Below are 72,089 nucleotides of genomic sequence, written 5' to 3'. Positions count from 1 at the left end.
CAACTCCCATCATCCCAAATGCTGTTTGATTGAGTCAGTTCACACATAAATCATTTATCCATTCATTCGGAAGAATCATATCCCACCTTTTGGCCTAAAGAACCACTGGGAAGCTTACAACAGTTTGAAATAATGTATGTGTGTGCAACACATACATAATCCATACAACTTAGCACCAGCTAGCCTTTTGACTGATTGATGGGGCAGAACATCATTACAAACAGTGTTTTCCCCCCCTTTAAACACACACACACACACACACACACACACACACACACAATGTTTAGAGGTACTCTCATTTTCCTACTCAAATTGAAATACTGCCCCTCAATGAGGCCAAACTTAGATTCACAAAATGCTTAGGGGTATGCATACCCCTGTGTTCCCCCAGAAAAAAAGCACTGATTACAAGTGTAGAGAAATCAGGGGCTGTGGATGTGCTTCACCAACAGCTAAAGGCAGGACTGGGAAATATCCTTGTCTGAAATCCTGGAGAGCTGCTGGTAGTCAGTGTAAATGATACTGATGGTCTGACTTAGTATATGGCAGCTTCCTATGTTCCATCTGGGAATACCATAGCTCAGGAGCACAACATCTGCTTTGCATGAAGAAGAATCCAGATTCAGCAAGTGTACATAGGGCCGAAAGAGAATTGTGCCTCAAATCCTTGAGAACTGCTGCCAGTTAGTGAGGGCAGCACTGAGCTAGATAGACCAATGGTCTGGCTCAGCACACAGCATTGAAATATTTTGCTATGTATGTGCAGCCCCAAATCTTCTAGATGTGGACTGTGTCACTGACCTTTTGTAGTACTTGATGCATCATTAACAGTTTGAGTGTTTACTTAGCATCACTCTGTGCCCTGGATGTTTTTCATGGCCAATGCACACATCATGGTATGCCGTACATTATGATAAACACCAAAAATATTTAGTGTACACTAAATAAGGCAAACAGAAAACATTTCTCTTACGCAGAGAAATGCCCCTCTCTGCCAAGTGCACATTTGGTGGCACACCTAGGTTGAGTGAATTGAAGCAGTCCTTAGATACCCAAAATGAAGCCAAATCCACCACAAACAGAAATGCTGCCTGAAAACCTAGATTAATTCTACTGGTGATTTCCATTAATTGAATCCAATGCTCTTTTCCTTTTTCTTTAAGAAAAAAAGGGTGCCAGTACTCTGGTACATTGTGAAGCTGTTAAAGTAAGTGCCACACTTTTAACATTTATTTTCTTTTGTAGGGGAGTACTGCATACCCCTCAGTACCCCTAGAAAAAAAGCACTGACTGCATCTAAGGGATATAAATATGATCTCGGTGCAACACTACAATGCATAAAACACTGGAAATCTTCAAGCACCATCTGAAACCATTCTCATCTCACCAAACATTAGGTGGTTCCTTACACACTGCTTCCGGGAAGGTGTGTGTGTGTGTGATTTTGAATTGCTGCCTTTCTATATATTAGTATGCTTCTAAAGGCTGTTGTAAGTCACCCAAATCCCTGCTAAATCAGTCCAGAAACTGATTTTCAACAGTGATTATTCAGATGTTATTTGGGCTGCTCTGGCTAATGTAACCTGTGTATCTTACACCAGTGTGGCTTTGGTAAAGCTCTGTGCATTTTAAAGTTCCATTAGAACTGGAGTTATAATTCCTCTGATGCACTATTAAAGCATATCAGTACACAGACAATAGAAAATTCTTCATATGACATGGTCCTAAGTCCAAGGTGTGACGATGGTCACTTGCTTAGCTGGCATTAACAAAGAGCACTAGACAAATTCTAGATGGGTTGGCTATGTGGAACGTTAACATACAGGGGCAATATACCAGGGAATAATACCAGATGATGAAAGCATACCCTGCTTGCAAGTTCACCAAAACACCAAGCTGACCGCTGTGAGCAGTGGCAGATTAAGGGCAGCACAACCAGTTCCACCACACTGGGCTCCAAGCCTAGTGGGGTGCTGCAGGGTATCACAACTATGACATAGTGAATTGAGCAGAACAGAAGGCAAGAGGTTGGGGGGGGTACCAAAGTTTGGCCTTTCACCAGGGCATTTCTGAAGGCAAGTGAAGCTTGAGGAACACAGTCTCGGTCTGCAATGCTATGGCGTCCTAGGAGGCCATTCCCACTGAGCTCAGCTATGACTTCTGCTCTCACTGCAGCAAATATCTGTGAAGTCAAAAGACAAGAGGTGGAAGAGGACCATACTTGTACCTGCTGCCTGCTGCCAGCATGTGAGAGATGCTCACAGTTAGGAAAGTTCACATAACTTCACATTTGTTCATCTAGCCCAGAGTGGGGAATCTATTCAGTTGGAGAGCTGCATTCCTTTCTGGACAATCTTCCAATGGCCACATGTCCATGGTGGATAAGGCCAGAGGCAAAAGTGAGCAGAGGAACAAATGAAAATTTCACCTTTCTGCTTTAGACTAGTTTCCACAGACACTCATGCACCCCACTCTGTTATCCGTTCAGACAAGCAAGAGTCAGTATCAGAGTTCAAGGGCACATTCCATTCAGGCAAAAATACAGAGTGTAAAGCATGGACCAGGGAGGGTCTGGGGGGGTATTAAAAGGGTCAGATGAAGAGGTATGGTGGGCCATATTCCTACCTCAGGTCTAAGGTTCAAGCTAAATATTGTCAACTCTGGCACATACTGGCTCTACAGGCATAGGACTTTCTCATTACCCTTATTCTTTTTACCTGGAGATGTCAGTGACTGAACCTGGGATCTTTTGCATGCAGAAACAAAAACACCATGTACTCTACCACTGATCTATGATTCATCCCTCTTCAGTTAGGCAAGAGGACATGTCTGTTAAAACTGTTTAATAAGGAGTTTAATATTTTCATCTTTCATGTATGTTAGTTCACTATTCTGTCCAACAGCAGCCCTATATGATGATCCTTTCCCACCACAACTAAGATGCAGAGTTGACAGGCTGGCCTATGCAAAGAATTCCCTACACAGGTTAGACTTGAGATGGGGCAATCAAATGCAAAGGAGCACCTGAACAGGCAGCTGCCCTGTACTTAGGGCACTGAGCCTCGGAACAATGCAATATTTGTTTGTATGGAGAAACTCCATGTCCCTGAGGGCCCCGTGAGGACTTCTGCACTCCTTGTACAGCGATGGTATTGAAGAGAGAATCACTTAGTTTTTCTCCTCAATCTCACATTCCTTCCATGCAGCTGTTGAGGGTAGCAGATCCATGTTCTCTTTTGCTTCAGTTCGTGTAAAATACAATGGAATGGGATCTCATCTAAGATAAGTAGTCTAAATTAATCATTTTTCTTTACCCTTTCACAGTAAACTTTGACTGCTGGGACATTGCATTTAAAGTGTTCATAGCCAAGGGCACCCAGAGATGTTTTGGGCTTTAAGGAACTTGAATGCTTAAAACAGCATTGGACAGAGTTTCTGGGCCATATGTGTGCTTTAGTCATGTGGCAGGGAGGGTGCAGATTGATCCCTATATTGCCCTGTGGAATATTTTAACAGCCTTCTCCACTGGATCAACTGATGGAAAAAAACCAGTTTACTTATTGAAAATGCACAAGGATGAACTGTAACCTGCTTCATTGGACCATAGAGAACTTCTGAGCCTTGGCATTCTCTCACTGCAGCTTAAGCAGCTGACAGACCCAGCAGGTTCTCTTAGGGCTCTGAAACCTGCTGTCTAGCCAGTGATCTTTCACAACATAAAAAAGCACAGAAAGCAAAGAAATGCTGGTGGTGGGTTGGTGGGAGAGCTTGGTGCTGCGTCTTTGCATTGGATACAACAATTGGCCCAGAATCCTATTTTGGCTCCATTTTGAATGTTGCAATGAGAACTGGGTGGGGGAGCAAATGTGTGCACAGATGGAAAACATAACGCAATTTGAAAGTGCCAACTTCCGGCCAATATTCATTTTGGATTCCCCATCCCAACCCTATTCAAATGCTTGCTTGAACTTTTTAAAATATGCTTGTATTGGAGTTTCCACATGCAAATCATAGACTCAGTGAATATAAGGGTGAAACACTGCTTTTGCTTCTTACGTTGTTCTGCTGTTTAATTGATAACTATCTAGCAAAGGGCCTTAGACTGGAAGAATACTATAGGAAACTGCCTTATCCAGAATCAAGCCATAGGTCCATCTATCTCAATCTGGTCTACAGAGGAAGTTGGTGACTCTCTTGGGAACATATATAAGAAACCAGCTAGAGCAGATATTAATAATAATAATAATAATAATAATAATAATAATAATAATAATAATTTATTTATACCCTGTCCATCTGGCTGAATTTCCCCAGCCACTCTGGATGGCTAGATAGACTGCTGATGGGGGGCATTTGGCTAACAACCATTTAAACATCTGCATTGGCTGCTTATCGACTATTGAGCCTGGTTCAAGGTCCTTGTATTAATTTACAAAGCCCTGAACTGCTTAGGGACTGCCTGAACTCTTACATCCCAGCTTCATCACTGAGAATACTTGAAGGAGCATCACTGGTCATTCAACAAGTTCACAAGACTGATTTGACAGCAACAAGAAATTAAGCCTTTAGTTTCATTGGTCTTGTCTTGTGCAATACTTTGCCAATAGAGATTCAGGATAATTGTATTAAAATGTCAACCTACAAATTCATTTTTCATTTTAATGCATAGCTCACATGATCTATATCATTTTAAAGATAATTTTCCAAAGTTTCAAGATCTGGAAACATGTAAGTAAAACAACCAGAAATGTGACATGCGAGATGACTCAGAATTTCTTTGGTTCCACCCCCCCCCCAAGTTTAGTTGAAAACTTTCCAAGAAAATAGAGAACATGTTGATGACCCTGTATTACAGTGATAGTTTTGCTATCTCATTTGGCGAACTAACAAGATCAGAGGAACTTAAGACAATGAAGCTTACATTGGCTGAGCATACTATGTTCGTCACAAAAATACATACCACTCTTCAATAAATGAAAAAAGAAAACACGCTGACCATATGTTTTAACTTTCTTCTTTAAGATTCTTAGCATTAAGAAAATGTATTATGATGTTAACTGAAATGTGTTTGGCATGCTACATTTCTCGTGATCAATATAACACAACAATGGTGAAACTTGCACAGCAGAAATGTGTTGCCACATGTGACATTTAAACTTCTTTTAGGACTGTTGTAATTTCTTCCCTAAAACCTTAATAATTATTAGGGGAGCAATCCTATGCACTAATGCAGGGGTATGACTTCATCATCCCCGGAGGCGCACCCCATTGTCTCTCAAGATAGATGGTTGCCAACGACAAAAATCTTATGCAAAAGAAACTGGTGTAAAGCAAGCTGGTGTGAGTTAAGCCAGAGTACAACATGTCCAAACTCCATTCAGCAGTGAGGCTGCTGCACTGCCTAAGCTTGGAAAAGGGGAAACACATGTTTAAAATTGTGATCTACTGTATGCTGGGTTGCCAGATCATTTGACTGAGCTGAACACACTTGAGATCCAGCCTAAGCCCCTCTGTGGTCTTGTCCCCACTGCATGCCTGGAAGACGCCCCCTTTTCAGATTTACACTAGTCTCAGCTCAGCTGGCTTGAGCTTAAACATCTAAGCACCAGTTGAAGTGGCATGATCAACTTACACCAGCATGTCTCTAGCTGAGCCTGGATTGGGGACTTAATGCTTATGAAGATCCACTGCATCCTAATTTAAAATAAACACTACAAACACCAGAAATATTGCCTCTGTGATAAATGTGATAAACCTGGAAGAAAGCGCAGAAGCAGAAACAGCTACGTAAGTACTGTTGTCAGCTAGCAACATTGTTATTGTTGAGTGTGAGACTAGGAAATTGAGAAGAAAGGGTTGTTTCTTTTAGCCAGACAATGCAATATGATATTTATGAGTATGAAATTCTCATTGTTGTTGTTTTTTTTGAAAAAGGGGGGGGGGGGGACTTCTGTGACATTTGTCTTCACTGCAAATGATAAATGTGGGGTTGGAAAAAAAAATCACCAAGGGGTTGCCATAACTAAATGTAAATTCCCATGGGCAGTAATGCTTCCCACATAGGTTTGGTGCTGACTTGCAACTTGTGAATGCATATGAAAGTGTTACATGCATAGGTTCTTTCTTAGGAGGCATTAGTTTGTGGGTCTCTATAAATGAATTGTTACATGTTACATTGGTTACGTTACACTGATCACAGGTCTTTTGTTTTGAAAACAATTTTTTCCCAGGGTTTCCAGTAAACATTACCGTAAGTTTGACTATTGCCCTTGAAATATTAGTTCTTTTAATATATTTTCACTGATGGGCCCAAACCAATGGATTCAAGTTACAAGAAACATCAATATGAACTTTATGACAGTAAAGATAAAAGGTAAAGGACCCCTGGATGGTTAAGTCCAGTCAAAGGTGACTATGGGGTTGTGACGCTCATCTCGCTTTCAGGCCAAGGGAGCCAGTGTTTGTCCGCAGACAGCTTTCTGGGTCATGTGGCCAGCAGGACTAAACCGCCTTTGGTGCAATGGGACACCATGATAACTGCCAGAGCACATGGAAACGCCATTTACCTTCCTGCCACAGCAGCACCTACTTGCACTGGTGTGCTTTCGAACTGCTAGGTTGGGAGGAGCTGGGACAGAGCAACAGGAGTACCACAGTGGGGGACTTTCTTTCCTTGAAGGTTTTTATGCAGAGGTTGGATGACCACCTGCCATGCATGATTTAGCTGATATTCCTGCATCACAGGGAGTTGGACTACATGGTCCTTGGGGTGCCTTCCAACAGTAGAATTCTATGAGGGGAAAATGATTCATACTTTTAGAGAAAACACTTACCCAAGTTAGAGGTAAATTCTTGAGGCTGTAAAACTGTTACATTGGTCACATCTTTTAAAACAGAATAGAAAGGAAGCTTTTAAACAACCTGTGGCATTCTTCTTGATTGTTTTTGTAGAGAAGATCAAGTTGGTTAATGAGAAATAGTTTGATGTTAGTTGCAGTTAAATAATACTTGCTAAAACACAAAATATCATGTAAGGAAGCTTACTAGTGTTACATTGGTCACCACAGAATTACCTTTCAGCAAGTGTTTCGAATTTTAAATACCTGCTGAAAACTTGTATATTCCATCAAATTTATCCAAGCAATTAAGAATACCTATTTCCATAATGGCTGGTTCCTGGTGTGTTTATGTGTGCACACACAAGTGTGTGTGTGTGAATGGTTTAATGTAATCCGCTTTGACCTGTTTATGAATAGTTGTATATATAAGTAATTTTAAACAAGTGAGCAAATAAAATAAACATAGGAAGCTGCTTATATTAATAACTCAGATCACTGGTACATCTAGCTCGCCCATTAGCAATAACTCTCAAGCATTTCAGAAATAACTTCTACTACTAGACAGAGCACTATAGACAGTAATGGTGTAACTTGGCACCTGATTGTGTAAACAAGCTCCCTCTGTATAGCTACAGAAAGAGCATATTGCTATTCTGGTCCTTCTAATGCCTTGTGCATGTCACCATTAGTGTGTCACTGAGGCTTGTGCATCCCTGCAGTTCTCTCTGTGAGTGCTCAGCAAGGACTTCCTCCCATATTGCAAAGGTGTGAAACGTGCTATCACCCATCTCCAGGAGCCTGTGTGCCCATCTCCCTTTTGTAGTTGGCGTTGCTATTGTTGCACGGTGAGATATTTTTATTCCTCACCCACGACGATTATTAAGAAAATCAACAGTTACTGCATTTAGCAGTAAACAGCCTGCAGTGTAATTGTACAGAACAGAACAAGCACCATGCCAGACAGAAGCAAAGGCACACAGTCTGAATGTTGCAGTGTGTGTATGGAAGAGAGCGAGAGGTGGACCCTGTTGTCACTAGCATCCTTTGGGAGAACGGGAGGGGTGTGTGAAGCTGACATGAAGGGCAAAGAGAGCAGGGAGCTGGCAAGATGCCCACCTTGCCTGCTGATGCCTCTGAATCTTTGCTTTTGTCACAACATCTGGCGCTCAGCAGTTGCTTTGCAGGATCTGTGTGCTTCTCCTGGATGAGACTTAGGGGGCGGAGGGGCAAACTGGGAAATGGCTAGTCCCAGCTATCAACCCACTAGGTGGGCTCTGTTCCAGAGTCCTGGGGGTGAGTTCTGTGCGCCTCTTCTGTAGCTTGACAAAGGATTCCCCCCCCCCTTTATCTGCTTCCATTTTGGAAATGTATTATGAGGAACCAATTGTTCTGAGACTCTCGCCACATTCACACCATACATTTAAAGAAGCAACGATGCAACTTTAAGCAGTCATGGCTCCCCCCTAAGAATTGTGGGGTGTGTGTGTAGCTTGTTAATAAGGTTGAGAGTTGTTAGGGAGCCACTCCCCACCCAGAGCTACAGTTCCCAGAGTTCCTTGTGAAGAGGGATTAATTGTTAAACCACTCTGAGAATTATAGCTCTGGGTGGGGGAATACCTTTAAACAAACTACAACTCCCAGAATTTTTGAAGGGAAGCCATGCATGCATGGCCCAAAGGGGGACTGAATATGCACATGTAGGAGATACCTGCAGGCCTTAGGAATACCCCAAGGTTTGCATTTTTTTTTTAAAAAAAAAGCTTTAGAAAGAAACCTTCAGGGGGTCAAAACCACCATCATCAAAAATCTTGATGAGGACTGAACATGGTCAGTGGCCACAGAATACTGAGTGTCCAGGAGGGGGAGAAACTGGGGTGAGGGAGAACAAAATGGTATTCCTGGAAAAGGGAATTATTGCCTGGTTGGAACCCTGAACATGAGCACTCCATGCTGCAACGTTTTGCTGTAGCCCCCGCTTGTTATTTTAATAGTGCAGAACATTATCTTTCAGTGGCATCACTATCCCTCTCTATTATGGTGTTGGTGTTCTGAAAATGCATCTCTATTTCAGTTTGGGTAGTCTGGCTACTGCTTTACATTTAATCAAGAAAGAGTGCCATTCCATATACACTCACTTGGGGAGTAAATCCCACTGAGCTCAGTGGGCTTTAGTTCTGAGCATACACATAACGGATTGCATGGCTAGCCATTGATTAATCAGTTCAAAGTAATCCTACACCACCTAACCTGAGAGGAGTAACCCTACTTTATCTTAATGGGACCTGCTTCTAAGTGGACAAGTATGGGATCGAACTTAAAAATTACTGAATCTGTTGACAACTTGCAATCTCCAGTTGGGAAGTCTAAGCAAACTGGCAGCCTAATCCAATAAAGCACATCCAGTTGCAAAAGCAGTATTGTCCTGGGAACCACACATTATCTGAGTGAGCAACTCAGGTGCCTGATACATTACCAGTGCAAATGCTACACATTTGGCTTTTCAAGCACTGAGGATCATCTGGTGGCTGCTGAGACTACATTGCCTTTGCCAGCACAGTTTTATTTCAAATTGTGTGGGCAAAAACAGGCCACCTGACATTAGTTGGTTGACAGGTGGGTCAAACTTGGCCCATGGGGCTTGCAGGGAAATAAGGATCATGCCCACCAGCTAGATCCAAATTCCTATATATGCTACATAGCATGCACATGCACACGGACAGACATTTCCACTTTGGCTTCAGGGGGCAAGTGCATCAGAAAAATACAGTCTTTCCTGACCAAGAGGTCTTGATGCAGCTCTGAAGAATTAATTTGTTTGTGCATTTCCAAAACCTTCACAAGGCCAGCCCAGCCCTACTATCTGGATTCTGCTCCCAGCACAGAAGGCAGGTTATGATTTATTGTGCTTGGCACTGTAAGGGCACACTGTGTCAACTTTTCAAGACAACCTCTGGCAGGGAACTCTCTGGCAGACAAAAAATAGTAACAGGTAGGCGTTTAAGAGACAAAAAACCCCCAAACATCCCAGGTAACCTGACCTGAATTTAATGAACCACCATCAACACTCCTGCCCTGCTCCCACCAGTGAGAGCAAAAATTCTGTGCATAACAGAATTTCAGAAGATATAGCCCTAAAGGGGTGGGGGAGGGGAGGAGAAGAGTACATTCCCATCTGATTTTATGTAAGGCTTTGTTGTTACACCAAGAGACAATCTAGGCTGAAGCACAATGAATTTGCACCAGGAGGATATTTTGGAACCTGAATGTCTGAGCTTAGTGTGGGTGAGAGCTAGCTTCAGCCTTTGCCAAAGGAGACGTGAATGACTGTAAGTTCCCCAGACTTCCGTCAAGGTGGCAGTATATTTCGTTTCTCATTTCTCACAGGCTCCCAAAGTCCTTTTGATGTGCAGAGACAATAGGCAAGCAGACTTAGGGGGTTGCTGTCGCTTTTTAAAGCAACTTGGAATGCATCAAAGACTGTTCAAAAGAGGGGCAATACTATCACTGAGCACAGGCAATCCATTGAAAATATCTCATTGCCTTGATGTAGTTAGTTTCACTTCTGTTCTGGAATTGTTAAGGGTGTGATGCTATCATCATAACTGAGGAGGGTGGAGATGGGGTGGTAGTGCTAAGGGGGGAATTCTGTATATTTTAGAGGCATTCCCCCATGGAAGTCAATGGTAGATAGTCAGTTATATAGAGCTAGCTTCCCAAATGTTGTTGGACTGCATCTCCCATAATTTGTGACCCTTAGAGAAGGGCAAATCTATCAAGTTTGCTTTCTCTCAATTTCTCATTTCATTGCATGAAAATTCACCTGCCTTGGGATGCAAAAATTTCCTCTCTATACAATTTTTTGCAAACTAGCTAATATGTGTGCTATGCACTATACACTTTGAACTAGTATATGCATTTCTGTGTACATGTCTTGTATTAAAAAATTAAGTGATGTGTGAATTGAAAAAGATGGCTGTATTTTGGTTCATGTATCATTTTGGAAAGTGAGAATTAGGTAAGTTCACCTTTAAATGTGAACCATATCAAATTTTTCCCCCATCCCTGCTGACCATTGGCCATGCTAGACAAGATTGCTTTTTATGGATGGCAGATCAGAATGTCAGTTTTTTGAAGGCATTAGAGGATGAACATGATGACAAAATCATTAAGAGATGGTGACTTCCATACAATTGCAAATGGTGGACATGTCTTGAACAAATTTATGTGTGCTATAAGGGAATTAATAAGGGAATTTATATCAGTTGCTTTAGTAATGGGTAAAATAAATGGAAAGAAAGCTATTGTTCAGTAATATAGCACACTCATTGCATGTGGACAATTCAGGAGTTTCCAGGCAGAGGTCAGAAAGACTCCCATCTGCCCCTAGCTACCATTCTCCAGCTGTAGCTTTATCCCCAGTTTTCTGTGCAGCTTCTAGACCTGATGCTATACCCCTGCCTTAGAAACTCCTTAGAAGCTTGTACTACACTCAGGAGTTCTGCAACTGACAGCATTATGCTAAAAGTTTATTCCAGTTCCCTGCTCCCATTTAAAGGTAAAGGTACCCCTGCCCGTTTGGGCCAGTCTTGCCAGACCCTAGGGTTGTGTGCTCATCTCACTCTATAGGCCGGGAGCCAGCGCTGTCCGCAGACACTTCCGGGTCACGTGGCCAGCGTGACAAGCTGCATCTGGCGAGCCAGCGCAGCACACGGAACACCGTTTACCTTCCTGCTGGTAAGCGGTCCCTATTTATCTACTTGCACCCGGAGGTGCTTTTGAACTGCTAGGTTGGCAGGCTCTGGGACCGAACGACGGGAGCGCACCCCGCCGCGGGGATTCGAACCACTGAACATGCGATCGGCAAGTCCTAGGCGCTGAGGTTTTACCCACAGCGCCACCCGCGTCCCATTTATTCTCTATCAATTAATGGGAAAAGAAAACACATTTGGAAATTATCAAAGTAGAGAGGAAATCTCACATTAGTGAGGGGCAGTGATTTTGACACTTTTGCACTAGCTGGAGAATGTGAATGCCCATTCTTTCATTATACAAATCAAGGTCTGCACACTGAAGCCTTCTTAGCTGCTCACACATTAATGAAAAACCAGGGGGAGACATCATGAAGTAATTCCCCCCCCCCCAGGACATTTTCAGTTTAGGAAGTGTAGGCAGCCAAGAAGGCTAACAGATGCTGGAGAAATGTTTTTTGGTGAGAAAAATGTGTGTGTGTGCGCGCACACACACACACATACACCCCCACATTCACATTCACACACCGTGACTACCTTGTACTGGTGAGAAAAGCTGAAAAGTTGGTGCCTACAGAAATTCTGAAGAAATTTTAAAGCGCGCTAAAAATGAGGCAGAGAAATGGAAACCTATTTTATAGCAGTTAAAGAAAACTTGAGAAATCAGAGGATAGATTTTGGCACAGCACTAAAGTAGACTAGGATTTCCAGAAGGCAGAATGTTCAGAAATTATTGCCATATCGTATTACTGATGCACTGAGTAAGATAAGAAGATGAAAGGAGCAGTTCCACATGCACCAGATTGTTTGTCTAGCACAGGAAACTTTTTAGAATGAAATTCATTGCCAATTTCCCCAAGAATCTGATTTGTGAGTTGAGCATAGAGCTTGTACCAAAAAGAAAAGCACTGGTTAGCTTTGTAAGTTTTATTTTCAATCAAAATCACCTTGAATCACAAGCCTATCCTTTCGTAGCAAAGGACAGCCTCTGTAGCATTTCAATGACCTGGAGAAGCTAATTAGATTTTGCTAAGAAAGTAAATTGAATTGTTCTTGGACTATAAAACAAACAGAACTGTGCCTTGCATTCACCTTTCCTTTTGTCTCTTTCTCCCTCCCCCATTTTAGTACCATATCTCAATCTTTGTAAATTGTTAGTTTACAGCAGACTGATTTGTTCGCAAAAATATGTAAACAATCTTCAAATTAATGGAGGACAATACACCATACCTATGGCTATCTAAATGGAAACTGAAGTTCAGGAGCAGTATGCTTTTTGAGTCCTAGTTGATGGGACAAACAATGAGGGAAGGGTTTTCCTTTCATGTGCTTCTAAATGTCCCCAAAGCATTAGTTGTTGGAAACAGAATACCAGACTGGATGGACTTTCTGGGCTAATCTATCTTGGTAGTTCTAATGCTCTTATAGATTAAATGCAAATGTTAACAGATTCAACAGTGTCTTCTTATGCATTATGCACCAGTTTCAATAAGTGCTGGTGCACAATGCACTGTGATTTTTTTTAAAAAAAATACTTACATCACAACTCAGTAGTTGCAACATTATGCATGACTCTTGGGCTAAATGAGAATTTGATTTTCTAAGATGCTTACATCTTGTTTGGGAACGGAAGGAAATAATAGCCTGAGGCGCTGCAGTTAAGGGGCTTTCAGATCTAGCCAACTGCAAGTTCCAAGCTCTCGTCATTCACCTACACTCGATTCATGGGTATAAATAGCTGGCTGGCTTTCCCACTGCGCTTGGATTCCTGCCTCTTTGGATACATGAAAACATGCTTTGCCTGTGCCCATATATGGAAAGTAGCAGTCAGGGGCCCTTGAATCTCTGCCAACTTCACAGTCACTTCCACACATCATAGGAGGTTTGCAGAACTCGCCTGTCTTGCCAGTCCTTGTAAAAGGAGGAAGGCACACAGGGCTCATGATAATAGATTCAGAGGATGACCAGCTGGCTTCCATGGAGTCCTTAGGCTTTACAACCCTTGTCTCTCTTCCATTCACAAAATTTGATCACATAGCAAGGGTGAATAAATTTACACCCAGTGTTGTCATTTGTCATGCCACACTTTATCTAGATATATATTGTTTCAAATTACTTGTTTTAGTGGGATGTATATATGCCCCAATGAACAAAGGTATAAAAAGTTTTAAAAACAAAAGGGGGGAGTGTGCTGAGTGGGTATGGAAAATTACTTCTATGTCATCAGCCAAAACTGACTCATTAATCCCTTACTTTAGTATTTTAACAGTAATTACTTGCATATACTATTAGTAATTCATTTGGGGTTTTATGTAAAGGTAAAGGTACCCCTGCCTGTATGGGCCAGTCGTGACCGACTCTGGGGTTTTATGTACACTAGTCCAAATGACACAAAGACTTGTATCTGCAGGCTTGGGTGAACTCCAGGTGTGTGTGTGTGTGTGTGTGTGTGTGTGTGTGTGTGTGTGTGTGTGTTTTCTGAAGACTTTCATCATGCTGCAGCTTGCTTGGTCACAGATTGTTGATGCTGTGAAATACAGCATGAGGGAAAGAGGTGAATGGGTGGCTGAGGTGAGCCACAGAGGAACAGGCTGCAGCAGCCCTAAGCTCTGCTGGCCCCTCAGCCTACCAACCCTGGACTTCTCTGCCTCCAGGATCTAGGCTGTCCTGTGTTGCTACTGGCCACATTCCCTTTCGTCAGCCAGTTTGGGCATCTGTTCATTCCTCATAGAATGAAGAGTTGGCCCACAGGAAGATCAGGGCACGAAAGAGGGAGGTGGCCAGAAGCAGTGTCCAACCTGCCTCTTAATCTCCACCATCCTGATTTGAGTAGATGGCTCTTCCATGCTCCTCAGACTTCAAGATGACTCCCATACTCTGCAACATCCTGGTGATAAAAATTGGGATACAAGCTCAAATGTTCCCTTTAAAGAGGCAGATTCATGTTTTCCCCCCCCTCAACACAAACACATGTGCCCTGCCATGCCACAACCCCCCTCTGCACCCACATTTGCAGGACTGCTTGCCCCACCCCCTCACAGAGCCCCCATTGCAGTGCAGCCTGCTCCCTCCCCTTTCCCAGCTGCCATGGATCCCACTCATCACCAGCCCCATCTACCTTCAGCGTTCCTCCATTCCATTGCACACCACCCCTCCCCACCCCTCTCTAGTAAATGCTCCAGATCACCCACCTGTCTCCCTCCCTTACCAAGCTTCCAATGCCCTGCTTGAACTGCCCACCTCCCTCAACTCTCACAGCCGTTCCAGCTGCCCTTACCGCTGGAAGATGGTCACCCTTCTTGGCAAGAGCAGTATGCATGTCTGCTGTCTCCACTTTGGTAGGGAAATGCCTCCCCCATGCACAAAGGTTCTACTTCAGGAGGGTTCCTCAAATAAGTGCCAGCACCAGCTGCAAGCACCGGCTCATCCTCCCACCATACTCAGCAGCAGCAACACTGGACACTGGGAAAAACAGGATATTCTCCGATGAAATCAGAAGCCGGGGATTCTTCTGAAAATCCATGAATGTCCTGGGGAAATTGGAACACTTGACAGGCATGAACTCCCCTGTCACTTCTCCTGTTCCAAAACCACAGAGAAGCATGACTACAAAATCAATTATAGGTCCTTTAAGGATTGCAGGCCACACTCCCATAGGGGTTACTGGAAGGGAAATCTCTGCTAGCCCTTTTAAGACTTCAGTTGACTTCAGGCAACATTTTCTGTAGCTCAGCCACTACGTTCTACAGAGACATAGCCATACCTGCAGGTACTCTGCCACTGAGTTATGACCTTTCCTCAGCCAATTCTATCCAAGCTAGTTGGGATGGGACTAGAGAAGAGGTGAATTTTCACCGGAGAGCAAAACTAAAACTGAGTCTTAATGCCCTCAATGGAATGCACATTTTGATAGGCACCTAAATGTCTCTACCAATTCTTAAATAGTAAACAGATTTGCCTTAGTCTACAGCTACAACCTATATGTCATGGGTGATGGACTTTTTGTTTACGCTCAAGAGCCACCTGAGCCACCTTCCTGGGGTCACATGGCACTGGTGACTGGGGCCAGTGACAAAAGTGGGCAGAGCAATGTAGGGTGCAAAGCAGGGCTGATCAGGGTGCAGCTTGGGCTAGTGGTTGTATGTATCATGGGCAGAACCTCAAGGGTCACAGAGAGGGCTGGAGGGCTGCATTGGGCCCCAATGCCAGAGATTCCTCATCCCTGCTATATGCTGTTTTCAAATGCAATTTTTTTATTCACCTTAATAACTTTGCATGCCCATATATCTTTTGCAGACTTTCCACAGGTGTCTATGAGTGTGGAATGGTAAAGCAAGAAATCCTGGGAATAAAAGTTCCACTGGGCATATCCTAATTTGGGTATTTAGCTGCTTTAAAAATGTTGAACTTCTCTCAGTTGTATATAGCTTGGAACAGGAAGGTTCTGATTGGTTTCTGTTTTAAGTGCTATCCTTGCTAAGATGTTGGTTTTCTTTTGCTGTTCAATTAGCTCTTCAGAGTCACTGGTCTTCTGTCGATAGACTGGATGATTAAATTATTATTCCAATAATGAGATTTGACATGATTAGTGTCAATTACCTGGGTGACCTTTAAGTAGGTTAATTGGCAGTTCTGAATAATGATCACCTTGTAGAGTGAGACTCCCTGAGATTAAATGAGCCACAATGCTACTAAATTTAAAGAAACCAGGTCTCAGCCATGTTCAGAGGACCACTCCATGGGAGAAAACCAGCATGGTCTCCATTTACAGTTACTGCAAGCCTGTGTACAATTTGTGACTTCCAAGACGAATGCAGCATATAAACCACATATTGAGGGCTGCACAGCATTTCATATGCCTGTGTACATTAGGAATGGGGAAGAAATTACATGTTGTTCAAATTAAAGGTGAATCTACCACATATACACAAAGCCAACTTTTGAAATTCACTCTTCTCTGAATTTTGCAGTACAAGTGATGTATACAAAATTGCATATACCAGGGTGAAGTGTGCATATAAATTCATATATTGGTGAAAATCACACACAAAAATGGATTATGATAGGGAAAATAGCTTTGGGGAAAAAAACTATTTATTAGGAAAAAATGCATACAAAATTGCATACAAATGTATATTTTAGGAGACATTGTCATTAAATTCTGTTGAATTTTCATGGTTGTTGTTGTTTTTATATAAAAACTAAATAAATCACAAAATGTGGTGGAAATATGCAGAACTTAAGATTTGAAAGATGAAATTCTGATGCTTATTTATTTCAGACATTGCAAATGGAAGTCTTCGGCTGCTGTGTGGACTCCATCTGTTGGAAGAAAGGAACCTTTGAATCCAACACTATGTATATTCAATCCTATGTTTGTTGCATTGTTTTTTTTGTTCTTAAAAAAGAAAAAAAATATTAGTGTATATATACCTAAAAAAATGTAGGGCATATATGCCTGTCCCTAGTGTCCTGGCATTCATGCACCCAAACAAACACTTGTATGGTTGCCACATCTCAGCTTTGTCCTTGGGACTCACATTTGTGAACAGCAAACTTTACTCTCAGCTAGCCTAAAATTACCTAAAACTACAGAGGACGAGATGATTGGACAGTGTTCTCAAAGCTACCAACTGCGGGAGGCAGTGGAAAAAAGGAGTGCCTGGTTTGCTCTGGTCCATGAGGTCATGAAGAGTTGGACACGGCTAAACAACAGCAGCCTAAAATTACTATTTTTCAATCCAACATGGCACACTCCAGATGCTGCTAGATTACAGCTTCCACCATCCCTGAGCCAGATAGGCTGGGGTTGATGACAGCTGGAATCCAATGATACCTAGAGGGTACCATGTTGGCTATCCCTGGATTAGCACAATAGCCCTGGAGTGATGCTTTGCCAGGCCATTGTAGGGATGTAAAAAGTGGCATCCTGGTCACAGGCTAAGCATGGTGGTGAAGATGCTATCCATCCTGCCCGTAAGCCTACTTATGGGCAGGATGAATGCTGAGTGTGTGTGTAGACAGACACACCACCATTATGCTTAACATCCTGAACTGCTCAGGGAGAGAAGGTGTCACTCACACAGTATTGCAAGACAAGCAAATGTCAAGCACAGATTACTTTCGGCCTGGCCTAAATTAATTTTCACTTGTGACTTGCAAGAGGTTTTAACCCTGGTCTCCTGATGTAATGGGATTTGAAGGAATCATTATTTTACTTATCCCTTCTAATTAGATGTGTAATTCCTGGTCTTATGTTTTACTTTTCAAATCTGTGTGAACAAATTCATTTCTCTTCTCCCACTCTGCTGTATACCTGAGCCTGGAAAGCAGCACCTAGTTTTAGAAATAGGACTTTAGAGAGGATTTTGTTTGAAACCACCCAAAGCTAATCCACTTTCCCCCTGTCTCTCAAAACTATTTTACTTTAAATAAAACATTTAAAGAATTTGGAACACAATTCTAGAAACCTTGAAAGAGAGACCTGCCACCCAAATTTTTGGCATGTTATTCTTTGCATGTATTTTGATAAATTATGTTGCTCCTTTCCATACCTCCTCTCTTTCCTGCATGTTCTTTTATGGAAGGTGTGGGGAACCTTTGGGCCCGCAGATTTTGCTGAACTGCAACTCCCTTCTTCCCTGTACATTGGCCATACCTGCTAGGATAAGGTTACCAGATGTCCCCATTTCCCAGGGACAGTCTGCAGATTTACAAATCAGTCCCCTGACAAAATCCATCTATTTAGTAGGAAGTTGAAAAGTGTCCCTAGATTCACTGAAAAAAAATCTGGTAACCTTATGATAGGGCTGATGGTAGTTGTAATTCAACAACATCTGGATGGCCTCAGATGGGACCATAGCTCAGTGGCAGAGCACATGCTCATCATGTGGAAGGCTCCAAGTTCAATCCCAGGCATCCCCAGTCAAAATGACCAGGTAGGTGGCCATTTTATTTTATTTCAATATCACAAGATGATATGCAGACTAAAACCACAACATTGCAATAAAATATATTAAACCACTTTGGTAAGAGGTGCTTAGCAAAGAATCTCAGGTTTCAAAGGCCTGTCTGAATAATGCAGTTCTTAGAAGATGCCTAAAAATGACCAGGGACAGCCAGTGGCATAGCTTGGGTTGCCAGTTCCCAGGGCTGCATGGGGGGGCAGGTGGCACAGACATCGTTAGGCAGTTGAATGTGCATGTGTACTCCATCCACCCCCTGCACATGTGTTTTACCACTGAGTTATGGGCATTTAAATATACTGTAAACAAACTTTCTCCTTTTGATAGGAGGCACTTACTTAATATCCGAATACTTGTGCTTGTAACCTGTTAAACAGGGAGAATCTATGCTTCAAAATTGTGCAGTTGTGGTGCAGGTTGTTGGATCTTCAATGTTTTGGATCATACCCAAGTGGCTGAATTATCTGCTCTTTGGGAACATGTTTAAGCCTTTCCTGAAAAAGCAGATGACACCAGAAAAAAGAGGGAAAGTTTTAAAGGTATATGGGGTGGGATATCTAAAAACACAGAAAGCTCTCATTCAGGGTCCTGGTATGGGTGTCCATGTCTTTTGAGGTTGGTTTTGTTGTTGTTAATTCAATTTGTGTTATGTATGATTATCAGAGATATGGAGTTCTTGGTGGTGGCTCCCAGACCTCTAATCAAATTCACTTGGCATTCAGTCTTTGCTAACTTTGGTGCCAGGTTTCTTGCAGGTTTTTTTTTTTTGGGGGGGGGTTTAGGAGCTTTTAATTTCCAACAAATAAAGCATCCTTTTGCTGCTTTTTACAGATTTATTTGCTGTGACTGCTGCTTATGTGGATTTAGCTGCTTTACTTTGTTCCCCCCATTCAAGTGTTTACATTAGAAAAATAAAAACCCAGATTGAAGTTTCAGCTAGATGCCTTGAACACAGTACTGCATAAAAACAGAATATGAATATTTAAAATAAAAAACGAAAGACAGAACTGCTTTCCAATCCCACTATTTGGATTTCCTTTGTATTGGAACCAAGCCTCAAGGACAGAGACTGATATAATTTTTTTAAGAGAGAGAGAGAGAGAGAGAGAGAGAGAGAGAGGGAGAGGGAGAGGGAGAGAGAGAGAGAACATACACATACACAAACAGAACCAACATATTGTCTGTGTTGCTTCTCTAGCAGTTTATTGCCACCACCAGTGCACAGTCCTTTCTAAACACATATTGATCCCTTCCCTTTTCAATAAATGGAAACTGGAACCAGATTAAGAGACAGACAGCCAAATATCCTGATGCAGTTTACTTCAAAGGAATTGAAGAAGAAAAAAAGCAAAAATGAAAGATGCCGTCCTACATGTGCTTCAGAATTCCTGGTGTGTCTATCTGGATGTAGATACATACATATCACTAGAGATGGCACCATCTCCTCTTTAAACCCACCCCAAGGTATCCTGGTGGTGGGAAACCTTTGTGGCTCACGTGTCCTCAGATATCTGTAGAATATTGTAGGTTGCTATTCTAACCCTGCATACCTGAGAATAAGCCCCACTGAATGCAATAGGATTTATATCTGTACAGACATGGGGTCTTGTAGACACAGGGTCCCTTTACAGGATTGTTGTGAGATTAAAATGGTAGGGGGCATGCTGCCTTGAGACTCTTAGCCAGGGGTCAGCAAACGTGCCGCGCCTTGGGCCGGTGTCTCCAGCGCTGATCATGCGGTGGGCCAGAGGGCAGGGGAGTGTGTGCCCATATGCGTGTGCACACACTATTTCCAGCGCACTTCCAGGTCAGAGGAGTACCGGAAATAGCTTGTGCACATGTGCACCGGAAATAGTGATTGTGCATGTGCACAAGCTATTTCCGGTGCTCCTCCGACCCGGAAGTGGGCAGCCATGCAGTGCAGCACCGGTAAGAGCGGGCAGCGGCAGCGGGTGGCGGGGCTCGCCGTGGGGTGGATAAACGAGTCCCTCGGGCCTTATCTGGCCCGCGGGCCTTAGTTTGGGGACCCCTGCTCTTAGCAGAAAGGGATATAAATGAAACAAATAAAATATGAGTTTACTTAAAACAAAGACAAAGGCTATTCCCAGTCATCAGAATATTTTATTTCATAATTCTAATAAAGTGATCTGTTATGGGGACCTTGTTGGCTGTATATAAGAATTTTTCCCCCCTAGACAAGCTGTAAGGATGGAACAGATTTTAATGGTCAATGAAGGAAATTGTGTCCAGAGAGTTTATATCCAATTTGTGTTCCTGGCTCCAATTTGGGATAAATGTAGGCATTTCTAAAAGTCAAAAGGAAAGAAATTTAATCTGCTTGTTTAGTAATCTGAAGCAGTTTGTTTCACTACCATGGGAAATGAAAAGCCAATGGATGGCATTTCGTGTGCCAACAAGGAGATGAAAAATTGCATTCCTTTGACCAAGCCATGTCCGAATTAAGACTTCTGGTTTTTTTGGGGGGGTTGGGGGGGTTTAAAGAAACTACGCTTTAATTAAACAATGTTGCAAGTTTCCTGTTCAACACAGGTTTCTATGGTGACAAACAGGAACTGGGGAACACGCTCTGAATCATCTTAATTGCCAGCAAGTGTTAGAATCAGAAATCGGAATGAGAAATGATGCCTTTCCATTTCAAAGTGGCCTTTTGAAGCAAACAACCGACGCTCCGGGATGCGAAGCTATTTGATAAGGCCCTATGTAATGAAAGCTCAATAGGAATATGAACGAACACATTAAAGCTAAGTATTCCCTCAAGTGAAAATACGCAAATTCTCTTTGGTAAGTATGTTTCCAAATCAAGCAGGCTTTGGGTGATTAGCGACTTCACAGGACCTTGTGTGTACCATGATACATAGCTACATAAAGTTAGGGCGAGCAGGCTGTTTGATGAAGCTGAACGTTGGGAGATTTGTGACAAAAGAAAATGCTTCTTCACACAGCGCATAGTTAAACTATGGAATTCACTGCCAGAAAAAGTAGTGATGGCCACCAACTTGGAATGCTTTGAAAAGGGATTAGATGAATTAATAGATGACAAAGTTATCAACAGCTATTAGCCATGAATAGCTAAAATCTACATTCAATGCTGGAAGCAGCATGTCTCTGAATGCCAGTTGGTGAAGTGAGTGAGTTGAGTGTTGTTCTTAGTGCCTGTTATTTCAGCTTCCCAAAGGCATTTAATTGTTCACTGTAAGAACAAGATGCTGGACTAGTTGGGCACAAAAAAAACCTTTAATAAAGCTTGGCTCAACATGCAAAAAACCCAAAGTGCTGCACCAACAAGCACAAATCAACCTCCTCAGTGCCACAAATCCAACTTAATGGTATAATATTGGAAAATGTCGCTCACTTTTCCTACCTGGGCAATCATCTTTCCACAAAGGCCAACATCAGTGCCAAAATCCAGCACCGTCTGAGCTCTGCTAGTGCAGCTTTATCCAGATTGAAGCGCAGAGTGTTTGAGGACTAGGACATTCACAGGGAAACCAACATGCTTGTTTACAAAGCTATATAACATAATATAACATAATATAAGCTACCAACATCATCATCATCATCATCATCATCATAATAATAATAATATATTTATACCCCACCCATCTGTCTGGGTTTCCCCAGCCATTCTGAGTGGCTCCCAACATAATATTAAAAACACGATAAAACTTCAAACATTAAAAACTTCCCTAAACAGGACTTCCTCCATATCTTATTGTATATTTGTGAAACATGGACCACTTATAAACACAACTCCATCTTCTTGAAATATTCCATCAATGGTGTCTCTGAAAAAAATATAAATTTCACTTGGGAAGACAGGAAAACTAATGTCAGTGTACTGGAAGAAGGAAATGTCACCAGTGTCAAAGTAATGATTCTTCAACATCAACTTTGTTGTACTGGTTATGTTGTTCAGATGCCTGATTATCGTCTTCCAAAGCAACTACTATATTCCCAACTTAAGAATGGAAAGTGTAATGCCAGTAGACAACAAAAGTGGTTTAAAGACTCTCTCAAGGCAAATCTTTAAAAAATGCTTTATAAGCACAGAAAATTGGGAAACATTGGCCTGTGAGCACTCCAATTGGAGAATAGCTTTTACCAAAGGTGTCATGGACTTTGAAGAAGCACAAACTCAGGATGAAAGGGAGAAACAAGTTAAGAGGAAGGCAGACTTGGCAAGTCCTCACTGTGATCAACTCCTACCTGGAAACCTATGTCCCCACTTTGGAAGGATGTATGGATCCAAAATTGGCCTCCACAGTCACCTACTGACACACCATTAAGACTGTGTTCATGGAAGGCAATCCTACTCAGCCATGAGTGATTGCTAAAAAAGTAATAGTTGGGCTATTGGCCTGATCCAGCCAGCTCTTCTTACATTCTTTGGATAGACTTGTTTCTAAACCAGACAGCCATTTGCTTTGGCCATGAGTCAGAAAGTGGCAGGTGATGTCTTGAGCTGAGGGATAGTGAAAGATTTTAGTGTACACTTAGCATGGCTCCATTTATGGAACCCTGCTTGGTACCTACTGCCACCAGCACTTCAATGATCACAGCCTTGAATGATGATGCCTCCACCAGTTGTTCGCCTTCTGCTCCCTGGTCTAACCTTCTGGTCTAACCTAGGACCATTGTGCTGGGACATTTGGCTATAATCTGCTACTAGGCCAGGTTTAAGGATTTTGCTATTGGCATATAGAGCCCTGAACAACTTGGGAACAGGTTACCTTTGAGACTGCCATATCTTATATACCCCTGCCTAGTCACTTTGATCCTGGGGAAAGAGATATTAATAATACCTTATGCTTCCAAAGTTTAGCTTATATCCACTAAAACCAGGTCCTTGAGTGTAGTGGAATCTGCCCTTTGCAATATGCATACAATGAATTTGAGGCAGGTGCCTTTTGCATATATATATTTAGGTTTAAGCCTCACCTGTTCACTCAGGTTTCCCCTGAGAGGTGAGCCACTGATCTGTGATGCATTTTTATTTTGTTTTGTTTAATAAATTTTATTCTTGATTCTATGTGATACAACACCATGACACTTTTTCTTAATGTTGAAATAAAAAGTAAAATAAGACAAATTTTCAGATATAAGACATATTTTAAAAAGAAGAAAACAAATCTATGTATAATCACTACAGCTGTCCTCCTCTTTCCTCCCTTCTCCTTCACTAAACACGGGGAGGTTCACTGGCTGTAAAAGTAAGTGCATTCTTCATACCAATCTCAACGGAATCCTATCGTGACTTGTTTTCACATAAGGGTACAATTTATTTTTCTTCATATAGTTTTCAGTAGTCTTCAGAACTATAAAACTCGTACTGTGAATTAATTGACAGAGACAGAGACAGGGAGAAAGTGGTCTCCTCGATCCACAGAGGTGGCATGTGCGATGCTTTCTTTAGCATGGGAATTTCCATATTGCCGTCTTGAGACTGATGCTGAGGGACATCAAGGCATGAAGAAGCGTGCTCGGAGCTCCTGAGCCACATAATATGGAATTCAGTTCCTCTGTAGCAAACTATGGGAATCAAGAGGACACATCCATTGGGAAATGCCGTTTGAAGTGACTGGGCTTGTAGGTGCTTCCTCCTACCCGACTTGCTTGGTGCTCCTGGCTCAAAATGTACCTTAGTTCAGTCAAAGACAGCTGCTTAAAGCTCTTCATATGAATATATCATTCATAGTATTGGAGATGCCAAGGTAATTGCTCTCTGCTGCCTTTTGCTTTGTTCTGCATCACCTTAATTGAAATTGTAGCTGAAAGACTGCTTGCAGGTGCAGATGAGTAACAAAGCAGGTACAGACAAAGAATGGAGCATCTGCACAACAATGTAAAAGGAGCATTCCTGGATCAGGCCTATGGTACATCTAGTCCATCTTCCGGCCACTGAATTCTAGTTCACAGTAAAACGTAGGCAACTGCCTTAAACTGAGTCACAGCATTGGCCCATCTGGTTCAGTATTATCTGTGCTGACTGGCAGAAGCTCTCCAGGGTTCCAGGCAAAGGGTCTCTCCAAACTATAGCTGGAGCTGCCAGGGATTGAACCTGCAGAACACATTATCTGCCACTGAGCTATGGACCTTCCCTAAAGAGAATGGTCTCCCACTTCTAGCCCATCAGATTCCCATAATGTTAGTGTCTCCCCTAATTGGCTCAGTTCTTCCCTCTTCTCAGGAAACATTGCAGACTTTGTGTGCTTGCTTGTGTACCTACTCCCTATTCTCTCTCTCTCTCTCTCTCTCTCTCTCTCTGTGTGTGTGTGTGTGTGTGAGAGAGAGAGAGAGAGAGAGAGAGAGAGTGATGGACATAGGAAGCTGCCACATACTGAAAGTCAGACCATCAGCTCAGTATTATGTACCACCAATGGCTTTCCTGAATTTCAGATGGGACATTCCCAGTCCTACCTGGAGATGTTAGGGATTGAACCTGGGACCTTCTGTTTGCAAATCTGGTGTTTTACTAGTGAGCCAACCAGAACCCTCTGAGAAAAGTGCACAACCAGGCACTTTTGGAGATGATAGGCATCCCCCCTTATTCAACCCACGGGTGGTGGTGGTGGTGGGAATAGTCAGAGGTACACTGCTCCTGGACTATCATGCACTCTCTTTCACAATTCCCCTGCACATGAATTCCTTTCAATAAGAACCTTTTCAAGGTGTGTTCCAGTGGCCTCAAGGGGACAGCAGATCTCACTGGGTAAACAATAAGAGTTCCTTCAGAGGGTTGCTGTGAATATATAATATATCATGCTCAGCCTTTATGTAGCACTTTGGCATGCTCAATATTCTTAATATTGTGTTACCCACGCTTCACCAACAGATCCCAGGGCAGGTTACAAAAATTGAAAATTCACAATTTTGGTAAACTTTCGTAATATGGCAACCTATGTGAGGCCAAAATTTCATGCCCCCAAATTGATCTTCTCAATTATGGATCTTCTCAATTTTGTACGCCCTTGGCTCGGTGCCCAGTGCAGGGAAACTGCCTGTATCACCCTAAATGAAACACCGTTAGGGGATGCTACAGAGAATATTCTCTAACCGGCCACTCCAAAAAGCTTCTAAGGGTGTTGGAATTATGAAGAGGGGCCCCTTTGTTGCACTTATTACTTTGGTGAGTCTGTGGGGAAAGTGGCAGTCCTTCAAGATATTTTTGGCCTAAGTGAGGGTTTTAAACACTCACATGATCATCTTGAATTGGGCCCAGAGCAGCTGTTTTAGAACAGGGTATATATGAGTTCTAAAGGCAACCACTAACAGCCATTTGGCTGCTGCATTTTGGGCCAGTTGAAGTTTCTGAGTCATATTTGAGGGCACAAGTTAGTCTCCTCCCTAACCAGGGTCAGTGATGGTTCTGATTCCATATTGTTGTTGTTTAGTCGTTTAGCCATGTCCGACCTTTCGTGACCCCATGGACCAGAGCATGCCAGGCACTCCTGTCTTCCACTGCCTCCTGCAGTTTGGTCAAACTCATGTTCGTAGCTTCGAGAACACTGTCCCACCATCTCGTCCTCTGTTGTCCCCTTCTCCTTGTGCCCTCAATCTTTCCCAACATCAGGGTCTTTTCCAGGGAGTCTTCTCTTCTCATGAGGTGGTCAAAGTATTGGAGCCTCAGCTTCAGGATCTGTCCTTCCAGTGAGCACTCAGGGCTGATTTCCTTCAGAATGGAGAGGTTTGATCTTCTTGCAGTCCATGGGACTCTCAAGAGTCTCCTCCAGCACCATAATTCAAAAGCATCCATTGTTTGGCGATCAGCCTTCTTTATGGTCCAGCTCTCATTTCCATAAATTGCTACTGGGAAAACCATGGCTTTAACTATAATGGACCTTTGTTGGCAAGGTGATGTCTCTGCTTTTTAAGATGCTGTCTACGTTTGTCATCGCTTTCCTCCCAAGAAGCAGGCGTCTTTTAATTTCGTGACCGCTGTCACCATCTGCAGTGATCATGGAGCCCAAGAAAGTAAAATCTCTCATTGCCTGCATTTTGGGCCAGTTGAAGTTTCTGAGTTGCATTTGAGGGCACAAGTTAGTCTCCTCCCTAACCAGGGTCAGTGATGGTTCTGATTCCATATTAGTAGCCCCATATTACAGAAAGAGAGGCTGAGGTTGAAATAAGGTAGCTTGGCTAAGAAGCTTGGCTAAGAGCTCAACCCAGAGGAGAGAATCAGGAAGACCTTCCTGATTTATAACTTCTATCTCTTGCCACACCAGCTGTCAGCAATGAAGTGACAGTAATGAACTGAGACAGTAGTGAAATGAGTCCCGTAAAGAATCTTTCATGCTAAACATGCCATATGAATTAATTATCTCTACAGTGCACACTGAATCCACCACCACCCGACCCAATGGGATGTCTGTCAAGGAGGCCTACTCCCTATCGTCACCATTGTCACGGGGGTTGAGGCAGGTTTTGCATCCATCTTGACGGAATCTGCAACTTAGGTCAGCAATTAACTTTGCATGTGTGGGAGAAAGTATAGGGGATAATTGTGAGGTGTTCCTAGGGTAAGAGCTGCCTATTTTCTCTGGTATGGCTAGAGAAAAAGGTGTATGGCTAGAGAAATTTGCATGAAAATGTGGAGGAATTTTTATGATCACTTTTTAAAAAAAATCACAAACTGATATGGAGATGCAAAGGGCTGAACAAAGCTAGGAAAATGAGGGGGGAAACACAAATCTGAGATATTCAACCATCCATAGCTCAAGGAGAGGAATAAAAAAAACTGGGGGGGGGGCACATAACCCTAACAATAGAGATCCCCATTGTCTAAGGTAAAGAAGGAATATATTTTGTGCCCCAGACAATTTTGCCCCAGAAAGCTTGACTGCATCCACTGAGATTGAGCCCATTGCTGTGTTGGTGGAAGCTTACATTCAGCACAGTCTCTGACACACACAAAGCCCTGAAATGGCGCTGATTAGGAATCATAGAGTAATTCTAATGATAACCTACCTAACTAGCACATACCAAAAAAATTACATGAATCAAAGCACAGCTATTTATAATTTACCTCTTTCTAAACTTTCTGATGCAGTTCTTCAACAACCACAACTGCAAATATTTCTGAAACTGTGTATATTTAGGAGAAAGTGAGCAAGGAAATGAATATATTAGTGAAAATAACATAAAATGCATTTTAACAGGGGGAATTGCTTTCAAACTCATCAGACTTGTACACAAGATGTGTGTTTATTTGAGGGAGCAATGCACACAAACATGTTAAGAAATGTTGGTGTGGAGTTCTGTGGTCAATACAAATTGAATTTAAGAAATAAGAAACTGAGAAAAACTGAAATTGCTGCATTTGTCCATCCCTGTGCTCTGTCATGATGTAGCATGGAAAGGAAGGGGAGAAAGGGAAATGTGCTGCTGCTTATTGCAGGCAAGCACCTTCCCCCAAATTACTAGATTTTTTCTCATTCCCTGGGGTGGAGGAGCAAAATGACCCCTAAATCTTGCCACTTCAAGTTAATTTTTTTAAATAAACAAACAAACATATCACAGGCATTCATACACGCAAAAATGTAGACAATAAACCATATGCACTGATTAATTATATAAATCAGTTATATAAACCACAAAGAATAGTTATGTATGAATATAGTAAGTGTGGCATTGTGGTTAAGGTGTTGGTTTGGGATCTGAGTGAAAAGTGTTAAAGACCCCAGCCAGCCATGAAGGTCACTGGGTGCTCATCGGCCAGTCACTGCCTCTCAGAGTAACCTACTTACAGGGATGTTGTGAGGATAACATGGAGGGGGAGGAGAACCATGTGTGCTGCCTTGCATGGTGTACCTTGCACACCATATGTGCTGGATGGCCATTTGTCATGGATGCTTAAGCTGAGATTCCTGGATTGCAAGGGGTTGGGCTACATGACCCTCGGGGTCTCTTCCAACTCTACAATTCTATGATCCTAATTCCTAAGTTGCTAACAATAATGTAGGAAGAGAATGCAAGAAGAAAAATACAATCCTTTATACAGTTCAATAAATAGGTATCAGAGGATGCAACAAAACCAGGAGTTTCTACCACATGTGGTGCACCTGCAATAAGAATAACACTTTTGATGGGAGTCTTTAATGAAACAAGCCTCATCGCATGACAAGCTGTTCAATGAACACCACAGTTGGCTTTATTGACTGTTTTTCATGAGGACCAGAAGAACTGACAGTATAAAGAACAGATTACCATCTTCTTCTAGCGGCCTGACAACTTATAGCACAGAACTTGAAAAACCTGAAACATTTGCAACTTTCCCTGTGGAGACAAAAAGTATAGACAGTGGTGTTAATGGAAAAGCTCAGTGAGCATAGAAAAGCTGTGAATCATAATCAGGGCTCTGATGATGTAAAATTATTGTACCCTTTTGCAACTTTTTTGGTTTATTTGGCCCCCACCACACACAAAAAGCAGCTGTGGTGCAATGCATTTCATTAACAATGTTTTCCAGCCCCACTATGGGGTGGGATATAATTACTGGTTGTTGTGTTGTTGTTGTTTTAAAAAATCATTGTTATTGTCACAACAGTTGCTTGCTTTAACATACTGAAACTCAATGGAAAGCATGCTTTAAAAATTCAGTAGGTATGTATATTTGGATAGTTATACTATTCTAACAACAACACTTGTTGTGGTGGTGGTAGTAAATGATACAGATAGGGATTTACTGAATATGGATTCACTAAATCTTGTACTTCAGTGATGGAAATCCCTGCACTGGAGAGGGTTGAATTAGGTGACCCCTGCAGTCCATTCCAATCTTCAATTCTATTATTCTATGAATAGACAAAGTCTATATTTGTATGAAATTGTTATCTCCTTGTCTACTTTCTCTGACCCTCATTGAGTTTAAGCTTTGCCAGTTCTGAAGGGGGCAGTAAATTTGGGGAGGGCAGATTCTTCTTGCTGATCGTATTTTGTTATCATATTTAACTGTGCTGGCGCTCTTGGGACTAGGATGAACAGACAGATCTCTTCCACAAGTTACTTATTTGCTTTCAAGAACATCCAGGCTGGCTTGTGCTGCATCCACTCAATGAAAAGTAAGTATCATAATTGTCCAAAGGCACTGAGAGGACTAGAGTTATTTTCTCCATAAATCTCAGCTCACTTTAACTGCACCATAACTGCAGTGAGAAGCAAACACACTTGTAATTCATTGTAATGTGGAGCAAATCAATGAAAGTGAAAAGAGAGTGGTGGGCTGGGAGACTTTGTGGAGTCTCTCTGCAATGTTTCACGAAGCTTCTCCTTCATTCAATTCAATTGCTACTTGCCTTCAGTCATGATGCACTGATCCAAGGGGTTGGCAGTGGGGAGGGGGGGAGAATGCCACAAGGAAGCAGCATTCTTCACCATATTTTGTCAACCACTATTGCCTGTGATGTACGATGCAGGTGTATGCAACATATTACTGACCAAGGGCAATAAAGGGGCAGAGCCACATGGTCATATCTGGTGTTTGACCACAAGGCTGTGCAATACTTTTTTTACTTTTTTTCTTTTTTGCCTAAGTCAAGCTCCTCTCTGTTCCATGTATAGAAGCAAGTATTGGAGGAGATATCAGTGACATTCGCAACATGCATTTAAAGTATGTATGAAACCACTTTAAACAGTTGTGGCTTCCCCAAAAGAATCCTGGGAGCTGTAGTTTGTTAAGAGCACAGAGCCTTGTTAAGAGTCCCCCATTCCCCTTACAGAGCTACAATCCCCAGAGTTCGCTGTGAAGAGAGATGGACTGTTAAACCATTCCGAGAACTGTTACTCTCAGAGATCTCCTTGGGGGTCTTAACAGCTCTCAGCACCCTGAACAAGCTGCAGCTCCCAGAATTCTTTGGAGCAAGCCATTATTGTTTAAAGTAGTATCAGAGCTTCAAACGTATGGTCTGAATGTGGACACCATCTTGTTAAGAGCAATTAGGGGTAGGTCATGGGACGCAGGTGGCGCTGTGGGTTAAACCACAGAGCCTAGGACTTGCCGATCAGAAGGTCAGCAGTTCGAATCCCCACGACGGGGTGAGATCCTGTTGCTTGGTCCCTGCTTCTGCCAACCTAGCAGTTTGAAAGAACATCAAAGTGCAAGTAGATAAATAGGTACCGCTCCAGCGGGAAGGTAAATGGTGTTTCCGTGCGCTGCTCTGGTTCGCCAGAAGCGGCTTAGTCATGCTGGCCACATGATCCGGAAGCTGGATGCCGGCTCCCTCGGCCAATAAAGCAAGATGAGCGCCACAACCCCAGAGTCGGCCACAACTGGACCTAATGGTCAGGGGTCCCTTTAACTTTATTAGGGGTAGGGGCACCAAGTGCAATCCCACATCCAAACTCACCCACATATTGTCTGCGAAGGGCTGTAAGAACTTAAAATGGAATCACGGGGTGCCTAAATTATTTGGCCATCTTAATATATATGTGTATCCATAAGATCCAGCAAAGGAAAGTGACGTGGAAGTAATCAGATGATATCCCATATGCTGCAGATAAAGCAATACTCAGTTAACTCACTTGAGTAAAAACAAATAGTTTGTGTATATATAAATGTTTGCATCCCAAATGCTACAGAAGTTCTCAGTATGCTACAGAAAAGCTACAGCAGGATTCCTGCATGAAGTCTCCCAACATTAGCACTGACTCAATTACAACCAAATTGCATGTAATCAAAATTGACAAACTCAGTTTCTTAGCACCACATTTTGTGATAATTTAGTTGCTGCTTTGATTGAATTAGATTGGATTCTAGTGTTTTACAGGTGCAACATTTCTCATGTGAAAGAAAGGTGGGGATAGGACTAAGCACCTATCCTCCTTGTTTCATTTTGAATGACTATTAAATACTATAAGGTGTTTTTTGGGGGGATTGACCTATATCAGCACTATATATAGGCAGTGATGGTCACCAGCTTGGATGACTTTAAAAGAGGATTGGACAAATTCATGGCTGATAAGGCTATCAATGGTTACTTGCCATGATGGCAAAGCTGTGCCTCTGTGTTCAGAGGCAGTAACACAGGTTTCCAATAGACACATAGTTGCCCACTGTAAAAAAAGGATGCTGGACTAGTTGGGCTATTGGCCTCACCCCCCAGACTCCTCTTATGTTCTTATTCACATTCTTATTTTGAATAGTAATAAGCTTAAAGGAAATGACCACCCACTATTCTTATCCCCAGCTTCTGATAATGGGAGATACACTGCTTTAATGGGAAGGTTCCAGTTTTTGCTATTATGGAGAGCAGTCCAAAAAAAGTACACTTGCTAGATCAGACAAGGACCCACCCATTACTTGCCAAGTTCTCCACTCTCAACCTCAGTCCCTCAAGCTCAGAAGAAGATACAGATGAGGAAGAAGCCTGGGAAACCATCAAGCCCTACTCCTGTCCCATCCAGGGTGAAAGATGTTGCTTTGCTAGCCTTCGACTCAGTAAACTCAAAAAGACAGCAATTGAAGAACAGGAAAATGTGTCTTTAAGAGCACAGACATATCAGAAGGGAGGGAGTCACAAGCAGCAAGACCAGACCTTAGAAGGCCTCTATGTCTTAAGGATGTAAGGGCATAACAGTGGCAAACCAAAAGCCTGTGTGAAATCTGTAAGCAGGACCTGAGCACAAGAGCACTCTCCACTCTTGCAGTTTCAAGCAACTGGTATTCAGAAACATACTGCCTTCAACTATGAAGGCAAAACATAGCCATTGCTAACCTTTACCTCCATGAATCCTCCATCTTGCTGTGGCAACAGCTTTTCCAACCAGAATATTCAAGAGTTTTCTGTCCGTGGCGCCAATGACATACCGTATATACTCAAGTATAAGCCGACTTTTTCAGCACACTTTTTAAGCTGAAAAAGCCCCCCTCAGCTTATACTCAAGTGAGGGTCCTTTCGGGCTGCTCCTTCCTCCTCCGCCGCCTTTGCTGCTGTCGACGGAAGCAGAGGAGGAACGAACAGCCCAAAAGCAGCCCTTTTGGGATGCTTGTTCTTCCTCGGCCACTGCCGCCACCAGCCTCTGGTGTGGTGAACTGGCTTATACTCGAGTCAATAAGTTTTCCCAGTTTTTTTGTGGTAAAATTAGGTGCCTTGGCTTATATTCAGGTCGGCTTATTCTCAAGTATATAGGGTACTTTATGCTTTACCTGAATGTTAATCTGCTTTAATGGCTGTGATTGCCATGCCATACTTGCCATGACTTTGCTTTTGCTTACATGATTCTGCCCTACTGGCAGTGTGCCTCTGAAACAACCAGTCCCCCCTGTAAGCGTTAAGGTAGGGCAGAGCATTTCTTTTCTGCTTTCTTGACTTCATCTGTCATGACATGCAATTGTGTGCTCAGGTCTTGGAGTCCTTTTGAGAAACGGAATGGAATAGAGGTGTGGAACACTGTTACTTGCATTTGCTTACTTACCCCAACATCCCCACCCCCAGTAGCAGTCTCCCCAACTGGTGTTCTCCAGATGTTTTGGATTACAACTCTTATATATATCTTATACATCTCTTATATATCTTTTCATAATGGTGAATCAAAGCTCCAAACTCCCGTTGCAGATAAACTGAGTTGCAGAGCTTGGGAAACAAAACAATACAAAAAAATGTGTGCAACCCATTAAGCAGAAATATTGAACAGTGGGAAAAAAATAAGAATTTCATTAACAGATATAATGAGATTTTGAATCCATATGGGTATTTTAGGCTTTTTCAGAATATAAACTTTAATGAGCTGACTATGTCGTTCAGATTAACTTTTACATATACCTCAAGTCTCAGCCTTATCGCTAAAACATAGTCAGTTTCCTCAGGGGATACATAATTTGACTATCTCTACACATTTTCCTTATTAACAATTTAATTCCATGTATACAGATCAAGGGAAATATCTTTATTCAGGCATAGAGCCTTCCTCTGTTGTGTTTTATATTCATTTAAAGCTTTAAAAAACTCACATCATGCAGTTTAAGCCTATTCAGGTGCTGACGTTTGCCCCAAGATAGCACACTCCATAACTTTCTCAGGTAGTAGCCTGCTTCATGAATAAACTGAGTATTCTCAGTATGACTGGTTTCTTTCTGAAAATCAATTAACAGTGTTATAATTAGGGGAAAACAACAGTAAAGAGAACAAGGCAACCTAATCCCCCTCTTTCCTAATTAGTATATTTTAGCCTTTTTCAAAAATAAAAACTTTAATTAGCTGCTTTCTCTCTCTCTCTCCTCTCTCTTATCCATCTGAATCAGGAGATGTGGGTGAGGTGCTAGACAGGTGTTTGGAGGCAGTGATGCTGGATGTGGACCAATAACTTGAAGCTGAATCCTCAAAAGACACAGTTGTTATGTTTTCTATTTTAACTAATCCATAAACTGGGGTGATAGCTTGTTCCACACAGTTCTGGAAAGAGAAAGTTCATAGCTTGAGCTTACTCCTAGCTCCAACAATTTCACTCGAGGTCCAGGTCACCTTGGTGGCTAGGGGTACTTATTTCCAGATCCGGCTGGCTCATGGCCTCTTTTGGACAGAGATTACTTGGCCACAGTATTCCATGCTCTGGTAACTTCCAGGCTGGATTGTTCTGGTGTATTCTATGTGGGGCTGTCCTTGAAGACAACACAAAAACTTCAACTGATCCAAAATGCAGTGCCACACTTCTGGTTCATCTGAGATTTCTTGTTTGTCCAGTGACTTCTTACCATATGTCTGAGAAGCTGTTCTTTTCTCCTGCTGCTTTCCCCAGGAAAACCCATGGTGTACCACTGAATCAGAACAAAGTTCAGTCTACAGAAATCCCAACTGATGTTTGTTCTGACAAAAGGAGGAAAAAAACAAAAACCCTCTCACACCCATTCTGAAAAGTCATGGGACAAATGGAAGAAAAATCTTGGACCAAACAGAAGCATGGTTGAGGTTGCCTTTAGAACTTCTATAAGCTCTGTTCTAAAACAGCAGCATTGGCTGCAAGCTCATTTCTTGACCCTATTTAGGGTGCTCCAGTCTTAAATGACTTAGACCCCAAATATCTGAAAGACTGTCTTCTATCTTACAGACAGTTCAACGTATTAAGATCAGCAGTGGCAGCTCTCTTGTCAGAAGCAAGGGCTGGTGGTGGCTTGGGAAAGGGTGTTCTCTGTGGTAACTCCTAAGTTGTGGAATTCTCTCCCCACATCAGTGCATCTGTCACCTTCACAGCTTTCATTGAATGCTGAACACACATGTCTTTGTCCTGACCTTCAACATGTGAAATATGTGCTTTAAGGACCCACCCTATTCCTATGGCTGTAATCTGTTTTAACTGTTGGTAATTTTTGTAACCCACCCTGAATCCTGCTGGTAAAGGGTGAGTAATAAATTTAATGATTATGATATAAAGAGTTAAATAACTTATGAATGAATGAATGAAATATAATTATAGCCAAACTTTCCATTCTCAAGGTGGAGTACATTTTATCTTTACAGCAACCCTGTTAGGTAGGTTAGGCTGAGAGGGAGAGAGGGAGTATCTCAAAATCACCCAGTGTGCTTCATGGCTTAGTGGGGATCTGAACTTTGATCTCCCCATTCTAGTCTAAGCTGGGGATGAGGAACCAATGGTCCTCCAGATGCTGTTGGACTCCAACTCCCATTATCCCTGACCATTGGCCATGTTGACTGAGGCTGACAGGAGTTGGAGTCCAACAACCTCAGCAGAACCCTAGGTTTGCTACCCCTAGTCTAGACAGTGCACACTGGTTGTACATGCCTGTATAAACTGTGTATTTGTACAAAGGCTTCTAGAGGTGCATATATCTATCACAAATATCTTACTAAATAGAAAGTATACTATTAATCAAATTACAAACAGGAATTAACACATTTTTGTACACTGCTGTAACTGTCTCCATGGATAGTTTATTTGCTAACAGTTCTGTGATGCAGCCAGATGCCAAGAATCATTTAATCAGATCTGAAGTCTACTTCCCCTTTATAGATGTACATATAATTTGTATATCTAAACCTATTTTTTCTCTCTGTGACACCCAAGCTGACATAAAATTATCAGGTGGTCTCCCTTTGAGGGGCTTATGAAACCCAGACTTACTCAGCTTCAGCAAGGATTCCTGTATCATCTACTTTCAGAGCATGACCCAGAGAAGATGGGCTAAATGCCACAGACGCCTGTATTATTATTCTAACTGAGTTCCCATGGATGAGGATCTTAGATCTGCCAACATTCTGTCACTCGATTAAGTAGGAATGCTGTTAAGGCAATGGGAGTTTATCAGAGATGCAGGCTGTAACTTCGGTAAATCACTAGAAAATGGTGCCTGGTCCAACAGGATGCTATTGGGGGTCTTTGATGTTGGGAAACAGTGATATTTGTCAAGGGAGAGGCGCTTGGAATAGAAATCAACTGGACACATCACTAAAGCTGGGCATGGAAGGGGCTTCTCTATATATTTATTTACTTTACTCTCTATAATTTTGAAGGAGGGAGGAATAGTTCAAAGAAAAGTTAGATGATTTTCTGTCAGACATGGAACTAATAAGGGAGGCAATGTGGTGTAAGTGAGTAGAGTCGACAGACTAGGGCTTGAAAGTTTTGTTTTCAAATCTATGCTTACTTGAAGTTTGTTGGGTAGCAGAAGAGGGCAGCTACTCTCATATGCAGCTTGCAGATACTCCAAGGAGAACTGGATAGCCATGGTAGGAAACAGGGTTCTGGACTAGATGGAATGTTGGTTTGATCCTTTGGGACTCATCTGATACTCTTGAGTCATTCAACCTGGTCCACTTTATAGAACCCTAGAATTATAGAGTTGGAAGGCACCACATGGGTCATCTAGTCCAACCCCCTGCAGTGCAGGAATCTTTTGCCCAATGTGGGGCTCAAACCCACAACCCTGAGATTAAGAGTCTCATGCTCTACCAACTGAGCTATCCCAGTACATCGTGGAACTGTTGTAAGAAAATCAAAATGTACATGCCTCTGGTTGCTGGATGGATAAAGAAATAAATCAGTTAATAAATCAAGAACACTTCCCTGCTTTGCTTTAAGACTAGGTAGTTCAGCTATCCTCCCAATCTTCTTTTTGCTGGATATGAGCAAATCCACACTTACCTTCGCTCTGCATTTCTAGGCACAAGTCCAGATTCTCAGGTCTGTGTCCAAGTCTCTTCTCTTCTCCCTGGTACTTCCCCACAAAAATCCACTCTTTACCACTGAATCAGAGCAACCAGCAAATCCATAGAAAACCCAAATTGCCGTTTGCTCCAATTTAGTGGGAAAGGACAGCTTTTCTGGGGGAAAGTGGCAGAGAGTGGGGTGGGGAGGCAGTCAGACATGGACCAGGAAAGCATGGACCTGTGCCTAGATAGCATGGGACAGAAGGTAAATGTGGATGAGTCCTAAGTTTGTAGCAATGGTGGCAGTGAAGAAGACTTATTTCTTCCACTATTGCCTCTGTGATGCACCACCCAGAAGCTTTCTCTAGAGTGGGAAATGTCTGTTGGGTGCAGATATGAAGGAGCAACATCTCAAAAACCTTGAGGCACAGCTCTGATGCACCAGTTGTGAGCTCATCCAGGCTGCCTGGATCCTGAAGAAGTTCCTTCAGAGTTTTTATTGCAGCCTCTCCCTTCTGCCTGGTGGGTTCAATGAACCATCCCTCTTACTCCCCTTGGCGGCCACCTCCTGTGGAGATGCTGCTAGATCTCCTGCTTGGCCTCTACAACATGTGCAGCCAAAACTCACCATTGCAGAGGGACAAGCTCCTGCAGGGTCTTTGACCATTTGGTAATGAACCTTTGTGGTCTGTATTTTGTAATCCTATTTTGTACTAGTGTACAGGTTCTATTTTTAATGTTGCTATTTTTAATTATTCTTAATAAAGCTACCTCTTTAACACTGGTAAAAGTCTTGGATACTTGGGCCTCTTGTTCAAACTGCTACTGAGTAATATTTTATGGGCTTGGAACTTGCAGAGACAGAGAGCCTCAAATTCTTGTCTTGTTCCTCAAATTTCAAGTGGTGTCTGGTATGAACTGGGACTCTGCTGGCTCAGGCTGGTTGGCCTTACAGAAGTGAAGCCATTATTCTACCTTGCAAACTTCTTTTTACCCCCTTCTCATTAGGCACAATCTGGCCCAACAAGAATGGTCTCTTGGAGGCTTGGGGGCAGGTTCTTGGCAAGACAACCCCTTTTAAAAAGTCAAATTTAGCTCCTTTGGTCACAGAAAAGTGTCATCTATCCCTAATTTGCCTTTGGGGGGGGGGCAAAGCAATCCTACACATTTTTGGATGATACTGATCCATCTTATTCTCCATTCAGGCATAGGGGTGGAAACAGTTGCCCTGGTGGATTTCTTATGCTGGGGTGCACTGTAAAGGATTTAAAGATCACAGCCTTGCAGCCAGTTTACTGTGTCTGTGTGAATTGTCTCCTTTGTGTTGACATTTTTGGTCTGGTACTGAAATTCTGGGAATCTTACCAGTACGGACAAGCATAGAGCCAAATTGCAAATGCTTCTCTGTGAGATGTAGAGAAAATGCATTTGTGAAAGCAGCTAAGCTCAACTCCCCCCCCCCACCCCCCTGCTGTGCAATAAACCTTTGGGAGAGCTCATATCATATTTTGCTGAGAAACTATTTCAGTACAGCAAATGATCTAATGTAGCTTGAAGTATTTATAAATGAGCATAAATTAGATTATATTGTACCATCAAAAATACTTTTGCTTTCCTCACACATTAGGCCCAGGATGTATTTATTTATATCTAGATATATATTAGCACTGTTAATGGCATAACCTCAGGCAGGTTGGTGCAAAATTTAATTAGTGCTAAACTGCCTGACACAGCTGAAGCATAAAATTGGCTATTTTCAGGACTTTCCCATTTTAAAGCCTATTTATTGTCTGTTTACAGCTTCTGTTTCTTCTGATTGGCAGAATCATAATCAGGTGATCCAATTCAAAAGAGTCCTGACCTGCCGTGTCTGGCTTTGGATTCTATTGAAAGCTTGTTTGAGCTCAGAATCAGAGTTGCGAAGACACCATTCGAGAGTTGACGGCACAATTCACTCCTGTGACTTCTGCAACAAATGAAAATGCCACTCAGTATACTTTTATGGTAACCTTCCAAGAAAATATCTAGCAACAGCATTCCGGTCAACGGATGATCTGCAGGTATGAATTAGGGATTAGAAAGAATACCATTTTGCTTTCTCTTGGTTTCTCATTTTTCCACATTTCCACATCAGTTTGCAACTAAAAAATAAACTCCCAATGAGTGGCCAGTCAAATGTCCATCGGAAGTCTTCAGGTAGGACCTGAGCACTCTTGCCATTTGGGATTCCCAAGAACTGGTGTTCAGAGGCAGTTTCTACAATTTTATTAACTATTTTTATTTATTATTACAGGTATATTCCACATTTCTTCAAAGGAGCTCCAGGTGGTGTATATGGCTCTTTCCCTCCTCTGAGGGATAATCACTGGCCAAAGGTCACCCACTGACCTTCATGTCTGTGGAAGGAATTTGAACTTGGATCTCCCAGGTCCTAGACCAGCACTCATTGATAGCATTATCCATGAATTTGTCTAATCCTCTGTTAATGTCATCCAAGTTGGTGGCCAACTTCAGCATTTACCTAAGCTGAAAATTACAAGTTCATATTGCATTTTCACTTTAGGAGAGTTATGGGGTGAACTCTAGACCAAGATCTCACCCATCCATCCAGCAACTGGTTACCAGCAGCAACCAGCCTCTGAAGCTTATCCCATTGCTTGTCTCCAGGAGAGGGTACATCAGGCCAGAACTTTGTTGAAGAAGTCCAAAGTCTCTTGCAGCAAAATGAGCAGTAGGACCCAAATGCTTCAAGACTGGCTTACCACATTTTGAAGAGCAGTAATACACATTATCATGTAAAGAAGGCTTATGTGATATCATTAAGTCCAAAGGAAAAGGGGTATAAGAAAATTAATTACACAAATACACCACTGGGCATAGTTTCCTTTTCACAAACAATATATGAGGTGCTAAACCTGTTCCTGAAGATGGTTATATGCTTTGCTATTTAAAAAAAAAGTGGTGTCCCCCAGGTGTTGCTGGACAGCAGGTGTCAATAGTCCCAGCCAACATAGCCAAAAGTCAGAAATGATGGGGATTGTAGTTCAACAACCCCTGGAGGGCAATGCATTGTCTACCATTTCCATAAGGTAAGAATGGGAAATATAAGTCCACCCTGGAGGCACAGTAGACTTAAATTACAAATGTTAAGAAGAGCCTTGAAGCAGATTACTTTGTCTCAAATATATTTTCTTGGTTTGTTGTTTCTTGCAATCTCCGATTTATCTTTTATTATCACACAGCTACCAATGGCTGAAAGGGTGAATCATTGCATCTATAAACCCTGCAGAAGTTCAGAACGCTGCCTTCTTTTCCATTCATCAGATAGGGAGAGAAGGAGATGCAGCTATAATTTTAAGCTACCAGAACATTGGGGCAAAATAAAGGTTCATTTCCTCCCCAAAAAGTTTTATTTTTGATGCTGGTACAGAAGCAACTCGGATTAGAGTCTCCAGCAATCATATGACAGGAGTTTCGAAGCTGATGAATATCACCATTGAAATCCTGGTTTAATTTATTAATGATAGCAGTCATTTGTGCAATGCAGTGTGGGATAATATACTTTGGATGTGGTAATTTTCTTTCGTCTTGCCCCTCTCTTTTTACTGCAGAGTATCATTGTCCTCACACACAGTGCCAATAAATAGTAAGTCTTCTTGATACTGGAAAGCCACTGGAAGTGGTGAAGGCTCATAAATAGAAATAAACCCGGTAAGCAAATTTACAGCCATCCTGGTCTGCAGTGCCTATGATCTACCACCAATTCTACATATATAGCCCAACTGGGTGAACAGTTCAAACTTACTTCAGCCGTGTTGATGGGCGAGTGTCCCCCATTGCATCGGAGAGATAGAGAAGCCCTGCATTGGACCTAGAACACCTCACCACTGCACTGCGCTTTCCAGCAGCTGCTGCCAGGCTGTAACCTAATGGTAGGGCTGGCCCTGTTGGCTGGTGCTGTAGTAAACAACTGCTGCTTTGTTGAATGTGCATTGAACCACAATGTCCAGACTGTAAAGTTCACTGACAGACAATTGGATCCTGTCAGATTTGATTTCTGCCTTGCTACTGCTCCTTTGTACTAAGCCTATACACTCTACTTCTTCCCACTTCCCAAACCTTACATACATCACACCATTCGCTTACTGTGCAGCACCCACTCTACTCTACCTAAGTTTCAAAACCTATTAGTGTAGGGGCTGCTGTTTCATTCACACATGTGTTAAGGGGAATATGAGTTGAATGGTTTGGTTAATGTGCTTCTTGTGAACATTCACCAGGCCTTAGGGAGAATGTACAAATACAGTAATCCATTCACAATGGGAATTCTACACATTTATTGGTAAACATATATAACCTCCAACAGGCCTTTGGAAATATGCAAATATTGACTGGATTTTGTACATTCTCCAAAATATGCACAGTTCCGGAGGCCTCCCAGGAAATGTGCACAATTCTCTATTCATGAATGGATTATGTCCACATTCTCCATGAGATTTGGTGAACATTCAAATTGGCTGGTTGTTATGCACATTGACTACATGACATCTATTCTGCTTAATGCATGCATGCATTCATTAAAGAAAGAGAATTTCAAAAACCCACTGGGCTGATAGGGAAAACAGAGAGTGTTAGTTAGAGGGTTGGGAAGCAGCTTGTAGAACACATTGAGCTTCATCAAAAGACCTCCAGGCCAGATGAAATGCAACCTTTTACTTTTAACTAGAAAGGCAAAGAATCTCATTAACACATCCTTCACCTTTCAGACTGAGGAGGCCCCATAACTTCCCCCAGCTAGTGGACAGATGACACAATCATTCCTGCTGCCCCCCCAAAAGAAGAAGTCCCAAAGCTGGGCACTCTTGTGTCCCCCATCTACAATGCCACTTCTTAGGAACCTTAGTGGTTGTGTGCTATCCTTCTGCAGAACAGGGACTGTTTTATCGTCACTATATCTGCCATTTTCATGATTTTCAGTCCTGGCTGATAATTTTTGAGAATCTGAAGATGTAGCTCCCTTGATGTTATCCGTCTGCCTAAAATGTTATCTGAATTGCAGTTGTAGGTACATTCTAAATTGTTAGCAAAACAGCATACAGATGAAATGGACTGTTCCATTCTCTGGTCATTAGCTCCTTTTCAACTTTCTAGCAGATCAGTTTACCCATAATATCATATAGCACCTCTTCAAGATATAGGCACATGTCATTTCTATAAATATCCCCATTTGTGCATCCACTTTTTCCTGCACTTCAAATGCATTAAGCTTGGCTCTTTATTCAGAGCTTGCAAGTTAGAAATCTGTTCCATTTACAGTGAAAGTCCTAAAGCCTCCAACTATTAGAGCAATGTCCCCCAAATTTCTGGTTAAGAGTATTTTCCCCCTCCCTTCTGGATGGAGATGAAGTTCACTTATGAAACCAACAGTGTTTCCTTTTCATGTGTAATGCTAGGCTTTTTATCCCCCACCCCTGTGTTTCCCAGTGAATTACTGATCCAGGCACAGCTCTTACTTGGAAGGATGGAAATATGCAGCAGTGACTCACACAGAGACGGGTGATGAGACTCCTCTGAGGACAGAAAACTCTACAGCTTTCTACATCAGAAAGTGACTAATCGCACCCAGTGAAGAACATTGCCACCCCAGTGGAAGTTGACTGGCAGGAAATGTGGACAACAAGATGAATCACACCGAAGCATAATGACAATATTCACTTTGGGTATGAACACAGGAAGCTGTCTTGTGTTGAGTCAGATTATCACTCCATCTAGCTCAGTATGGTCAACAGTGGATAGCAATGGATTGCAAGGGTTTCAGACAAGGATGTTTTATCCACACTAGCTAGAAATGTTGGGGCCTGCCCATGAGTTTGGAGTTCGCATCATCATACAATCCTTTCTTAACTTAAATTCCTTCACCCCTAGCTTAATTATGCTGATATAAGACCAGCCACTGCTTCTTGCCTGTTCTGCTGTAGCTCACTCCTGATGTGGTTTATGTTACTTCTCATAATTCCTTCATTTGGCATAAATTATTTTGGGGGCTTTGCTTGCCCAATCACTTATGTTTCCTTGCCCCCCTCCCAAACTCAACTCTCCCTAGACCAACTTTATTTCCTTTCTCTGTCTTTGCACCCTCCTGCCACTGTCTCATGTTATCTTGCTCCCTTTCCTTGCTTAATCACCCAGGGACCTTTTTGCTCGTCTGCCTTCATCAAGCTGCTGGTCAGGCATCTCCACTTTTTCTGCAGTTTGGCTCTGCCCCAGCAACCCAAGTCCTAAACAGGGATGGAAGGACCTGTTAATTTCAGTTCTCAATGTTTTTCATTTTTGTCAGTCTTAAATCCAGCTCTTCACATCTCATAGCATTTTGAATTTTAAAAAATCTGCATGAGAATTTTAGTGTGAATGTCTTTTAATAAACACATTTTTAAATACAGTTTGAACTGACACACATTTTTGCAAGGAATTTTCCCTAAATGCATTTTATATGTTACTTTCACTGATACAGTGGTACCTTGGTTTACAGACGCTTCCAGTTACAGACTCTGCTAACCCACAAATAGTACCTTGGGTTAAGAACTTTGCTTCAGGATGAGAACAGAAATCATGTGGCAGCGGCGCGGCAGCAGTGGAGGCCCCATTAGCTAAAGTGGTGCTTCAGGTTAAGAACAGTTTCAAGTTAAGAACGGACCTCCAGAACGAATTAAGTTCGTAACCAGAGGTACCATTGTATTCATTTTAATGCACACATTCTCTCAATGCATGGATTTTTTTGTACATATAAGTTGGCTGGACAACTACATAGAATCATAAAATAATAAAGATGGAAGGGACCCTGAGGCTCATCTAGTCCAACTCCCTGCCATGCAGGAATCTCAGCTGAAGTATCCATTATAGATAGCCATCCAACATCTGCTTAGAAACCTCCAAGGAAGGAGAGATCACCACCTTCAAAGGGAGTCTGTTCCACTGCTGAACAGCTCTTACCAAGTTCTTCCTGATGTGCCTTGTGGATAAGTGCATAAGCCAGTCCTAATCAGATTATCATTCGTTGTGGCAAAAGCAGTGGCGTAGTGTGGGTTGTCAGCACTCGGGGCAAGGCAAGTAATTTGTGCCCCCTAACCCGTGGATTTGCGCCCCCTAACCCGTGGATTTGCCCTAACCCCAGATGTTGCGCCCGGTGCGGCCGGCCCCCCCTGCACCCCCCACGCTACGCCACTGGGCAAAAGTTTTGAAGAGAATATCTGAAGATGGCAGATCACTTCTGAAAGTACTCAATGCTCTTCAACAATTTTTTAAATGTTCAATTTCAGAGAAGTTTCTTCTGCAGCTCTGTCATCTATATTATGAACTTACAAGGACTTTGAATTTAAAACAAAAACAAAAACCACATACACACACACCATCATCACAACAAAACAGATAATTTTGTATTTAATCACCAGTCTATTCATATTGCCCAAATTCTTATCCAATTATAATTTGGAACTAATCAGAACCCTCTATAATTAGATCGCTCCATTGTCAAATAAGAGGAAAACCCTTAGACAAAGCTCTGGTTTCCAAGGCAATTCAAGGTTTCAAGACCATTCAAGTGCACCCACTTAAAGAAGTTCAATTTACTTTTAATTTCCGTTTATGGGAAACTGAAATGGATATGGAGCACATCAGAAGGGAATGGAACTTCTTTAAAAGAATGAAAGGAAACTGGGGGGAAGGGGAGAACCCTAAGTATACTGACAATTCAACGAGCATTGGCTTAACAGACTTAAAAAGGGACAATGAAGTTGTAGCTCTCGTCAAGATCTGTAGTTCAGAAGAAATAATGTAGGATTATCAGAGGCGGGTTTAAGGGAGTTTGAATGGTTTGGCCACGCTAAGTGTGGAGCCTCAGCACACTGCAGGGGATGCTGGCATGTGTGACAGAGACCTGGTTGGATGAAGCAGATGGGACTGTCCTTGCCACTGCTTGTCCACCAGGTTTCTCTTACGCACAGCAACCCAGGCCTTGTGGGCGGGGAGGGGGGGGGTTGCAGTGATTTTTAGGAAGTCACTAGTTTGCATCACTGGGAAGACCCAGTTCTCTGAGTGCATGTTCTGGAAGTTGGGCAATAGGGGCAGTACAGGATTCCTTTTGGTGTACTGACCGCCCCACTGCACCAAGGTTTCCCTGCCCGAGCTGCTTCAGGTCATGGCGGAGATGCTCCTGGAGACACCTAGTTTGGTTGTCCTAGGGGATTTTAACATCCATGCCGACACAACCTTACAAGGGGCCGCTTGGGAGTTTGTGGAAAGCATGGCCTCCATGGGGCTGTCCCTGAATAAGTTTAGCCCAACTCATATCCACGGACATGCCTTAGACCTGGTGTTACCTCTATGGATGTTGGTGATCTGACACTAAGTAACAAAAGAAGTGCCATGGTCAGATCACTTCCTGGTGCAATTGGACTTCTCCGCAACCCTTCCCCTCTGCAGGGAGGTGGGACCGATTCGGATGGTCCGCCCCTGCCACATAATGGATCCAATTGGCTTCCAGAGTGGTAGGGGATGTTTTATCCCATGTTGATGGCCTTTCAGCTGATTCCCTGGTGGCCTGCTGGAATGCGGAGTTAACCAGGGCTATTGACTGTCTGGCTCTGAAGTGCCCTCTCCGATTGCATGGAGCCCAGACAGCCCCGTGGTTTTCCCCAGAGCTGAGGGTGATGAAACAATCGTTGAGACAGCTAGAGCGCCAGTGGTGGAAAACTCATTCTGAATCAGACTGGACACAGGCTAGAGCTCAACGTTGAGCCTACCAAATGGCAATGGCAACGGTGAAGAGGACCTTCTTCACCGCCTCTATTGCATCTGCAGAAAACAGCAGCAGGAAACTCTTTCAGGTGGTTTGCAATCTATCGGAACCACCTTGGTCACCAGGGCCTGGTTTTTGCAAAGTTTTTGCAGATAAAGTCGCTCAGATTCGGAAGGAGATAGACTCCACCATGGGAGCAGGGTAGGGTGGGAGAGTGCTAGAGTCCTGTCTAGTCATGTTACATGGGATCAATTCCAATCTGTTACCTCCGAGGATGTGGACAGGCTGCTTAGACGAGTGAAACCAACCACCTGTCTCTTGCCCATCCTGGCTAATAAAAGCGAGCTGGGAAGGGCTAGGTGATGGGCTCTGCGGGGTAGTGAATGCTTCCCTCTGTGAGGGAGCCTTCCCAGACCCTCTGAAAGAGGCGGTCATTAAACCGCTTCTTTAAAAAACATCTTTAGTCCTGGACAATATGACCAACTATTGCCCAGTCTCAAATCTACCATTCTTGGGCAAGGTGATTGAGAGGGGGGGTTGCTGAACAACTCCAAGCATGCCTGGAGAATGTGGACAATTTGGATCCCTTCCAATTGGGATTCAGGTCTCACTGTGGGACTGAAACTGCCTTGGTCGCACTGGTCAGTGATCTCCAGCGGGCTAGGGGCAAAGGTGAGAGCTGTTTCCTAGTTCTGCTGGATTTCTCAGTGGCCTTTGACACCATTAACCATAACATCCTTCTTGACCATCTAGAGGGGTTGGGAGCTGGGGGCACTGTCATACAGTGGTTCCGCTCTTTCCTCCTGGGCCTTGTACAGAAAGTGGGGGGGATGAGTATTCAGACCCCTGGGCTCTCACTTGTGGGGTGCCTCAGGGTTCTGTCCTCTCCCCCATGCTTTTCAACATCTACATGCAGCCGCTGGGAGAGATCATCAGGGGGTTTGGGCTGGGTGTTCATCAGTATGCAGATGACACCTAGCTCTACCTCTCTTTTAAATCAGAACCAGTGAAGGCGGTGAAGGTCCTTTGTGAGTGTCTGGAGGTGGTTGGAGGATGGATGGCAGCTAACACATTGAGGTTGAATCCTGACAAGACAGAAGTACTGTTTTGGGGGGACAGGCAGGTGTGGGTGATTCCTGGTCCTGAATGGGGTAACTGTACCCCTGAAGGACCAGGTGCACAGCCTGGGAATCATTTTGGACTCACAGCTGTCCATGGAGACACAAGTTAATTCTGTGTCCAGGGCGGCTGTCTAACAGCTCCACCTGGTATGCAGGCTGAGACCCTACCTGCCCACAGACTGTACTGCCAGAGTGCTGCATGCTCTAATTATCTCCTGTTTAGACTACTGCAATGTGCTCTACATGGGGCTACCTTTGAACGTGACCTGGAAATTGCAATTCATTCAGAATGTGACAGCTAAACTCGTGACTGGGAGTGGCCGCTGGGACCACATAACACCGGTCCTGAGAGATCTGCATTGGCTCCCAGTATGTTTCTGAGCACAATTCAAAGTGTTGGTGCTGACCTTTAAAGCCCTAAACTGCCTCGGCCCAGTAGACCTGAAGGAGCATCTCCACCCCCATCATTCAGCCCGGACACTGAGATCCAGCGCTGAGGGCCTTCTGGTGGTTCCCTCATTGCGAGAAGTGAGGTTACAGGGAACCAGACAGAGGGCCTTCTCGGTAGTGGCACCCACCCTGTGGAACACCCTCCCTTCAGATGTGAAGGAAATAAGCAGCTATCCTATTTTTAAAAGACATCTGAAGGCAGCCCTGTTCAGGGAAGTTTTTAATATTTAATGCTGTATTGTTTTTAACACTTGATTGGGAGCCGCCCAGAGTGGCTGGGGAAACCCAACCAGATAGGCGGGGTATAAATAATAAATTATTATTGTTATTGTTGTTGTTGCTGTTGTTGTTGTTTAGAATGGAGCACAACAGGCAGAGGGGTGATGAATTTTGGTGTCACAGGGGGAGCTGCGGAAATTCGAGATCCCAAGATCCGCCACTGGGGTTAGCTTTATATTCTGTAGTGCTCAGCTCCAGTATGTCCTGGCTTTCATAGTTCTTCCATTTCATCTGATTCAATGGGAAAGATTACCACCATAAATCTTGGTCCTTGTTTTAGAAAACAAAAATCAAGTGCCCTAATTTAGGACACATTTACTGTCATGAGACAAAGGTTCTTGTGAGCAGAATCACAGTTCCTGCAAATTGCCGATTTGGATTCTGCCAAAGAATATTGGGACTGTCTACGTCAGATGCACCTGTCTGACAGTGCTGGTTCAATAATTGGACTAACTAGGAGACTGTACAGGACTGTGCAACCTGAAGGTGGATGTTTAACCACACACCTCCAGACTTTGCGCATGTTATTCCTCCAGCTGCAAAGGAGAGGTAAAAGATTTCCAGACCTGGATCAAGTCTACATCCTGCTATCCAGTCTCCCACCAGGTTTGTGTGACTGTAAATTGTCCTCAAATCAAATTGATATGCATACAGTGGTATCTCGGGTTAAGAACTTAATTCGTTCTGGAGGTCCATTCTTAACCTGAAACTGTTCTTAACCTGAAGCACCACTTTAGCTAATGGGGCCTCCTGCTGCCGCTGCACGATTTCTGTTCTCATCCTGAAGCAAAGTTCTTAACCTGAAGCACTATTTCTGGGTTAGCGGAGTCTGAAGCGTATGTAACCTGAGTTACCATTGTATTATTATTCATTTAGCAGGGCAAGCCGGTGCATGCCTAGAGACACATAAGCCCCATTAAATTAAATGGTACTTACTCCCAGGTATATGTGAGTAAGATTACTGCCTTTGAGGGGAAACAAAAAAATCTCAGAGATGTAATACCGGGCCAGTTTATATATAAAAAAATAGGAACCTCCCTTATTACCCAGTCTAGGATATCAAGCAGCGTTGTCTTCCAGCGTTACCTGGAGATGCTGGAGTTTTTGCTTGGGACCTCAGTTTCTCTGCTATTGAGCTATTTCCCTCCTCATTCACATTCTACAAAAGCTTTTATCAGGTTGAAAGATGGATAATGCACATGCTGTAGACCATTCAGTCTTCCTATTCAGCAGGAGATAATATAGCTATGGTTTCTCCTGCTCTCCTGCTCCACACATCCAGTCTCTTTTCCAGCTTTCTGTAAGTAACTGGGTCCTCTGTGAAGCAAATTCATCTCTTCCCTGAGACTGTTTGTAACCTGAGTGGGCCAAGGAATCGGGGAGAAGTGAATCTTGTGGACATCTTACAGAACAGTGGAAGCGATGCAAGGCACTGTAGTGTGAAGAACCCATTTGCTAGCTATCTTGTTTTCCTCATGCATGAGATAATAGGGCAAGGCAGGATTCCATTAAGGAGGCAAGGATGTGTTGAATCTCTTTTATGCAGCTAGGGCAGAATTATCAAAGTGACAAACATCTCTATAGGCAAAGAAGGGAGCATAGGTAATCCTTTCTTTGTAAAGGAATGAGGTAAAGATATAAGTGAGCAGGAGGCCAAATGGCAGTTAGCAAGCACTTGAGGAGGAGAGAGAGGGGGCACATCATCTGAATCATCCATCTGGCAAAACAAACAAGAAGAGGTAAAGTGAATTGAACTGGCTTCTTCCTATACTATGGAAATCTTTGGGATGAGGGTAATCCAGCCTTACACCAGGGAGCTGTAGGAGAAAATACTGAAGCAACCAGTACATATTTTTATTGTATTTATGATTATTACTACTTATTGATTTGACATTTATCAAACCTTTTAGCTGCTTTTGTTAATGAAAATTAAACTCAAAGCAGCTTAGCAATACTATACAAAAAATGTATAAAGCTAATACAAAATGAATAAGAGCTATAAACATTGATTTACATAAAAATGCAGCCTAGTAAGAGAGACCACAGTATCTAAAATTCTCCTAGTTAAAGGTCAAAAGCCTGGCTGAAACTAAATGTTTTTGCCCAACACCTAAATTTAAGCAGTGATCGTGCCAAGCTTGACTTCCCTGGGCGGGGGGGGGGGGCATTCCAAAGGCAGGGAGCCACCACTGAAAATGTCTGTTATTCTGGAATATTAGAATTGCTGCAACAGAATCCCTTATCTGGACTTTGTGTACAATAGAAAACAATTTGCTTTCCACCACAAGAATGAGTTTCAAAGCTGTACTGCAAACGGTTTTTAAAATAGGTATAAATAAACAATACAAGATGCAAAGTAGCACATTGCTCTTTGCGTGTCGAGGACCCCCAAGACTCCCCTGAATAAAAACACGTTCACACATCATTTTTGTTTTGGTTTTTGGCATAATTTTTGGCCACAACTTTATTGAATTACAGTAAGTGAGTGGTTGCTTAGGCGTTGGTTAGCGACTATCTGTTCCCACTTGGAGGTAGGAACAGAACTGAGAACCACACCTGTGCAGAAGTCAGTAAGGGTAAGCAATTTTGGGGAGAGCAAAAGCTGGATGCCAGGCTCACACCTCTGGCCCTAGCCCTTTGTCAGGGATATGGACAAAAGCATGGCGAGCCCCTGGATTCCTTTAACGGAAAACCCTTGCAGCAGCAGCATTGAAGGGGCAGGCACAGCCAACCTCATCCCCTCCACCAACCAAAAAATTAACCAATGCCTAACCGCAACTTACAAGTTGTGACAATTTGCTACGTAGTAGGCAAACCCCAAATGGCACCAGCCAATCAGCCAAATGGTAAAATTCCTACCAGGCCCCTGCCCCAAAAGCAGACAAACCCATGACAGGCATAGCAAGGTCAGCGCAAACAAACCCTAAATAAAGGGAGGGTGGGCGGGTAATCCAATGTGCGCAGAGAAAAGAAGCTCAACACTGCACACAGGGACCTATATAGCACCCCCATCAATCAAATAAAATTGCAACAATCAATTTTCCCCAGCAACATTGGAGGTGCCCAATCAAATCTGTGGCCATCCAAACGAACCCTCCCAGCAACAGGGAATGTTATGGTTGCTCCCACCGCAACACGTGCTCTCCATGAAGGAAAACCCACTTTAACAGGCAAGTAATACAGTTCTATCTTCTTTTTAGTCCTTAATGGAGTTCAAAAAACTTTCCCTGGTCCCAGAGATAGAGATTCTAAGCAACATGCTCATTCATCATCTCAGAGCTTAGCTTCTCCTCTTCAAATATTCTGCTCCTTTAATAATAATAATAATAATAATAATAATAATAATAATAATAATAATTTATACCCCGCCCACTCAGGCAGCTTACAGCATATAAAAATTGTAAAAAACACACTAGACATTAAAAAATTCCCAATATTCTGACTTCTAAAAGTCAGATAGTCGTTTATTTCCTTGTTTAGATGTTTAGATGATTCTCAGCTCACTCCAATGGCAGCGACATGATGTTCTCAGGTTTTATTTCCTGCTGACAGAGAGAGCACTCGGATTTCCGGCAATGAGATATCAATTAGTCTACACCCACAAATAGCTGGAATCATCATTGGCATGGGAGTAGTACAACTTCCTTCCTTTGGCATAGCAGCAACTGCACTGGCAGCCAGGCCCTCATTTTGCAGCCTCTGTGATGTGTCACTTGGGAGCATCATGAAAGGAAAATGGTAGTTGACACATACAAAACAAAACAAAATTGATGGAGAATAGTCAAATAAAGTTCTGCCAACTATTTTTTTCTCAGGAGATTTTCCTCAGATAAAAATGTTTTGTGAGAAATTTTGGGTCACCTCAAAAACAAAACAAAAAGCACTGTCTTGAGTTACTCCCTTCCTTGAGGCGATAGACAATTTTGCCTACCTGGGCTTCACCATAACATCTCCATCAACACTGAGCTGGACAAGGATATTGGCAAGCTACAGCAATGGCTAACCTCTCCAAAAGGGTATGGGAGAATGTGATGCTAACAACCAACCCCAAGATGAAGGTATACCAGGCTCATGTGTTCAGTGCATTACTTTGAGGTAGTGAGATGTGGAAAACTTACAACCACCAGGAGCAACACCTCCACACCTTCCACATGTGTTGTGCCAGGAGGATTTTGGGTATCACATGGCAGGACGGAGTTTCAAACAAAGATGTGTTCTTCCAAGCCCACATTCCCAGCATGCTAGCACTTCTTTCTCAGCAACTTCGGCTCTGGTTTGGTTATGTCCACAGAATAGAAGACAGAAGGCTCCCCAAAGACATACTCTACATGGTGCTGGCTTCAGGCACCAAGCCCATTGACAGTCTTACTCTGCCTTACAAAGATGTCTGCAAATGTGACATGAAGGTTGGCAACATTAACCCCACCATATGAGAATCCCTTGCAGATGACCATAGTGCCTGGAGACAGGCTGCGTATCCATAGCAGTGACGGGAGGAGTAAAGACTATTGGGAGGAGTGCAGAAAGAAGAAATAACATGGTGCCTCTGCATCAGCACAGCCAGGCACCTTCATCTGCCCCAGCTGCCACAAAACATGTCTCTCTCTATTGGTCTCTACAGCCACGGCAAATGCTGTAGCTCTTCAATAATTTGACTTCACCCCAAAAGGTACATTCTTCCATTCTCTCCCAAGACACACCTATGCCAACCAACTTCTTACCATCCCTTTCCATCTGTTTTACATCGGAAATTGTGTTATACCAACTCAGACCAACAGTCCATCTAGTTCAATATTGTCTACATTAACTTTCAGCAGCTCTTAAGGGTTTCACACTGGAGTCTCTCCAAGCCCTACCTGGAGCTACTGGCGAATGAGCCTAGGACCTTCTGCAGGCAAGGTGGATGTTCCAGCCACTTTTCTTTTCTTCCTTCTTTCTTCATGCCAGGTGTGTTTGGTAGTATCCCAAAATGATGGATTCTTCCACCCCGCAGCCAAGCATGAAATGAGTACTACATATGAGTGTTGTGTTGAAAATTTATCCCATAGGTTATTCCCCCCCCCCCCATTTCCATCTATTAATGAGAAAAGAAATGGTACTCAAAAATTATCAAACAGCAGAGAAAACTTTCTGTGAATTTTTTTTATGGGTAGGTTGCAGAATCTTTGTTGCACTTGCTTCAGTTTTGGGATGACTAAGGGGCATTTCCCCCCTTCCATTCTACAAAATCACCTCACCAGGCTTCAATGAAAGCCCATATGAAGACATGATAAGGAAAGTCCTCCTGTGAGGCTTTTTCATATCAGGAAATGCAGGTAGCCGGGGAGATGGCTGAATGCTGGAGAGATGTTTATTGGAAAGAAAACCAGACACTCCACCCTCAGCTGCCTTGGTAAGTGCAACTCTGACATGCTCCATAATTCTACAGAAATTCTAAAGTGTCTTGAGAATGAGGCAGGAAAATGAAAGCTTCTTTTACAAAGAAAGAAAGATATTGCAAAACCAGAGGGCAGATTTCAGGGCAGCACTGATACATATGCTGCATATAGCCACCCTTAATTAAAATGTGGAAGAATCACACAGACTGGCTTGTTGGTTAGTGGTGACCCACATTTTGGGGGCCCTGAAGCTTGAACTGTTATGGGCCCCCCTCTGCAACCAGCAAGGCCTGGGTAACCCCTGTGACAGATCACCACATTAAAAAACCCAAAAACTACCACATCTCCGATTTTGATTAAAATTGCTGTCCTGAAGTATCTCACCTGTCAAAGTCACTGGGGTGATTCAAAATGCCCTATGCCTTATAGTTTTTGAGCATCATGTTGGGCAAAAGATTCCTGCATTGCAGATGGTTGGAGTAGATGACCCTCGTGGTCCCTTCCAACTCTATGAATCTATGATTCTACGGCGGGGATGAAAATGAGGTAATTGTTCTATACATTCATGATGCATCATCAAACGATGAAATAAAACCTAGAAAGAAAACAGCCAATATAGCCTTTCATCTTATACATCTTTGAGAATACATACTACACAAAGCACAATTTGCAAAATACTCTTTATTACTGCATAGCAGGGGTTTGGACTAGATGGTCCACAAGGTTCTTTCCAACTCTACAGTTTTATGATTCTCTTTTCTGGTTTTTCTAGCAACATATTCATGTCCAGTTTTATCATCAGAGAGCTTCCTTGCAATGTCATTTTCTAGAGACAATATGCAGAAAGAATTTAAGCACTCTTCAGCTCTGCCTTTCCACCACCTGTGCTACTGACTCTCAAAACTTCAGAATTGTCAAAATATATACCACCCAAAATTAATCAATTGGAGTCATGCAACTCAGAATGGGTCTACTGGACCCATTTATTATTATTATATTTTTAAAAGCAATGTGGACCAATGTAGCTCTTAGGCCCCCTCTGGGATCTGGGGCCCTGAGGTTTCAGCTTCACCAGTTTCAGAATAGAGACAGCCCTGCGTTCTCTTGAGATATGTACATCTGGTTCACCCGTTGATGGCACATTGAGGTGATGGTGTCACTTCAACTGAATGATTTGCAGTTTCTACATTAATTGTACCAGGAGAAGGAAATATATAAAGCAACTGCTAGTTGAGGGCTAAAGTTGAAAAAAACACACCACCTGAAACAGGTGTAGGTGGGTGAATGCCTCAGCAAGAGCTTACTAGAAGAAGAAAGGGAAAAGAAAGAAAGAAAGCGCCAACTGTGTTTCATAATAAGCAGCAGTGAACTGTCAATGTATGAATCAAAATACACAGCCTACGAAAGATCCGCCACATCCATCCTTCCTGCAAACATCTCAAAGCCTGCTTTTGTTATTCACACACACACACACACAAAAGAGAGAGAGAGAGAAAGAGAGAGCGTGCTTTGTTACTTGATTACTTCAACAGCCTGCCACTTGGCAATCACTGTGAACAAATCTTCATTCTGTTTTTAGATGTATTGACTAATTGCTCAGGGGCAGGTACACCTACTCAGTGACCCGGATTAACTTCTGTTCTTTCTAGTTCTCCCTGTCCCTCGTGTGTGTATGTGTGTGTGTATGTGGATCCTCCCCCCATCCTTGTTTGTTTAAGTGTGTGTCAGTGATGGCAGTGACTTAGCATCCTTTGCTGGTGCCCGGGGCATGCACACATATGCACGTGCACCAGGCAGGGCGGAGCGCAGAGGACAAAACCCACCAAGCCAGCCCAACTTTTGCTGCCACCACCAGGCGGGCATGGGGCATGGAGGGTTCATGGAGCTGCACTGTGCTGCACCACCTGCTCACCCATTCGCCAGTGCAGTGGGGAGCCCAACTGGCCGGCACGATCCTTGGTGGGTGGATCTCCCGATGCTAACCAGGTGGCTGTTAAGCAAAGGGGGGAAGGGGGGCGGCAGCAAGGCCAGGCAAGGATCCAGGGCAAGGATCCCTGTGGGGATGTGGCTAGCTCGAGTCCTCTCAAAACCATGTGCCTGGGGCTATGGTCCCCGTTGGCTCACCCCACACTATTCCCCTGAGTGATGGCAGCTTGACAGAAGGAGGAGAAGTAAGAAGAGGAAACAACCCTGTGTGTGGGGTATAAACATGGTTATGGGAGCAGGATGAAGCTTATTGCCCTGTCCCCCAACTCCCCATCCAGGCACTGATCTGAGCCTGTGAGCAGAATCTGAGTGTAAGCTTCAGATGAATGCATGAACACGGTTCCTCCACTGTCCAAGCATTCATAGATTCAGATTCACAGTGCAAAGAGGATTATGATTAAAGATACAGGACTTGGATGTATAGATAGAAAGATAGGCAATAATGAAATAATCAAGCAGCACTTCAGATAGGTGTGTACTGAATCCTGGTAGGTAAATGCATGCACATTTGCACACGCACACACACACACACACTACTGTGATTAAGAAAACAAGAGTATTATTTTTATTATTCATGTAGCAAAACATCTCAGCTTCTGTCTTCAACAGCTGCTCTGATAAAAATAAAACGATGCAGTTTCCAAGGTGGCAGCTCGGAAGTAGTTCTTCTGCAGAGGCTAAGCAATGCTTACTATCCTGTAGGTTGAGGCCATCATGTGTTCAGGAATCCAGAAGTTCACCCTCTTTGCTAACATTGTTAGATTTGTTGGTGTCTCTATAGAAATTAAGTGTCACAGCAGTGCTTCTCAGAACTAAAATGTTTTGTCAACTTGTTTCTCCATCTTTCCTCACCCCCTCAAAACTGCATTTTTGTTGATTGTAAATCAAATGTGTGGTTTGCTGAATATAACAGCCTGGTATTTTTGCACCTGCAGGTAATGTTTTGTGGGACATAGTATATTCTACACATCCTGATACTTGAAGCTTAAAATATCCCTCCATCCCTATCCAATAAGACACCTATTTTTATATGCATGTTCACATGTGCCTCGGCTGGATCAGGGGCTCTGAGTAATGAATGCACAAAAAATAATGTCTAAAACTTTCCCTATCAGCAAATTGGATTAGGGCAGTCCAGTTGTTTCTCTCTCCCCCGCCACATGATTAAGCAAAATGAAATAAGGTTAAGATTATTAGTGGGGAGTCTGGATGGAAAGAAAAATAGATCAATAGTCAGACACAAAGACAGATTGATCAGAAATTGAGGTCTGGATGAGGGGGGGGAGGAAGTAGGTCAAGCTTCGCTCACATCCTTAATTACATTTGTTCAGGCTTTTCGCCCTGTCCCTGCAGAGACCTGGATATCTGATAGCCTACTTCCCCACAGGGTCAGATATGACTGATCTTGCTAAATTTTAAAGCAGCAAAAGAACTAACAGCCAATGGAATTCCCTGTCACTTCTTTCAATTTGCTTTTATTTATTCATTTTAAAAGGCATTTTTAATAAAGCAACAAAGCTGGAATAGGAGATATTTATTTTACTTTTTTTAAAAAAAGATTTTGCTCAGTTAATTATAAGTGCTTTAAAATTTAAGAATAAAACAGATACCTAATATTGTGTACTGGCAAAACAGTCATCATTATTAGAAGCCTGATAAATGTGGGGAGAAAGGGCTAATGTAAGAACATTAGAAGAGCTTTGTGGGATCAGACCAAAGGCCCATGTCGTCCTGTATCCTGATCAGGGAGAACTTGTTTTTCCATTATTGTTTTAAGTTAATTGTTAAACTATAGGCTTCATAAGATGTTCAGTCTTTAAAGATTCCAACATGGTAAAAAACAGAAACCCATCAAGTTCAGAGATGCCCTACCCACTTGGAGCCATACTGTGGATATAACAGTTGCAAGAATAGGGATTAATCAATTTTAGAAACATAATTTTAAGCCTATTGTTTACTCCTGAACAACCAGTGACACCCAGGCTTCCCGTCAACCCCTGCAAGCAGCACAGCTTCGCCTGGTTGCCATGAAGAGAACTGTGGTGCTGTGCATCAAGAGGGCTGTGCTGGCTGAAATGCATGTTTTATCTGTTATTTGATTATACTTACCGCCAGATGGGGCACCATTGAAGGATGGAAACAATGCCTCCCGTGGATCTGGTGATCATGCTGGAGGGGTTTTCCCAGGTTTGGGTGAACCCTTTTTGGTTTCACCCAGCCCTGGGAAGTGGAGCACAGCTTTCCTATGTTGTATGATGTAGGTAGAAATATAGATACATAAAATAATGAAAAATTGTCACTGCATCTTTTTGTTTGTTCACTTAAAGAAGGTAGATTTCGGGGGGGGGGGCACTGAGTATTATTTTTTTCCTGAAAAGGGGGCAGTAGGCCAAATAAGTTTGGGAACCCTGATCTAGAGAACTGCAGGTTACCTATGTTAGTCCTTAAGCAAGGCCGAAGAATATGCATATTGCCTCATGGAAAGTCAATTTCACACCAGGAGCTTCTTCCATTTTACCCAGTTATGCCCAGTAGTATTCCTCAGTCATTTTTAGGTGAAAGGGCAAATCTCTAACCATTCTTCCAGAACACAACAGACACTGAAATCTATGGTTGGACATACACACAAGTTGCTTGCATTCTTTGTGAGGAGAATTTGTATATCATTTCTTCCTTTCAGCTTGATATGTTTGGTTATCCCTTTTGATACCTTATGTAAGCAAGGGTGAGCTTTTAAGCACAGACTCTGAGAACCTCTTGAGCACACAACGAGAGTACATATCGGTGCCTCTGCATAATACCCCCTATTAATGCAACAGTAAGTTATGCATCCACAGCAAGGGGAGAATGTCCTTCTTTTGAAGAGTCAAACATGGCCACAGAGGAGAAAAACCAAAGGAAAACAAAGGACTTTTAGTGAAGTCATGGGAAAATGTAATGGAATAAATATTCGGAATGACCCAGATACCATGACGAAGTAACAGGGTCATTTCTCATAATCTGAACTAATATAGATGGTGGAAGTGGGGGGTGGGGAAAATGAACAAGCAAACCAGGTATTTTTAAGTTGGGGTGAGGGTGATGATGGAAGACTGGCCTACCTAGCCTCATTATATACCTTATATAATTGCATTAGAACCCTTAGATGCACTGTGGCAATACTCAAAGCCTTTGTATGAACATTTTACTAGTGCAATACCAGCGCTTTTTGCTTCTCTCAAAATTGCTTAGATTTAGGAGCATAGGAGGCTCCATTGGTTCCTCCAACTCAGTATTTTCAGGACTGACTGACAATGGCTCCCCAGGGTCAGCCTGTGACCTTCTGCATGCAAGTTAGATGCTCTACCACTGAGATACAAACAGAATCTCTTGCCCCCAAACAGAAAATATATATATATCTGAATTCACCTTGAAATTCCCATTTAGGCATTCTTTGGTAGTGAATGTAGACCTGGTGTGAGGCTAGGTGAGGGGAAACTGAGGACAGAGCAAGGTGGAAATATATTGCTAGTCGGGAAGCATAAAAGGATGGAAAGGGGAAATGACAGTCAACAAATCTGGAAATGGCTGGCTGCCATCTAAACCTTCGTCTAATTCAAAATTGCAAGGTTAATAATGATGATGAAGAAGTTGTTGATGATGATGATAGGCCCCATTTTCACCTCCCATTTACCTTGTATTGTCCGAGTATTTAGAGAGCTTTAATAAACCATAAAGAGGATTCTTCTCCCCTTGCAACCTCTAAATGAAATGAGAAATATCACTGACAACGAAGGATAGCTTGGAAAAGTCATAAGTCGTAAAATGTTTACACACTTTTTTATTAGCGGCTGAATGTTTCACAGGCCCTCAAGACATAATGAAAGTTTTAAACGGTAGAGAAAAAAATTATCCTCGCTAGTAGTTTTATGGTAAAGTGCTGTTAACCAACTTTACGGTGACAAAAGAAAATTCATGGGGCAGAAGACAGCGTCTTTTGGGGTCATCTTTTTATAGTAATGGGGAAAATATGGTGAGTGGAGAAATGAGCTTATGAAATCATTTTCTAACTGAGAATGCAGGGCTTTTTACAGCTGGAACTTGCCAGAACTTAGTTCCAGCACCCTTGCCATTCTAAGAGAACAAGGGAGGTGTTCATGGTGAGTTCTGGCACCTCTTTTTCTAGAAAAAAATGGCACTGTGAGAATGGCCAGGCTTCAGAGGACATATCCAGTGCTATTTTTCTAGAAAAAGAGGTGCCAGAATTCACCATGAACACCTCCCTTGTTCTCTTAGAATAGCAATGGCGCCTACCTGAGAATTGAGTTTCAGTGAGTTCCAGCTGAAGAAAAAGTCCTGCATATAACTAATTCTAACTACCTTTGTATCTGTTTTCATGCAATTTTATTCATTATTTCTACCAAACTTTTCTGTCCATAGATACGAATGGGGCTTAGAACAACCCCAAACTCAGATGTTTCTGAGCTACAGTTCTCATCATTCCTAATCATTGGCCATGCTGGCTGGGGAATAGGAGAGCTGTAGTTCAACCACATCTGGGGACCAAAAGTTGGCTTAGAGTCATGGTTTCCAAGTGGGATGTACTGTCTCATGGAGCAGTGGGATTACCTAGGGGTGCTAAGAGACACACTGGTGGACCAACCTAGAGTCTAGAGCATGGGTAGGCAAACTAAGGCCCAGGGCCAGATCAGGCCCAATCGTCTTCTAAATCTGGCCCACGGAAGGTCCGTGAATCCGTTTTTACATGAGTAGAATGTGTGCTTTTATTTAAAATGCATCTCTGGGTTATTTGTGGGGCATAGGAATTTGTTCTCTCCCTCCCTCCAAAAAAAATAGTCCGGCCCCCCTCAAGGTCTGAGGGACAGTGGACCAGTCCCCTGCTGAAAAAGTTTGCTGACCCCTGGGCAGTGGCGTAGCGTGGGGGGTGCAGGGGGGGCCGGCCGCACCGGGCGCAACATCTGGGGGTTAGGGTTAGGGGGCACAAATCCATGGGTTAGGGGGTGCAAATCCACGGGTTAGGGGGTGCAAATTACTTGCCTTGCCCCGGGTGGTGACAACCCACGCTATGCCACTGCCCCTGGCCTAGAGTAAAAGCCCTTACTCATTTCATATTTAAAGTTTGAATGCTATTTGCACTCTCAAAGCTTTTTCTTTTGGACACATGTGGTTGTATTTACTATTCTGAGTTGTCACAAATCATTGGTAATTTGTGGTACCAATATTATTGGTAATAGGTACTGATTTTCTTATAAATTAGTTACTGTACATCTGTGGCAGGTGATGGTTTGTGCATGTTTGATAAGTTATGCTATAAGTTTCCTTCACCCTTATGTTTTCCTTAGTAAGAATACATAAAAAATACTTTTCATGCAATACTATTTGCTGTATATTCTTTTTCTTAACAACAAGAGTAGATTTCTGCATTTTCTGTTTTTTGAATAAATGTTCAATGAATTGTTGCTGTTTTGAATTTTATTGTTTTATTATCTTCCTAGGTGGGTTGTGCAAACCACAATCATTATTTTTAATAGGGTAAGGTAGAGAAGGGTAGGAAAGGGGTCAGGATGTAGGGTAACCAGCCTCATATAATCAGCATGCTTGAGTCTAATTAATGCATGAAGGGGATAATAGCATAGAGTAAGCTGTCCTTCCAGGCCTAGCCTATGCCACTTCCCTGCATGTTGGGAAGAAATGGACAACCAAACATTTTATTCTACATGTAAATTTGGTGTGTGAGGAACTCTGAGCAGTTCCATGCTGCATGGCTTTGACCATCCTCTTTTTTTCAGACAAGAATTGAGTTTTCCTGTTCCAATAGTTTAGGAACTGTTATCATTTTGTAACCAATAACTGCCTATGCAACTTTTTCTGACTACTGCATGGAAAGGCACATGAATCTGACCTTTGAAGAGTTTTGTAAATAGACCACTGTATAACTTACTGAATGTGTGGTCTTATCTGTGGGCTGTGAAGTGGAATACTTTGGGGTTCACTGGAAAGGACACATATTAAAGGTTTTATAGCCTATATTTACACGCTTTTCTTTGCTGCATATTTTGCCTTCATAGATCTCTGCTGGAGTTCCCTCACCAAAGAGTACTTGACCTAAACTTGGGTCTTGGCTTCCAGGATTTCCAACACACTGATGATATATGGAACCAAGGATTTGGGAACCACTGATTTAGAGGATTAAACATAATGAATGCAATATGTGTGTCCCTATGGGTGGTGGATAAGTTTATTTAGCCCTCATGTTTAGGTGAAATAAAACATTTAAAGTATCTGGGGAAGGGGAATGTTTCCAATTAATCATCTCAATAAATTGCTCCTACTGCTGAAGAGGCCAGAAAGCATCTTTGCTGTGAGTCCAGAGGTGTCCAGAGCCTTGGCAGCCTTTTCCCATCTGGCTGTTAGGACAGGGCCCTGACTGACTACAAAAGCTGCTGCTGCAGGAAGATGAGATCAGAGACCATCTGACCTGTGAGTCCTGCAAGACCTGCTGCTGCTCAGGGCACCTAGAGACTATTGGAGTGGGGTATTGTTTAGAAGCTTTGCAGGGGGGAATACTTAACTTTGAAGATGGATATTTTGCTTTTATTGGTTTGTTTTTGTATCTATCCTGTTACATCATTTTTATGCATGCTGTGAAGATTGTTTCATTTTACTGTATACTTAATTTAGCTGTTTTCATTTATTTTTTATGACTATTTAATTTTTGCTGTATTTTTCTTCTTATGTAAACCAGCAACTAACTTTTACTGGCTACAGCTAGTATGTCACTTACAGCCATTCTTGGGCAGCGACAGGCTGGGCATAGTGGTCAATATATTGACAACCTCAAGACTCGCAAGGCGCACTGTGTGGGTCAATCCTGGTCAGTGGAGTTATGTCTTGAGACTAGATGGTTGATGGGGAGTGATTACCCAAGCACATAAATCCACTGCTGAGAAGTCTGTGCTGGCTTCTTATGTTCTACAAGGCCAGGTTTAAGATAACTGTGTTCATTTACAAGGCCCTTAACAACTTGTGTCCAGGATACCTAAAGGACCACCTAATCCCTTATAGCTTGGCCTGATCATTGAGGTCTTTGCAGGAGTCTGTGTTAGCATACCCTCAGAGTGCCCAAATTTTCCAGGGGCTGTCCCAGAATTACGAAAGCCATTCCACCTTCCAGGGCTTTTTTTCAGCAGCAACTTGCTGGAGCTCAATTCCAGAACCTCTCAGGTGGGCGCCATTGCCATTCTAAGAGAACAAGGGAGGGGTCCATGGTTCCGGCACCTCTTTTTCTAGAAAAATAGCACTTCTGGCTTCTGATTCGATCACAGAATGTCGCTATTTCTCCTGCCGGTGCTGCCAACTCCTGAGCTCAGGGAGGAGGATGAGCTGGCACATGTCAGTGTGGTGTAGTGGTTAGGAGCAGTGGACCCGTAATCTGGTGAACTGGGTTCGCATCCCCGCTCCTCCACCTGCAGCTGCTGGGTGACCTTGGGCTAGTCACACTTCTTTGAAGTCTCTCAGCCTGACTCACTTCACAGAGTGTTTGTTGTGGGGGACAAAGGAAAAGGAGATTGTTAGCTGCTTTGGGTACCCTAAGGTAGTGATAAAGCAGGATATCAAATCCAAACTCTTCTCTTCTTCTTCTCTTCTGTCCTGAGCCACAATGGCAGCAGTGGCTGAAAGGGAGCATCCCATTGTCTCTTCATGGCCACTGCTTGCCCTTTTCTTAAACTTATTTTCCTTTCTGTATATCTTCCAAAGATTAAAATAAAATTGGGATTAAGGGGTTTTCTCAGGGTGGGGAGGGTGTGGGGGGGATGTCTCCCATTGCTGTAGTAGTGGCAGCATTCAAACACTTCTTCTGATAAGAAATACTTGGTGAGTGGAGACAAAAACCGAGGAGCTGAGGAGGGTCAGTTGTGGGGGAGTTAGGAATGTTGGAGGGTTTGTGTTAGTGGTCCCAGCAGTAGCCTTGCATTTAGTATTGTAGGCCCCCTTTTTATACCTAGTTGATGTTATATAGGCCCCCTCTGTACTGAACAACCAGTACATACTGAATATTGTTTTATTCCAGCAGGCATTTCAATTGCAGTTTGATTTTATAGTCTTAACTTATTTTTACTTTTTTAAAACTTTTTTTTTTGTATTGTATGTTTGTAGACTGCTTGGAGAATATTGCAGTTAGGCACTATGTCATTCACTGAAATAAAATAATATTAAATAAGAAACCATGGAAAGGTGGCACACAAATAAACAATGGGAATGAGTTCCTTCCATTCAGAACCATTTCACTGTCTCAAATGACTTCTGCTGCAACTGCCCTCTCACAAACACCAAATGCCATCCAAGGAAGACCTGCCTCCATCAAGGACTGAACAAGTCCTAGCTACTTGTCCCCACTCCCTAGTCTGAGGTCCTCTCTGGGTTCTGCTCCCTAGAAGGCAGTGGCCAAAAGGTGACACCAGGGAAAGACAGGCCCAGGAAATGCTACCCCAATAATATATCACCATGTTATTTCTGTTCATGACAGTACACATTGCGATAATATTTTATAAGCCACTTTGACAGCCCTATAAGGCTAATAACACCCTCTATGTGGGGCTACCTTTGAAGGTGACCCAGACACTACAACTAATCCAGAATGTGGCAGCCAGACTGGTGACTTGGAGTGGCCGTCGGGACCATATAACACCAGTCTTGAAAGACCTACATTGGCTCCCAGTACGTTTCCGTGCACAATTCAAAGCGTTGGCGCTGACCTTTAAAGCCCTAAATGGCCTCGGCCCAGTATACCTGAAGGAGGGTCTCCACCCCTATCGTTCGGCCTGGACACTGAGGTCCAGCGCCAAGGGCCTTCTGGCAGTTCCCTCACTGCGAGAAGCCAAGTTACAGGGAACCAGGCAGAGGGCCTTCTCGGTAGTGGTGCCCGCCCTGTGGAACACCCTCCCATCAGATGTCAAAGAGATAAACAACTATCTGACATTTAGAAGACATCTGAAAGCAGCCCTGTTTTGGGAAGTTTTTAATGACTGATGTTTTAATGTATTTTTAATCTTTGTTGGAAGCCGCCCAGAGTGGCTGGGGAAACCCAGCTAGGTACAAATAAATTATTATTATCATTATTATTATTATTATTATTATTATTATTATTATTAGGGGTATAGTTCTACTAAATGAATAAACATCAGATTTGCAATTTCCAATTGTTTTTCTGAAGTTCATTTCACATCTGCCGATTCCCGCTGAGTCGTTCATTTTCTTTTCTCCTTTTTTTCCTCCTTTTGTTTCTCATTGTCTCTTTAGTCAGCAACCACTGCATTGCAGAGATATTCTCTCATCATGAACATCACTTGCATTGTGACAGTAGAGAAACATTCAGAATACAGGGAAAAATAGAACTGATATATCCATTGTGCCAGTTGCATTATGTCAATTGCAAAAGCTAACTGTGAGACAAGAGAAGCTCACAATGATTTAAAATAGAATGGTGAGGGGAGAACTGCGTCAGATAAGACAACACCATCAAACATCTCCAAATATAGACAGGGGCGGCAAATTTGTAAGCTCACCTGTCCTGATTAAGAACTTTTTAATATAACATCAGATTAATTATTCACTCCCTTCTTTCTAAAGGAAACTCATGCAATGCAAGCTTAAGTTAGACAAAAGCTTCTCAACCCTGAAAGGTCTGTCTTTTGAGCCTGGGAAAAGATTGGTTTTAGATCACAATGGGATAGTCTACAAGAGTGTTTTTCACATACAGTGGTACCTCAGGTTACATACACTTCAGGTTACAGACGCTTCAGGTTACAGACGCTTCAGGTTACAGACTCCGCTAACCCAGAAATAGTACCTCGGGTTAAGAACTTTGCTTCAGGATGAGAACAGAAATCGTGCTCTGGCAGCGCAGCGGCAGCAGGAGGCCCCATCGGCTAAAGTGGTGCTTCAGGTTAAGAACAGTTTCAGGTTAAGAACGGATCTCTGGAACAAATTAAGTACTTAACCCGTGGTACCACTGTATTTTTACTTTTTAGGAACCCTTTTCCACATGAATATAATAACAATGCTTAGCATTTGTGTGTCACTTTTGCAGAGCCACAAAATCATAGCTTTTGCCATAGAAGGGACATTTTTCACAGCATTGGCTTAAAGATCGCCTAGACCAACCCTTTGCAGGTGCAGGAAAACCACTGTTACAACAGCTCTGATAGGCAGCCATCCAACCTCTGTTTTAAAATCTCTGAGGAAAGCGAGTCAGCCACCTTCTCTTTACTGTTCCACTGTTAAACAGCTCACACTGAGGAAGTTCTCTTAATGTTTAGGGGGAATCTACTGTCTTGTAATTTCATAGAATTGTAGAGTTGGAAAGGGCCCTGAGGGTCATCTAATCCAATCCCCTACAATGCAGGAATCTCAAGTAGATCATACGAGGACAGGTGACCATCCAACCTCCATGGACCAAGCTTTTTGTTTGATACCAGCTTCCACATGGGATCTTAGAGGCATCTCAGCAGTTCTTCTGTAGAAGGTCAGTGGATACAGAAACTATAAAGACTTGCTAGCATTTTGAAACATGTTCAAAACATTTCCTTCTCTTTCTGTCAATGAACCAGATCTTATTTTTCAAGTGCATGACAGGTGTGTCCTCCTTGGTTTCTTTAGCATTGCTTTCAATGCACAGACTCTTGTTGGTATGATTTTCAGTAGGAACATCAGCTTGACTGAAACATGAGTAAATTTCAAACACGAGCTAAACCAGATTATGGACTTCGAGGATATTTTCAACACTGAGCAATTTTCTTCTGTGTGGCTTAAAGGATATCGACTCATAAAATGAAGAGTCTTCTAAGAAGCATGACCAAAAGGTCTCATTATACTTACAACAGCCAAATTATATTCCTTATACAGTAAGAAACATTTTTAATGTTCCTAATTTATGGTGCCATTTAAATTTATTTTAGAGACCTATATTCCAAGATAAGACTTTAATATAGCAAACTTTCCCTGGTAGCACAGAAAATGGGGGCAGGGGAGAGCCAAATTTTGCAAGGGAATAGTGCCTAATTTATCATTCAGATAGCAATATCTGCATGATTGATAAGAATTTTAAAAAATGAGGTCTGCATCAAACCATTCTGGCTCTGTAAAGATAGGGAAGTTGGATAGAAAAGCACTGATAAATAAATCCATGAGCACAGTTCACTGAAAAGGTCTAGACTCCACCTGTACAACTGGAAAAGGCATTCTGGGCTTGTGGACAGAACAGAGATCAGGGGTGGGGAATCTGTAGCTATTTAGATGTTATTGCACTGCAACTCCATAAAAAGATGTCTATGTTGTGAGTTTCCTGGAGACATCTGTCTGGGCACAGTTGGAGCAGGATTCTGGACCAGTTCTGATCCAGTGAGACCCTTTTTATGATTTGGTGTGCTTGCTATATTCACTAGTTACAAGTAGGTAGCCATGTTGGTCTGCCATAGTTGAAACAAAATTAAAAAAAATAAATAAATTCCTTCCAGTAGCATCTTAGAGACCAACTAAGTTTTTTATTGGTATGAGCTTTCATGTGCATGCACACTTGGTATCTTAAGAAGTGACCATGGCACTTCCTTTGTTTCACTTTTACTTAGTGTCAGATCACCCACGTCACTAGAGGTGAACACCAGGTCTAAGGCATGTCTGTGACTATAAGTTGGGCCAAACTTATTCAGGGACAGCCCCATGGAGGCCATGCTTTCCACGAAATCCCGAGCGGCCCCTTGTAATGTCATGTCGGCATGGATGTTAAAATCCCCTAGGACAACCAAACTAGGTGTCTCCAGGAGAACATCCGCCACAACCTGAAGCAGCTCGGGCAGGGAATCCTTGGTGCAGTGCGGAGGTTGGTACACCAAAAGGAATCCTGTACTGCCCCTATTGCCCAACTTCCAGAACATGCACTCAGAGAACTGGGTCTTCCCAGTAGGACACCTGATGCAAGCTAGTGACTTCCTAAAAATCACTGCAATATGTTCTTATATCCTATCAGCCTCTGCCAGCAAAGCCGAAAGTCAGAGATGATGGGAAGTATAGTCCAGCAACAGCTTCCCCGTCTCTGGTGTAGACAATTCTGAGCTAGATGGACCTTTACTCTGACCTAGTATTGGACATCTTATTGTAACAGGCCACCCCAATCCCTGCCAAGCTGTGCCTGGGATTCCAGAAGTCCTGGCTGTCAACCAGGAAGCTCCTTTGGAGAATTGAAGACATGGCGGAGACTGTTATAGCTTTAAGAAATATCATTTATTCACATAAATTTACCTGAAGGGAGTCCAGATCTTATACAACGGCCATCTCAAAGAGGGCTTGTAACCCACAGCAGTGCAGGACTGGAGTCCAAGGCATCTCTCCCAGCCAGCCTTCAGCCAACTTGCCCAAGATCAATCTCTGTCTTTGTTCTTCTTCCCAGCACACTTTACTAAATACAATCTTTTCCTGTCACCTCCCCTGGCAACCATCTAAATCCGCATTCTCTGTTTATACCTCAGGGCAAGGGGAAAGGACAGTTCTCTTGCATTGCCAATGGCCCTCAATGGTCCCGTATTGTTTCTTTATGGCCCTAGCTTGTCCAGGATGGTTTGCATAAGCCAGCCTAGGGTTTTCTTGTCTGGTGTGGTTCTGCAGCTTGTATTTTCAATTCACCCCAATAATAAAAATCCTACCATTTATTAATTTCTAGGGTTTAAGGTAGTTGTCAAAAATGATAACATTATTACACCTATTTGCTGGAGTAGCAGCAGAGAAATTCTATGTGTGATTTTTGTAGGCATTAGTCTGCTGGGGAGTGAATGCAGGCTTCAGGCTGAAAAATGTTTCTCACCCTTGGCTTACTGCCTTGGGTGTAATGTAATACAGTGGTACCTTGGTTTACAAATTTAGTCCGTTCTGGAAGTTCGTTCTTAAACCAAAGCATGTTTTCCCATAGAAGTGGGGACTTAATTTATGAATGGAACACACTCAACAGGAAGTGGAACATGTTCTGTTTCCAAGGCAAAGTTCACAAACCAAAACACCTACTTCTGGGTTTGCAGCGTTCTTAATCCAAGTTGTTCATAAACTAAGCTGTTCTTAAACCAAGGTACCACTGTAAAGATCTGAGGCTCCTCAAGCAAAGAAGAAAATACCCCCTCCCTTTTTTCACTCACTTAAATAAAGACATCATTTGACATTGCATCTATGTTTATTTTATTGTACTGTACCTGGTGCCAGTAAGGAAAGGGGCAATAAAAACTTTATATGCCAAATGCAAACTGTAAAGCCATAGCAAACCAGCTTCTGTGATAATAAAGGAAGTAAAGTATAAGCTTCTACTTTTGCATTTATAGTGCCTATTAATAAATAGAGGAAATGCAAAGTTGACTAGAAAACTCCGAAAATCTAGTAAGGAAGAATGGAAGGCTAAATTTGCAGCAATGTTATTATCACTCCTGACAATTGGTAATGTACAATAGAAATCTTCTTGAAAGCATAAAGTTCTAGTAAGAAGAAAAACCCTGCTTAATATAAGTGGGATATATTTGTGAGCTTTGCTGGGAAGCTGGAGGAAGATGTGTGGATTCATCTGGTTCATTCTGTTTGTTTCCAGCATCTGGTCCAAGGGCTCTTGTTAGGCCTGAGAACTGGCCACAGAGCAGATGAGCTTAAGTCCTTATCTAAAACACCCACAAACATACACACAGACCCAAAGCATCCCAATCTGTTGTTAAAACACGAAAACTCACAATTGTTTTAAATAAAAGTGATAAACAAGAGAGCTAGATTCTTTTTAATACCAACTGAAGTCTTATTAGATGTTCCTTCTTCATAGAAGTTCCCATGGAAAACATTCATATCTGCAAATCCCAAAGTCATAAAACTGCAAAACAGTTTACTAAGTACATAATTGCCTCCTAAGAAAATGGTAAATCTCCTATTGGTCTCCAGATGTGGGTTTATGTTCTTTTTAAAAAAATGCACAAAGTACATGTTATGCAGTTGCTTTACTAGCTTTTTATATAACTCCTAATAAATAAACCAACTCCTCTTTAAAACCTTTTCATTAGTCTGTTAAGGAATGCATTTAATTTCTCCATTCCCCCCCCCCCCTCTTTGGGGTGTGATTGTGGGTGTGCATTCTTGACTTTGGCTGAATTCTTTGTTTTTATTATGTCTTTTTCCTGGGGTAGAAGGTGATAAAAGGTACCAGGGTATAACCTACACAGATGCTGTGCTGAATCCTGCAACCTACTTTCACACATTTGCTCTCTGTGTTGTCTTTATGATATATGGTTTATTTACACATATATACAACATGAGCCAATGATAGAGGGGCTCCCAGCAATACACTCCAAGAGGGTCACATCTCTCCCACTGCTGCAGCCTCCAGCTCAAATAGGCAGCCCACATCATGCTCTGACCCTGCTCTCCAACTTGCTGCATTAAACAGACTGACACTTTTTTTCCTCTCGATCACACCACAACCAACTGAAATCCTAAACCAACTACTTCCCTTTTGTCTCTGTTCACTTTCTAAGAGGGGTCTCCCCCCATTTGCTGGCTGGCACAGAGTCTTTGCTTTGCTGATAGCCCACCACCCTGTCTTTGTTTCCTGCTAATGGCACCACATCTCCCAAGTGATTTCCTGAGCATGGAAAAGCTGGTTTGGCCTTCCTTTTTGACACTGCTAAATTCAGTGTCTGGCAGCCCATCTTAATATTCCAAGCACTGATTAAACTCCAACACTCACTAGACCCAGGAATTTAGGGGAAGCAATGCATCCACAAACTCATAACAACATTGTCCTTTGTAGTAGTTTATTGTCACATTTAGAAGCACAGGGTTGCTTCATGATCCATCAGAGCCATGCCCACCTCTTAGATTATAAAACCTTCCAAGATTATACAATAATCTTTTAATGCTTAACAGATGCATTGCAAAGATCAATGCAGCTTTCCGTGTGTTGCCTTTCAGCTAGCTCTACTATTTGGAGTGCTCCAATTGATTCTTTTGGAATGACTGAAGTTGTGTTTTCCTTGAAGTTCCATTGTACGTAACAGACCTTAAACCATTCTCTTGAAAGTGATGCGCCTTGTATTTTCAGCATTCCTAAAGCCTTAGCTTTGCAGCATACAGAACAACTCTTCAGTGTACTTTCTGCAACATGACCCTGGGATCCAATCATCAGGCAATGATTTACCTCCTTTCACTCTAATTGGCTCCAATCATCACAAAACATGAGAAGACTTCTTGACTTGCTAAGAAGTTCCCTGTTTATGGAGCTGGATGCTCTGGGATGCAGGAGACTGGGACCCTGCTGCAGAAATAGTAACTCCCTGTGACTCCAGACCACTACACCTCTCATTCCTTGCTTCAGGCAGTAAATGCTTTGGGCTGGCTCGGTCCATAAAGCTGTCCTAGCACCTATGTATCCTGATTACACAAGTGTAGCAATTTAAATGCAGGCAACCTCCTATTTCCAAGGGCATCTGGTTGGGAATATGCGAAGCCAGTGGCATGAAGTGGTGGTGGTGGGACAGTTTTCTAACTGCTTTCCTTCTCTGACCCAATTCTTGCTTCTTTCATGTACTCCACTGATGTTAATTAAGCTTGTCATAGGCTCATAAGCATGCCACATCTCAACAGTTGAGTTTCCCCACAGTTAATTTATTGTAGAATATTCATGCATTCATAATTCAAGAGTCACATATTTCAACTCAGATTTCAGACTGAGGTTACACCCTGAAAACTGAAAGAGGCTTTCTTTACCATTAAAAAAGCCCTGAAGTCTCTATTTAAAACAGAAATACATGCACACCCCTTAGATTAGCATAGTGGACTATCAGAGAGCACAGGCTGGTAATGTGTTGTCATGGTGTATGGCTGGCCAGGATCAATGCAGATCTAAGTTGGTTTACACATGGAGTGAGACAGTTGCAATTTCTGTGGTTCTTCCCACACTACTCTGGATGACGTCATCTGCATATATTGGTGGATCAGGTCTTATTGCAAACGTCAGTAAACAAGCTGTGGGTTGCTGCCATTGTTAGTCCTCCTCAGAGTACAGCCATTCAATATAATAGTCATGGCTAAATTAGGCCCACTAATTCTATTAGGCCTATGTTGAGTATAACTTGGTTGGATACAACCATGTGTGCCTCTCTCATTATCACTGTACCGTAGACTATCACTGTAGACAAATTTAGGTGGGGGCATGTGTGGGGGGGAATGTGTGGGAAAGTGAATGGGAAGGATGGGCCTTGAATCCCTTCCATTGACATATGTTCCCTGTCCCTCTCACACTTTTACTTTAAGAAGTGAGTTCTTCTGGTTGGTGACATGATCAAGCCAATCAAGGATCAAGATTTGTGTGTGTGTGTGTGTGTGTGCGCGCACGTGCGTGTGTGTATTTAAACTGCTATATCATAAAAGAAATTGAAGCAGTTCATAGCAATAAGACCATAAAACCATACAATAAAACCATAAAAAGTTAAAACCAGACATCAATTAACCATTGTGGAAGGATTTAATCTTAATTGCCTACATAGACCTGGTGGAATAGAAAAGTTTTCAAGAGGCATTTCATAGTTGGCACAGAAGGCACCAGCTGAACCCAGATAGCTCAGTCAGTAAAACATGAGAATTTTAATCTCAGGGTCTTGGTTTCAAGCTCAACATTGGGCAAAGGATTCCTGCATTGCAGAGGATTGGACTAGAGCAGGCACCCCCAAACTTGGCCCTCCAGATGTTTTGGGACTACAATTCCCATAGTTCCTGACCACTGGACCTGTTAGCTAGGGATGATGGGAGTTGCAGTCCCAAAACATCTGGAGGGCCGAGTTTGGGGATGCCTGAACTAGAGGATCCTTGTGATCCCTTCCACTTCTGCAGTTCTACAATTCTATGATTTTATTGGCAAAGTATTCCACAGGATTGGGCCAATGACACAAAAAAGCTTGGTTTCTCATTGTCAAACAAGCCTCACTAACTTGGGGAACAATCAATGACGCTCCTGCAGATGATTTCAGTGACTGAGCTGGGATATAAGGGTTTGGGCTATCCCTGAGATATCCTGGACCTAAGTTGCTTAGGACTTTGTAACCCCATCCAGAACTTGCCAATATATCAAACATGGGAGTCACCCACCCAAAGAGCCTCCATCTTCCTAGGATTAAAGCACATATTTTTGGCCCTCATCCAGTCCACTTCCTTGCTACAGCTCACAAAAGATAATTTAATATCTGCAGATATCGTAACACTGTTAGGCAAATCAACAGTGCAACTGCATTAGGAATACTGTGCATGGTTCTCACCTCAAAAATGGTTTTGGCAAGTAAGAAAATGTTCAGGAAATGGCAACAAAATTGATCATTGGAGTGACTCTCCCATGAGGAAAGACAGC

At 42.7% G+C, this 72,089-nt stretch overlaps 1 long non-coding RNA gene across 2 annotated transcripts; it reads left to right on the top strand.

Moving 5' to 3' along the window:
* Nucleotides 1–38,493: 38,493 nt before the first annotated feature.
* Nucleotides 38,494–43,107, top strand: LOC310754132. Of its 2 annotated transcripts, none has more exons than XR_014543641.1 (4): nucleotides 38,494–38,728; nucleotides 39,641–39,757; nucleotides 40,280–40,379; nucleotides 42,153–43,107. It is a non-coding gene; the product is annotated as an uncharacterized lncRNA (long non-coding RNA). The 2 variants fall into 2 exon arrangements; XR_014543642.1 differs by having other exon boundaries at nucleotides 38,962–39,757.
* The last annotated feature ends 28,982 nt before the right edge of the window (nucleotides 43,108–72,089 follow it).

The sequence above is a fragment of the Podarcis filfolensis genome (assembly GCF_964270895.1).
Source record: "Podarcis filfolensis genome assembly, chromosome: Z".
Lineage (NCBI taxonomy): Eukaryota > Metazoa > Chordata > Lepidosauria > Squamata > Lacertidae > Podarcis > Podarcis filfolensis.
This window is presented reverse-complemented; position numbering and strand designations above follow the sequence as displayed.